Raw genomic sequence first — 72089 nt, 5'->3', positions numbered from 1 at the left:
GTTTGGCAGAGTGAAAATGTAGTGCACAGCACTAACACTCTAGGGAGAGTCTTTAGGTCAAGTGATTTGTACCTTCAAAATAGTTCTCCATAGCACTGTAAAGCCTCTCTGTTGGTAGCAGTGCGATGGGTTAGTGTTATTTAGGATGATAACCGTAGCAGGGAAAATACTGCAAAAGGAAAAAAAAAGGTCATCATCTGCAAAAAAAAAGTGCGTATTTTAATAGGTGAATCAGCCCTCTTTGCACTGTTATTTGCTTTCCATGAGCAGTGGGAAGTGAGTTTTCCTACCCCTCCTTTTCCATAAAAACAGGCTTCTGGAGTGCAGGCTGGAGCCGAGACACGCGCGTGTGAGAAGCTGTGTGGCCAAGTGCCCTCGGTACCCTGGGCACAGGCAGGGAAATGCTGCTTTGGGTAACACAGCATCCCGCCGAAGCCCACGCGGGATTGTGTCCTCTTCCACGGGTCACAGCGGGAATCCACAAAAGGGTTGAAAAATATAACAGTTCCTGGGTGTTGGAGATCCCGTGCATGACTTAGAAACGTCATTAGGGGAAATTACAAGAAAATACATTTCCCTACCTAAAAACAGCTTAGGCTTTCCATCAAATGGAAAGGAGAGGCTCTTGCCAGTGCTGCTGGGAGCTGGGTTACCTTGTATGCTTTTTTACTGAATTTGACAACATAGAGACGGTAGAAAGGAGAGGGATGAATGTAATTTCATTTTCATTTTTGCCTGTTTGCGTTGGATTTGCTGTATGTCAGTCCCGCGCTCGCCCCATGATTTCCAGCTCTAAAATTTCTATCGAACATATGTTGGGACTTAAGGGAAAAAAAACGCCACCCCACCCCCCCCAACTCTCCCCACCCCCAGTTCTCACCATTCGGTTGATCTCATCCCATCCCCTGCGTTGCCCTCTGTCCATCGCTGGGTGGGAGGAGCGAGGACTGGGGCCGGTGGGGAGAGCCCCGCCAATGCGAGCTCTTGCGCGAGGGGAGGGTCTCCCTCCCTCTCCCCTCTGCCACAGTCCCCTCTCCCCTGCTCCCACACCTCCCGCCGGCCAAATCCATTGCCTAGGCCAGCAGAAAGCTAAAAAAAACCTCCAAAGAAAAAAAATGAAAAAAACCCCAAAAAACGGGAATTGCTTTCAGCAGGCTTCACAAGCCAAACCGGCTCCCTGGGGGGCTGGTAAGTGCCCTGCCACAGAGGGAGCATGGGGAGGTGATGCCCCTCTTGGCATCGGTGGGGCTTAAGGTTGGCTCCAACGTTTTGCCTCGCTCCCCTCTGTAGCCTTATTTTTTCACAAACAGAAATACACCCTTGGCACGGGATGACTGAGCAAGGGACCATCCCAGGTCCCTCCCAGCCGGACCAGAGCAAAAAGCCAAGACAGCCAACACCACCAGCGTGAAGGAGGCGAGGGCAAGCCAGGGTGTAGGGGTGCTCGATCACCCTCTCTCCGCTGGCTGACACCACGGGTAAATCACCTGCAATGGCAAAATCCTCGTGAAAACCTTTTTTGGCTCGCGTGGCAGGAGACTTGATTATGGGATTGGCATCGCTGAAGGAATGGCGGGCCGGCGAGGCGGCGAGCCAGGAGCCTCGTCTGCATCACAGCGGATATGGCAGTTAAGCGTGAAGGTATCCACTTCTTTAAAAACAAAACTTAGGTTAGGATGAAAAAAAAAGACCCCCGGAGTGATTCCCAAGGTAAGCCTAAATATTTCCAGGTTTGCTCACCCCCGTGGGTTCGGTGCATGCTGTAGCTGCTCGACCCAGAGGGCCTTTCAAAGCGCTCCGCAAGCCTCCGTGCCAAAATAAATGTTACTTTACCATCAAGTAGGCAGAAGAATGAAAGCCGTAAGATGTGTGAGTGAGAAAAAAAGAGCCCAAACAGGAAAACCCCTTTCTTCTGATTTTAAAGTCCTGGATGATCAAGGCTGTTCTGCTCACTCTGATGTAATCAGTTTGCAGATACCCAAATACACGTCCAGCCATGGAAAGTGCTCTCCCTTTGATTCCAGCAAAATCCTTTCTAATTCTCTTCTAATGTTCCAGGGCTTTTTGAAATGATTGCTATCAATGCCAACCAAATGCTTTAGATCTTTTTTTTTTTTGCCTGTCTTTAAATACTTGCCTTATTTTTATGCAGCCCAGTTACCGCTGTACATGGAAAAAGTATCTAGAAAAGAGATCTGGTTTGCTTTAGCCTTTATACCATATAGAGTTAGACACTTTAACCTTCTTTGTATTTACTTAGTTGCTTTAATATGATTTCTGTAACCCCTATACTTTCTTTTTTTCCATATAACTTATTAAATATTTATAATACAGTAGCCCATAGACATCACATAGGTCAGACTTTTATTACATTAGGCTTGCCATAGCTATCCAGTAAATCATAAGTCACGTTCCCCCTAAAAGTTAAAAACCAGGATTGTTCAGGTGAGCTCAGACCGGGTTTGTGAGGGACCAGCTCAAAAAAACCTAAGCTGGTTAAAACAATAGATAGACTTGTTTAACCAGAAAATAGATCCCCTAAGGCAATAGATCTGCAGCGTTTACCACGGGTGGGAACACGGCTGGATGGTCTGTTACTCTCTCTGTGCTCTTCAGTTGCTCCGAGGTGGGTATGTGACCATCATTCAGAGCTTTTTTCCATTGCTGTGATGCCTCTTCCAGCCCAGCTTTAAACAGGCCACGAGGTGGAATCTTCAAGAATCACAAAGCCCTCTCCAACTCCATGTGATTGAAGGAGAGCAAGATTCAGGGCAGCTTTGGGGTATGTTATTCTTCTTTGTTTTTTCAATTTTTAGGATTTTTTTTTTTTTAACCAACAGCTTAGGGATTTTTTTACATTTTCCTGGAAACCGCTTTTCTCCTTTAATTACAAGATGCCAGGAGCAGAATCTAGAAGAAAAACACCAACAAACATGTGACTCATAAGAAAGCCCTGATGCCTGCCATATAGTTGGACATTTCACCTTGCAGCTAGCCATAAAATTTTACAGGTAAGTAAAACGCATTGAGCGACCAGATTTATTTTTTTCCCCTAGCCATTTTATTCAATGCCTTTTGGATCTTACCAGCTTTCTTTGCAAGCCAATGTTGCTTCTTCATGCTATACACTATGCAAACGAATGGTGTCCCAAACAGGACTTAGGGGATGAAGGCTCCTCTATACCATGCCCCACGACCACCCCTGTGTCTGATATAGGGACACAAACAATATGCCTGGGAGCCCAGTGCAGCAGCTGAAGTCTGTGGGTGCTGGTGAGCCTGCTCGTGCCAAGGCATGGCCACCAGCTCCTGCAGCCACGAGGATGGTGCCACTGCTTCTTCCATCACCGTTTCTCCATTCAGTCCACCCCCTCGCAGAGCCATGGCCATGCATGATTTCTCCCCAACATGAGCCCCCGTCCCTCACTGCTGCTCCGATGCCCCACGCACCCCATCCCAGCATGATGTGGGGTGCCCAGCTCTGAAAAAAAACCACCTCCCCAGCTAAGTCCACCCCACCTCGGTGGGGCTACCTCGAGCGAGGGCGAGATCTCTAGCGTCTGATCCCTTCTGTCCTCGGGCAGGTTTGTACAGATGTGCGCTGGGTTCCCAGCCCTGGTGTCAAGTTTAGAAAGAAAAACTTCTTCCAAGCTTCCTTCCCAACGGGATCATTTTTGTGGCTAATGTTCCTTCATGCACTATCTGTTATGCCGTTATTAAAGCACAGCTTGCCGACAACTGGGGAAGAAATACGCTCCCCACACTGCGACGCTTCCTCCGCCCGGCTCGGGAGCAGGAACCAGGCGGCTGGGGCTGAGGGTGGCTGCCTCTCGCCCGCCTTCCTCCAGATAAACTTTCCCTGTAGAATGAAAAATGGTCATTTGTGTTTCAGCAGACCATAAAAACCCTGTTTGAAAACTTTTCAAGCCTTTTCCAAGTTGGAACCGCCTTGAAAGACTTCAGACCACATTGCCATATGGGTCGGTGGCATATGGTTTAATGCACGCTATGCTGCTGTTCCCGTGCCGCTGCCGCCCTCCCCTTCCATGATGGGACCAGCAATGCTGCAAGGATGTATTCGCTCTAGGATGCTCCTTGCACTTTCTCCAGCTCAACGCTACAGCTTTCTCCAGTCATTCGCTGTGGTTAAGTTCTCAACAAGCTGGTGGACACTGCCTGCACCTCTGGGTACAGGCAGCTCAATACATACAGAAACAAGTGTCCTCTCCCCCACTCCAACACGCACACATCTTTTTTCCTCCTTGTCCGAAAACTTCCACAGGAAGTGTTTCGATGCAAACAAAATGCGCACTCTGTTTCAGCTGGGAAGTTTTGCTTCATTTCTTTGTTGGGAACCAAAACCTTTTGGATAGTTGATTTTTGTCTCCTCTTTCTTCTCGCTCTCAACACCGCTTGGAGTGCTAGAATGAGAGACATTCAAGTTTTCTGGGGGGTTTTTAACCTTCTTTTATCCTTTAAACTCCAGTTCCTCTCCTTCCCCACTCCCTTTCCTTTCTCTAGCTCCCTTAATTTTACCCTGCCTTTCCCACTCTGGAAAAACCATATATGAAACTATATGAAACTCTATAATTGCCTCTCTGGGTGGTTTCAAAAATAAAACGAAGACTAATTCAAAAAGACGATGAAACACTTTATTTGGGAGGGAGGCGGGAGGAATTCTTTTTCTCCTCTTGCAAATTCTCGCTTGGCTGTAGGGTTGGGTTTTTTTGCTTCCCCAGTTAATTTTCAGAGTTAACACTGGTATTTCAAGACACTGAGCTGTCTGGCCAAGGTGTGCCTGCTCTGGTTTCATGATTTAGGCTGCAAAGCATCAGGGCTCCATGGCACTGATGTCCTCCAGGACCACGGCTGGCACGAAAGCCCATGTCACGATGACACCTGTGTGGACCAGGCAAGACGAAAATGCCAGTATACATTCTACAGGGCAGGTATACATAGACATAGACAAACTGCATGTTAAATATCTCCATCTGTCCTCAGTTTTTGCATTTCATCTGCTACAGGTGTCAAAGCAGGGGTAAGTTTTGAAGGGGGGATTTAAAGAGGAGAAGAGCAATAGCTTCATAGATCCAGCCGGCTTTTTGCAAAGGGCAGCAGTGATGGCTTTTGCTCAGGGGCTGCAGAAGTACTTGAAGGAAAGACCATCCAGCTGTGGGGTCCAGCCCAAGCAGTGCCTTCCCTCTGCACCTCCTGCAGTGGAGATGTGGACAAGTGGGGTCACCTGGCCTGAAAAAGAGATGCTTTTTTGGGCTGTTCTAGGCTTTCCTTATCTTTTGAAAAGTTATTCTTTTCTGTGGCATGCTTTTAATGGAGATTTTTGTTTAACCAGAATCCCAAGTCTCTGCTGCAAGATGGTTCTGCTGGAAAATTTACAGCCTGCATCTGGCAGAAGAGGGTGTCACCAGGGGAGCACCTGGGCAATGCGTTCTAAGACTCCAGAAGCCAAGAAGATGCTGAGGTCGGGACACAGTGCTGCCAGGCTTTCATTGTGCCTTATTGCACACCTTTCCCCAAACCATGCCACAATGTCATGGGTGAAGCTACGCTAGCCTTGAAAAAAAGAGTATCCTTGTTTGTTTTTTTTTCCTTTTCATCAGCTAACATCTGTAACGTCATGCAGAAATTGCAGACCATGGTCCATCTCCCCACATTTTTGCTGTGAGCTGCCCAAACGCTGCATGCAACAGCTCGTCAGAGTACAAGACGTTTATACCCAAGGGATTGAACACACTATTGATCTGAAAGAACCTGTGCTTTGCAAGTACAATTGTTCAGGTAAGTAACGTATGCAGATGTAAAGAAGATGGGGCAGCCAGACTGTGAAAAAGAATAAAGATTATGAGCTTTAATAACAATAACAACAACAACAACACCAGGAATCCTCATCAACAGGACATCAAGGTGAAATGACGCTGGACAAGTCTAGTCTACAGGGAGATTGTCTTTCAGGCAAGATTTCTATTGAAGTTAAGGTTGAAAACTGCCTGCTCTGTCCAAGTCATATGACAGTTTTATTTAGGAAGATGCCTTTGACTGTGCCTAAGGTGGCCCTGAGCACTGTGGGTGTCAGTGAGATGTCAGCAATGTTCACGGGACAGGGCTCGAGGCTGGGATGTGCCATGGTGGAGGTGGGTGGGCAGCAGAGAGGATGGTCACGAAGCTCTTGGAGGAGCAAGACAGACCCTCAGCTGGCTTCAGCACGCTTGCTCCAGCCAAGTAGTGCAATGGCACTACTACAGGTAATCAGCAACGGGAAGAACCCAGAAACCAAACATTCATGTTGAAAGCCAAGCAGGACATCACAATTTCTCCCACCTTCCCCTTACTGGGCATGGAAAGCTGCTAACCAGGTGGCTATGTCCCAGAGCTCTCCTTCTCCACTCGTAATGAATACACTTTTTTTGCACTCATATAAAACCAGTACCTCAGCAGACAAATCACAAGCTGAAGATAAAACTAATAAGAAGACATTAAAAAAAAAAGTCCTTCCAAGGTTGTGTCTCACAGGTTAAGAAGGATTTGTTGATACACTCATGTCCCACACAAGAACCTTGTTGCTCATGTTTTGCACCGACATCCAGATGCTGTATGTGAAGCTCTCCTGCCTCTTTTCCTCCTCCCCTTCTCTCCCCCCCCGCCTTAAGAATTTTGTTTGGTTTGGGGAAGAGGGAAGACGGGCGATCTTCCACTGAAATCCCCATTGACCGTCACGACGTGTGGTCGTGACAGTAGAGTTCCCTGCCGCAGGCTCGTGGCCCCATCAGATGTCCTGGGATTGAGACCAACGGGAAATTCTGGACCATATTTGCCTCCAGCTTTTTGCTGCAACAGGTCATCAGCGTGTTACCCAGCTCACGGGTAATATATGGCACTGTGCTTGAACCTGACTGGAGCACAGATTTCCATGGCATAACACACAAAGAATAAACAGGCGCTCTCTGTTTTCAAAACCTTCAGAAAAGGCAGCTCTATGGGCTGAATGTCTCTTTATTTTCCACACACCAATCTCCCCTCGTTTTCACGCTGCCAATGTACTTTCTTCTTCTATCTTATGCACCCCCACTAAAAAAATGATAATGAGTGAGGGTCTATATGGGTAATGCATCACTCCTTTAAAATTTATCAGATCTGAGGTTAAAAAAAAGCGCCTTTTTTTCCCTACTAAAAGGGGATTTTTATATCCAAAGACACAAAGGTAATCTCACTGCATTGTAGCGTCAATCTTTTTTTTTTTTTACCCAACAATGGTGAAAAGATGTGATTTTTACAAGCGAATAGGAAGAAAAAGCCTGAACACACCCTGGGAACATGTTTAAGAAGTTGATTTATGTTTCATGCTGAGCCTTACACCTGCAGTTCAAGCAAAACTCAACTTTGCCGCCCCACAGAGTCTAGTTTATTAGGTATCAAGGAGTCACAAGAAGCCATGTAATTAAAACTGTAATTAACTGGAAAAGGAAAGTGCCACCTGAGTTTTGAGAGGCTGTCAATTTTATTTCCATTACAGCTCTCCTTCTGCTTCTTTTGTCTATAGGGTGTTTTCTTCCCCCCATCTTGATAAAGAAAAACAAAGCTGTTTTTTTTTTTTCTTTTTGTTAACTAAAGAAGCCACCGAATTCTCTTATGTCTTTACTCTTGGGAAAAAAATCAAGCCATTTAGTTTTGAGCTTGGACGCGGGTTTCTTGCAGTGGCATTTGCAGCTGTGTTTGCCAACAGGTGTCAAGTGTGGTCCAGGCAGAAAAGCGCCCTGAAATGTCCTACCGGCGAAGGGTCAGCCCAGTTCAAAGCCCATTTTAACAAAACATAATCGATGCCCTTTAAAAAGGGGATCGGCGGCGCCTTGTTAAAATGCATGACCTTGCTGCAGCGGGCAAGCCGAGCGCCGGGCGTCCCCGGATCCGGTACGTCCCTCCGAAGGCTGCCGGATCCTGCCGGAGGCAGGACAAGGCCACACGCAGCAAGACAAAAACATGTCTGGGAGAAATACGAGGCAACGTGATGAATCTTGTCAACCAGAGAAATTAAAAGCGAAAAGGGGCCTGATCCCCTGGCCAAAAAAATAAGTCTCCCGAAGATTTGGGTGGGACATGCTGCAAGCCCTGTCCTCCCTCCGCTTCATGCGTCCACCAGGAGCAAATTCCTGGGGGATCAGGAAGAGGTGCCAGAATAAAGAGACAATTATTTAGTAAGGTTTAAAGAAGCAAAGACTTAGGTAAACTTGACACAGGAAAGAAAGTCGTAGTAAAATACAGTTAAAGAGTAATTACCTAAAAGGGTAAAACGACGAGAACAAAGATAGGATCTATCTTAGAGGTTGTTACAAGGGAGATTTATGAATATATATAAATTTTTGTAGAGGAGATGTTTGTCTTAGACCGGTGTATGAAAGGGGGGATTGACATTCTTCCTTCTCCATTTAACAGGTGACAAAAGCCTGTCAAGTGAAGTACCAGCCTTGAGAATGGAAGTTATTATTGTAAAAAGCAATTTTCCTTTGGTGCCGTTCGAATAGGCTTGGAGGTTTTTTTTCCCCAGCCTTACTCATTTGTAGCCTCTCCCCTCCTGAAACAGCCCCCGCTTGCAAGGCAGAGGTCTCAGGACCCTCTGGGTTTGAAGGCAGATCTCGATCAGTGCTAATTTGGGGAAGTGAGCCGGAGGTACCCACAGCAGATGACACGCAGGGCTCAGCTTCTTATTCAGCTACAAGTCAGCAGGGGCACCCCCTGACCATCTGTGGTCTATAAATTACAGTAACACCGGCACACACTGCTTGTAAATCACCAATGAACAGGCTTTACCTTATGACACACTACATGAACCCTGTTGGATATTCCAATAAACTCCCATAAACCATCCGATATAAACTCTGGATTATGTTTCTTTGGGGGGCAGGAGAAAAACCTGGGCTTTTCTGCACTTGCACAACCTTCTTATGGGTGAAATGAAGATGTGGCCTGAGCTGTGTTGTGTGTTTATGTACCAGGGTTTCCTATGAAAGAGATTTCCTGCCCCCCCCCCCCACCCCCATCATTATGACTACATATTTCACTTTCCAAGAGTGCATCAGCCTTGAGGTAAACAGGGTTGTTGGTCTCCTGCAAAAAAAAAAGACACCACTCATTTGAAAAATGCAATTTAACGTGAGCCTGCATGACCTGTCCTCCATCCTTGCTGCACCAAGCACAGGCTGGTAACGGGAGAGGCTCACCCATGTCCTTTGCTTTTGGAGGAGCGAGAAGACCCAATCCATGACATCAAGCCAGCCATACCCTCTACAAAGTGAAAAATATGCCACTATTTCTCACCATCTCTGCATCCCAAGGGCTAGAGCTGAGGCTTGCTATCTCTAAGCAGACATCCGTAAGAGCTCCTCGCTTGCTTCTTTCTCCCTGTGAAGTGGCTCTTTTACCCCAGTCTGGTAACAGGGTGGAAGGCTCTGTGGTCTGATGCAACATCATCCCCCCCCAGGAGATGCACTGCTGCCACCCAACTTGGTTTGGATAGCTCTTACCTGCCGTGATGTTTCATGGGGGCCCGTGTCTGCAAGGATATACTATGAGCATAAGTCTCGGCATGTGGCTGTGTGCTCCTCAACACGTGGCTGGTTGGGGCCACAAACGCTGCTCTGCTGAGAAACCTGGCACTTGACTTCAAACTTTCTCCCGAGACCTGTCAAAGGACCGCTTTTGATAATTATATTAGTAAAGTCCTGCGTCTAGCCTGTCATCTGGGCAAAAAAACCCTTGTAAAATGAGATATTCAGATTGTGGGGGATATGCCAAGTAAACAATCTGATAAATGTTATTTGATCAGCTTTTTTGCTGACCATGAACAAATGTGGGCTGTCGCGTAGACAGCCAGCAATGGCTGCGTCACGACTCCTTGGCAAGTTCCTTAATCGAATCTGAAATCCCGACCCCTCTCAGGAGGCAGTGGGAGCCTTGCAGTCATCTTACTCACGCACAGCATAAGCTTCCTAAGGCAATATTATTTTTATCTGTGTTTCTTAAGGCTATAGGGGCTGGCTTCTCATCACGCTCTGCGTGGATGTACGGGTGTGTGGGCGCACACCTGCGTCAACACACGCTTTTAAACCCGTTGGGTGACTGCAGTCAAACTGGACAGATGTTCCCACCTCATGGAAACAGGGAACCAAGGCAACCATGGCTGCCTCCCACGATGACAATGGGATGAACTCAACCATCTGTAGACATCAGAGAATCCACATTTGCAAGAGCAATCCAGGGGAAAATACGCTCCCCTGCTCCCTCCAGTTAATTAATACTCAATAATACTGCTCTTTTTTTTATTACAGCACAGCTTCCAGGCTCCAGCCAAAATTGATGCTTCCTCGCCTAAGAGATACACACCAGAAAACACCTAGTCTAATCAGAAAAAACAGGTAAAAGCAGTGAGTATGTTCTCTGGAGATACCAGGACCACCAGCATTGCACGATCCCAGTGTTACCCAGCAAGACTGCACCTGACTGAAACACTTTGAACAGTCTCAGGAGCAATTTTTAACTCACCAGAAATGCACATTCGAAGCATTTACTGTATCTAGGTTGAGCCTGTCTAGTTAGTTTAGTTTCAGGAAAAAACAGTGAATAAAATAAAGTTGATTTTTTAATCTATTTTACTTAGAAACAAACCCCTATTTGAATGTTACTTTAAATTTTCCTGGAAAAATAAAAGGATAGTTTAAAATATAAACATAACTAATCCATGTCAGCTCAAATAAATAGCCTGTGATTTTTGGACAGGGAATTTTTGCTTCACAAACTTTTTACATTGGAGGTAACGTACAAGGAGCATCTTTGCAACGCTTTTCCATCCCGCAAGTGAACCAAACCCCCTGCTTTTCACAGCGAGCCAGTGGGAAGCCCCAGATCAGGCCTGGGCATCGTGGCACCAAGGCTCTTCTGAGCTCACCCATGAAGATCCCCCCACCTCCAGCCGTTCATCCTCCTCCTCTACCTTTCCACTGCCCTCTCCATCCGCCCCTTTCTGTGCACTCCGACAAGAAGTGATAGTGCTATTTCTGGTTTTTAACAAGATTTGGAAAGCGTTCAAGTGCCTGACTAAGTGGTTGGAAACAAGGAAGCAGAAGGATGTTTTGGCATCCTGCGATGTGTGCATGAAGAGCATAGACACAAACACATTTAATGCACATACTGTAAAACAAGATTACAAGGAGAGTACGAACTAATAAAAGCCTATTAAAACATCATGGATGCTATTGCTGCTCGCGTGCATGCCTACGTATTAAAATAACAAATATTTCACATGAACGTGCAGTTTGAACATGACTGATCGCAGATATAACTTTCAGCAACCTTTAAATACATAACGCCATCCTGTAATTAATGTAGCCTATCCTGAAATTTGAGGGATTTATTGATACTGGCAGAAACATTTGCAAATAACTTGGGAAGTTCATGACATACCTTCTATCTCAAGGGATTTCATTCATTTTTTGCCTTTTTTTTCCAGCTACCATCAATAAATTCATTCAGGGCCCTTACCATACAACAACAAATGCAGTTGGAAATCCTCAGTAGAAAGTCTGAAGAAAGTACCCATGTGGAGAAAGAGCCCCGTTGTGTTTTTATTTGTTTTGTTCTCTTTCACTTACAGTGAAATATATATATAACCACGTCCGAGGGGATTGCTTTTGAGGTCTGCAGTGAAAAAAGAGCAAAAGCAGGCCATAGGCAAAGCAAGCTGCAAAAGGATTTTACCCAAATTCTTCAGGAAAAACCATGGCCAACCCAAGCTCCTGCCCAAGCACGAGGTAGGCTACCAGCGCTGAAATGTTACGTATTGGTACAGACCAGGCACACACGTATGGAGACGTTACATCTTTTATAATGCCAACTGATATAGTTGGGGAAAAAAAATGTTTCAACGCAGCCCTTTCCTGGAGGAATGAAGGTGTCAACACCCTCAGCTTGGGAAAGGTGTTTGTTTGTTGGGTGGCCAAGGAAGAAGAGACAAATCCCAATGTTGTGGTGCACGGTGCTCACGTTCTACAATCACTACAATTATGAAACTTGGCCGTGACCCTATGGACACGTATTTAAAACTTATGCACTAACGAGCACAAGAAACGTCCCATCATTTTGCTAGGAGAGGGTTTCCATACCCAAGGTCTGCACGGTGCCAGCACATGGTCACAGCATCCGGAGCATCAGATGGCAGCTTATTTTGCTGTTACCAAGCTGCATCTAAGTAGGTTAGTGGAGCGGACTGGCACATGTTCCCCCTCGCTTGATCTTCACATTCCTGCACGTTTCCTCTAAGTATTGTAAAGCATTTCTTGTGTGGGACTACTTTATCATCAGGAGGTGGTTTTGCCTTTGAATGCACGTATTTGTACACGCTTACATACATGGGATTAAAGATGGTAAGACAAAAGAGTAACATTTATTTTAGAAAATTGTTCAATTTCTTTTTTTTTAATCTTTTTTTCTCTCTTTCTTTCTAGGGCCTAAATTTGAGGTACTGATCTCACATGACAAGCTATCAGCCATTTGTACGAAAAAAGGCCAACAATACCTGAAAAATACCCAAAATGTGCTTGTGAGCTACTTATTTCATTGACTTGGATGTGTTGGCTATGTTTCAAACAGCAAGCAGAGCCAGGCCGGGGTATGAATGGCTGCACATAAAATACTGGGGGTGCCTCAGCCCTCCCCATGGCTTCTCCATCCCTCCCACCCGCTTCCCACCATACTGCACTGAGCACCTCAATGTTTCCTCACGCTTTAGTCTCCTACTTGATCAAACATTTCCAATAAAGCAATTGTCTCCAACTCAACGTTCAGAAGCCCCCGCTCCAGTAAACTCGGGCTTTATTTTGGGGGGAAAAAGAGCCATTTTAGGTTCTACCATGCTGTGATTCCTACTACCTGTAGGGAGAGAGAAGGTAGGTGCCAGCTAAATGAAAAAGGGCACTTTTCCCCTCCGAGAAAGGAGGAAGAAACTGTGCATCAGGAACGTAAGTGCTCCTCTCTGACTCCTGTCTGGCTGTGGTGGGGATGGGGTGACTGACCGAAATGGGCATCCCTCTTACTGCGAGTGGCAGGAGGGTTCCTGGCTGCCCCGGGGGGAATGGGAGAGCTGTGCTGACGCGGAGAGGTTGGAGAGGGTTTATCCCACCAGCGAGGAGTTCCCCCCAAAAATGGGCATGGGAAGCTGCTAGAGGAAGCTCAACCCCCCCTTCATCACGGGTTGAGATTTTCCACCTCTCAAGGGAAAATCAGCTGAAACAGAATTAAAAAGGGGGTTTAGCTTCTCGCCTTCTCCCACTGTGTTTATCTGTTTTCATATATTTCAGTGCATTCACAGATAATGGTGAAAAAATAATTATGGTGTAATAATCCACCTCTCGAGCTTGTTTAGGTGCCCAACTTCAGGATGCTGCCTTCAGGGTGAAGAAGGGTGCCAGGGGTGTGAACTGATGCTGCCATCTGAGATACCTGCAGAGGACCAACAGCAAGTGGGATCCATCAAATTAGTGCCTTCCCTTCCTACTGCTTTTACATGGAAAATGTTTTTTTCTGGGAGGGGCATGGATAAAACTGATGCTGCTGCAGGGAAGAGAAAAAAACCCAGCCGAACAAAACGGGCAATGGGCATTTCTGTTGCAGGGAAGGCCAACTTCTTGCCCATTGGGACCGGAGGTCCCTCCTCCAGCCCAGCTTCCTTCCAGCCTCAGTCCCCGCAGTGCCCAGGAGAGCCACGCTGAGGCCCCGAAACCGCTCAGGAGCAGCGTGAGGAGCCTGTCGTACCGCTGCCAAAGGACCGAAGTTGTCAGCTGTGAGGATGAAGAATCTGAGGTTGGCCGTCAGAGCACTCCGAGCTCAGGAGGGGTTTGGAGGAATGCGAGCTGGGGTTACATAAAACACTGACTCATGCTGAGAAATCACGAGTTTTGAAAGATTCAGCTGAGGAACAAGCAAAACCGCAAGCTGCACGTTGCTTACAAGTCATCAGGAACCAGGTGATGCTGGGGACCTCTGAAAAGCAGGCCTTGGCACAGGGTTTTTTTGAAGTCCTGCCACCACTCCCAGGAGAAACCGAGAGCCATGTACGTCCGTCAGGGTGGAAAATCTGACCCTTCGCTATTTCAAGGAAAGTCAGTGTGGGCATTTCAGCTTTACCCATTGGAAAGAACTGCCTAAGATGGAGTAAACAGAAGTTAAATTTTTTCTCTCTTTTTTTCGTGCTACTGGGTATGACGTTGAAAAATACGTCATGTAGAATATTTACTTTTTGTTGGGATATCTGAGCGTGCAAATGTTTGTAGTTTCATTTACTGGGCAAAACCGGTTGTGGATTCTGGCAGTCTGAGCTGGTCTATGGTTTCTGTGAACGCCTGGATGCGATTCTTCCCCGGGGCTTTATGGGTTACTCAAATCACGTCCCATTATACAGGTAATCTGTGTGCCATGAAGATGGTGCGTGCGAGGTGTATGTATGCAGAAGGAGTACAAGACCCAGGACTTCGCACCATGCGTTAGAAACACTGACCAAAACCATTCGCACTTTGATATTTAAATCAGACGTCTAAAATCCATGCTCGGAGACATATGCAAGTAGTTGATTTTTGGATCCCTTACAATTTTTTCTCTCTCGCTCCTCTTATTTACCGTAGGTACTCAACATCTCACACACACACACTCACAAATCAGTTAAATTATTCAAGAGCTTAAATAAAGATATGGTTGCCTGCCTGTGTTTGTCCAAATTTGAAAAAATGTTGCCTGCTTTTAAGTTTTATTTCTCTTTTCCCTCAATGACAGTCTCTCTCTCTCTCCCCCAAACACACTGATGGAAAAATGGAGATCTACAGATGGGCTGTTCGTTTTCAGTCAGGTTGCTGTGTAAATATGGTATCAGGAAAAGAAGAGTGTTAGAAACACAGATGTACGCAAGGCATCCCAACCATCACGTTTGGGCTGCGTCTGCATCACTCAAGTATGCATCATCCAGCCCAAGCAGAGCCGTATGAGGCCAGAGGGAAATGTAGCTAACGGAGAACAAACTATTGGTAAATTGCATGCCTTTCAACCTTGCACAACGGGATAAAATAAATACGGATTAGTGCTGGGGTCGAAGTTTTTATTATGTGAAGTACTAGATGTGCAAGTGCCTGAGTTTCTGATGTTAAAAAAAAAAGTACTAACTGTGTAAATACACACATACAGACACATATATATGTATATACATACAAAATATTTTTTTTTATATATATATATATATATTTATTTGGGGTTGTTTTGCAAAGCTCCCTTCAACAGGGTCCCAGCTAATTTCTCAGCCTCTGCATTGCAATTGCTAACAATTTAATCACCTTATAAACTTCTGCAGTGACTAATGCCGCATCTATGCTTTTGGCACACCACGGTCAGAAGTTGTTTTAGCAACAGCGGTATGTAAAGCAGACGCACTATTTGTGAGGCTCAGAGCCCTTAAAAATCATTCCTTTCTCTCTGGGCTATCGACATTCCTGAGCGCTCACGATGCAGCTGCCGAGCCGCTGGACAGCCCACATATGGCCGTGCGCTGAACAATAGCAACTCGCTGTTGTTCTTGTTATATGCATCACCATATGTGTTTATTAGAAACAGCAATAAAACGATGACGGGCTTCTTCAGCTATCCCTGCTCCTTGGGGAAAAAAAAGTGAGGGAGTAAGCAGGATAAAATTAGAGGGTTCTCCCCAGCTTTGGGGGAGCTGGACGGTGGGGCGGTGCAGTCCTGCTCTTTAGGGGAGTGTGGTTGTTTATTTATTGGTAATATTGCCAAATTAATACTGCTTCTATAAATGGACACTGAGTCTAGGTCCCCTCTCATTCCCTTTTATTAGAGAATTGCTGGAAATCTGGAAAAACTGAATGCTGAAAGTGTTGGCATCCAAAGTCCTGTTCCACCAGGGCTCACCTGTGTACAACCTGCCCTCAGTCACGTGGGAGAAACCTCTCAGGATTTCCAGGAGCTTTGGATCAAGACCACACTTGGCATGTACTTCCATCACAAGCACGACCAGCTAGTGCACGATCGCCTTCAGTGTTGGGCTGCCTTGAAACAACTTCCAGAATTGAAACAAATTACAGAAATTTGGGCTGGAGACTCAGCGTTTTTCAGATGGAGGGGCTGAGGTGGGCATCAGGAGCCCAAAAGAAACACAGAAATGGTTTAAGGCTGTTTTGCCATCTGTGTAAAGACAAGGGAGAAACGAGTCCCAGGGAAGGGGTGTTCGAAGTTGAAAGAGGAGATGAACTAAGACAGTCGAATTGAACATCTGAAACCTCATGTGCTCCAAATTCCGTATCATTTCCCTCCGCTTCCAGTATTTGCTATATTTTGAAGGAAAAAGAGAGGAAAAAGAAACTTTGGGAGCAAAACCAGCAGAGTTAGTAATACGATGTATCTAAATATGTAACATAATGTAATTTTGATATTCTTGATTGTTATAAGCTGTCTTCAGACACATGGAAATCAATGGGATTGAGTACTTATACCCAAAGGCACGCGCAAGCCTCTGGGTACATGATCCATATTTTTTCATGTTCAAATCTTGATTTTCCTTGATAATGAATAGAGTTTCCATCTTGCTGTCTTTTTGTGACCAAAATAACAAACCGTAGCCACTGTAAAAAAAACCTACAACCAAAATCAGTTTTAAAAATGAGTTTGCAATGCTGAGTTGTATTGGTTTTACTGCGACCTTCCAACTGTGGTAAGAATGCCATTTCGACTCTTACTTCACTTCTTTTTTACTTCCTACCCATAAAAATAAACAATTTAAGACAATGTTTTACATCCTTGAAAAGTTCCCAAAACAGGATTTTCCACTGAGGCTGCAACTCCCTTGGCTTGCATTTTCTTTTCTTTTCCTTTTTTTTCTTTTTTTTTTTTTTTTTAGTACAAATCAATTTTGCAACTATACTGAAACTGCAATGCTAAATTCTGTTATCTTTAATTATATTGCTAACAGAACAAATTGTGTAGTTACATAAACCTCAGCAAAGTCCCTGCCTTATTCTTCCATCTGCATGTAAGCTACTTTTTACAGGCTATTGTTTTCTCCCCACAAAAATCCAAACTTCTTTTTTTTTTTGAATGAACCCATCCACTACTTCTGCACTTATCAGCTTGGAAATGTTGCTGTATTGGTTTCACACAGTGTGATAACTTTGTCTTGACTGGATCTTTGTCTTGGCTTATTTTGTCAGAAGAAGTTGTTTTTCAACAAGCACCTTTAATTCTGTTTCCTTTCAGTTATTGTCTCCTGAAATATCAACACATGGGTTAAAAATAATGTTTACACCTTTTGAAGGGCAACAGTGGATCAGACAACTTATTGTACTTCGTATTTATTATCAGTAATCCCCATCCTGCACCCACAAAAGACAATCAGGGCTTTGCCATTGAGTGAAATAAAAGCAGGATGAGACCATATGGTTCTTGTTAAACGAGCCTCATCTTCCTATTGTTAATGCTTATCTCCAAAATAAAGTATTTCTGCAGAAAGCATATTCCCATAGCATGTTCGCTTTCCAATGACCAGCTGGTTGCCAGTTTGTTATTTGCACTGCAGTAGACCACTTTCATCTATTTCTATTCCAGTCCAAGAACACCATTTGTACATTGTCCAACTTGGAAATGTTAATCTGACACCATTGGTCACGGGCCTTTTAACTTCAAGTGGCAAAATTCCAGCTAGCTGCCAGTTGAGTATTTACACTGGAATCTTTCTTAGCCCAGAAATAAACTATTTGTTCACCATAAACATCAGCAACACGCCAATATTCCGCAACATATATGTACGAAGGTACAGCCCACCGCACTTTGCTGTTGGCTTCTCAATAACCTCCTAAGTAGCTCCTCGGGGAGATGCTGCTTGTCTTGAGCCAAGATAAATGCATCTATTTCCCTCTCCATGCATGTACATAACTTTTATTTACATTCATGGGAGTTACACATGCATACTGAAAGGCAAGAAGAAGGACCAAAATCAGGATGGTTGGGCAGGAGTCTGACAGCTTCTCCCGAGACCTAGGACTGCCCGTAAAGGCCAAAACACCAGGAAAAGCCTAAAGCAAAAATATTCACTTGCTTTGGCATCGTCTGCAGCTCCACATGCACAGCCAGGAGCGCAGCGCTCGGACGCCTGCCGGGAAAGAGGCAACACTGGATGTACTTGAATGCAGCTTTTCAGAAAGCAGAGTGGCGCGAGTCCTACGGGATTTCGCTTAGGAGATCGCTATTACTTCCAGCAATACAATTTATGCTTCCTGAAAGAATATTATACTTTGGGCTCCTTTCAATGAAATAAAAGACCGAGAGGGGAAAAAAAAAGGTTATGCTGGGTTCTGCGATTTAACTTAAGGAATGTTATGCAGTGGCAAGGGTGTGTTTCATGTACTTTGTTTGACTCTGTTAAAATAAAACATTTCCTTTTTACATATTCCTGCAGTGACCTGCAGATGGGAGAGGCCAAAGAAAGACTTTAGTGATTTCAAAATGTAAACTTCAGGAATGGAACCCCCCTCTTTTAAAGAAAAAAGAATAACAATGATGCCCCATTCTCCCCTTTGCTTTTCCTATTCAGTCAGATAATGTACCGGTCACCTTTTGTGTTACCTTGGTTGCTCCAAGTAAAAAAATATCAGGTTAGAGGAGAACTGACCCTACAGAAGTACTTCAGCAAAAACCTGGAGGACCATTTGGGAAGTACAGCTGATCTTATTATTTATGGACTCCTTAGCACCTACCTGTGCATTTAGTTTGGCATCCCCATCCACTTGCACCTCACAACCATCTGGAAAATGTACTGGCCAAAATGCAAATAGCAGCCAGCATGAAAAGCAGGATCCTGCAAATGCACATTATATGAGCTAAGAGGAGGTGTGCATCCCACGTCGGGCTGGACACCAGGACTTGATGAATGCCCCAACCAAACCAGGATGCTGTCCAGGCATAAAAACTGTGGGGAATGGCAGCTCGTAGCCCCCTGCTCCCCTATGGACAGCAATTCTTGAACAATGCCCAGCAACTTAATTTGCAGGTTTAAACCCTCTGTCCTGGCTTTGCACTGGAAGAAAGCAGTTTTTGCATCACCACTGAGCAACCACCTGAGTTTTGGTGGCCCTCACTGACCTGTCTAGGCAATGAAGTGCCCAAACAGCAGCTGCACACGCTCCCTCCAAGCCTTCCAGACTCTCCTCCAGAATCCAACTCGTAACAGGGAATATTTTCAGTGTTGGGGACACGACTTACAATGTGATTTGGGATCTTAAAGGCTCAGATGCTCAAAAAAATTCCCCTTTGCTTGTAGAAGTCATGTTAAAAAAAGTGCATTTCCTAGCCACCTACAGTGACTGACAGAAGGATGGTAAGAGACACTCACTGCTAGATACTCCAGTACCTCGGGAAAAAAGCAGCTGTAGTGTGAAACCAAGGACTTCTCTTGCCAGTGCTGCAGCTCACTTGCTCCTGCAGTCAATGGGATTTCTATATAAGACGTATCAATTTTAATTCTGACCTTTGCTAACTTCCCACTGCTTGATTTTTTGCACCCTCAGCATTCCTTCAATTTGGGAGTATGAAATATATATACAAACATGTAACCATCTACCGCGCACCAAAATTTTGATAAACATACATTTTTCTTACCTCACCTAAGGCTCCTCTTGCAATCGAATGAAGGCGAACAAAATATTTTGACGTCTTGAAATACATTCTCTTTTCCAGGAGGGCAAATAAACAGACCTGACATAAAATAATGTCATAACAATCAGCAACTACAACTCGATTCTCGCTGCTGTAACTTGAAACTCGTAAGAGAAGGTTAAAGTAACCCAAGTCTGAATTCCTGGCCACTAAAAAAGCATCCACTCCTTTTGTGTTGGTTTTTCTGTGTGGCTAATCCTATTTGGGGCAACCTCTGAGCTAGGTAAACTAGCAAAGTATTTCCCCAAAATGCTTAAGGAAATTTGACAATTGGAAATTGCCTCGTTGACTACAGCCAAGCAATAAGAAACTGGAGCAGGCAGAACTGCAGACTGAGGAAGGGTGCTTGGACTCCAAGGGAAGAAGAAAATCAAGCCCCTTTCAGAAGAAATCTGGTTACCAGGGGAAAACTAGGAGTCTGCAAAAGGATAACGGGCCCAAGAAGAGCAATGAGGAGACTGGGGAAGAACCCCAGGCTGCCAGAGAAAAAAGTTGAGTGGTTGAAGAACAACTCGGAGAACTTAAAAAGAGAGGCCTGGGGCTAATCTTTCTGCTGGTTTATTTTTTCCCCATTTGTTTATTTGCTACAAGTCAGATTTTTGAGCAATTAGTAAAATATCATGCAAATATTCCCTGTGTGACTGCACATGAATAACTTCAATTTCGCTAAACATTTGTCTCATCGTTCCCAAATACATCTGCTGTTTGCATTAAGATAATCTGCTAAAATATTGGGAAGTAAATTACAGGTTTTATAAGATATTTATGAAACAACTTCTTATTTGTATATTAAATATCTCTGACTATCACGGCCTGGTTTTTGGCTGACATCTGCCTTCCCTGGGAGCATCCGTGCCCTGTTTCAATTACAGACTGGGCTGAGTACCATCTTGTGGAAAAGCTCCAACTGGCTGGGAATGGCTCAGCGTACATTCATAACAGGCTGAGGGAATAGTACCAGATCTGCCAGCAGCCTATGACAAAAAAAAAAAACCAACAACCCAACCCCAAAACAAAATACAAGGTTGCACACGTGCATAAATCGCATGGTATTTGCAGAAGTTCTGGCGTGACACCGCAGAAGCGCATGTCGCTCCGCTCGGACAGGGTGCTGCAATAAATGCCCTTATGAAGAGGCAATGATAAGGCTTGGTGGCTGCTCCCAGTCCCTGCTTGGTGACCACACACACCATACCGGGAAGTAAATTAAAAGCATTTTTGACTGTTTCGTCCTCTCAGGGTTGTCTAATTCTCTCTGCATGCAGAGAAACCATAAGGGATTGGGGAGAGATGCATTGGTTAGTATTGCTGCAGCCCAGATGAGCTCGTGTGTAGCCCTGTTTCCAATTTTTCAAAGGAGATGTGGAAGTCATCTTCCAGCGCTGACGTTTGGGGCAGGACCGGTAACGATAACGCTAAGGGCTGTACTCCACGGGAGGGAGACAGGGTGGTTCAGGAAGGTGGAGGATGGAAAGCAAACAGATCTATGTGCTGGAGGAGCTAGAGGATGTTGCTCCTGTACCGTCGGGGACATATCTGCACTAGCATCAAGCATGGGTAGATAGAGCTATGGGAGCTCAGGGTGGGCAATGAAACCCTCTTGAGATGCAGGTAAATCCTAGATCACTGCCATAGCTTACTCTAGACAGGATCTCCATTGCTGGCAGCACCCAAACCACTTCAATTGAAGTTAGCTCACGTGTAGCTGCATGAGCTCTAGCCACATGAGCATGGACACATCTGTAATATTAAAGGTTATGCTTATGTCTCTCTTAAAACCCAGCCTAGAGTGCTCAGGAGTTGCCACGGCCCCACAGACAATGTGAAGCTGGGCTACGCGGGGCCTATGAAGCCACTGAGGAGTTTATTGACCCTCCAACCTTCTTTGACTATCATCTGGGACCCTGTGTCCTTCCATGGATAGGTACTGGCTGCAGGTTTCTTGTCCGGACATACAGTGTATCTGGCTTCGAGGGTTTTGAGGGTTCAGTTCAGAGATGCCGGCAGTGGAGTTTGGGTGTGCAAATCACAGAGCAGGTACTTCTGAGCTACCTCGCTTGGAGTGCCACCTTCATGATTAGTACTATCTCATTTTACATTCCCTGCAAAGCTGCTCCATCCCTAGTCCACAGGTTAAAATTGAATGCCCATAAGTGAATGGGGTGAAATGAGAAGAAGAGGGAAGAAGAGGAAGCCCAAGGCACTGGGGTTTGCATTTAGATGATCTAAATTCTGGATGAAGAAGTCTGGGAAAGAGATGAGGAGATTGAAACACTTTAACACCACTTACCATCTTAACCCACAAATCCCTGTCTGCTTTGGTATTAACATTACCTACACGGAGTCCAGCTTAAAAAATAATAAAAGGGTGATATAAGCCAGCTCGCCCTCCTCTTGCTTGTGCCCCATGCAGCACCCATACTGCTGCTTGTATGGCCACATGCCACATTGGCCCAGGGAGCCCAAATCGATGCAACAGGGTGGGGAAGCAAGTAGGGGAGGGTGTATTTCGGCACGGATCAGTCCCCCGATGCTCACAGCAAAATAATAACAGCCTGGGGCTGCACGGCCGGGTTCAGGCTGCCTCGCTGAGGTGTAGCGGTACCCACGTGCCATGCCCAGCCTTGCCCACTGTCCCAGCTTCACAGAGCCAAGGGCTCTGGCAGGGACCACACCGGTAATTGTGCAACCCCGCTCAGCCGCAGATTTCCTCTGGCACCGGCAGCACAATAGCGGGCCTGTTGGCAAACAGGAATTGTTTCCCCACCACAATAGGGCTCGGGATGAAATCATTCCCCGATACCAGGCAGCCTCAACGTGCCTCCTCCGCTCCCCACCCCAGTTTAGATGGTAGCGCCTTCCTGCTCCCCGTGGGCCTTGAGTCCCTCATAAAATGACAACACAATAAAACAAAATAATAATGGAATCCATATAAGGCTTGATGTCTTCATTGCTCCTTAGAAAAAGTGCCAAGGGAGCTTCGTCTGAATACAGGCAGCAGGTTCCCAGCATCAGCAAGGATTTTTTAAGAGGAGGAAAGGACATTTTTCAGTCTCCGGATGCCAGTATCCATCTCACCCATCCTCAGCTGTACACCTCCAGTGGAAAGAAACAGGTAGTTATGGCAGATGAATCCCCCAGTCTGGCAGATATACATGGAGTTAAGCTCACCTTAACATCTAGGGGCTGCGTGGGAAAGGAGATGACTTCTGACAGCCCCACCAGGGAGGCTTCGGCCGGGGCTGGCCCGCTCCCAGCATCCCCCTTCCCAGTGGCATCAGGGACCATCGGGCTCTCACAGAACATTTTGCGGTCGGGGTAATTGCATTGTGTTGCCTTAAAACTGCCGAGGCGCGGCCCTAAATAAAACCAGACCCCCGGCCTCACTCCAAGCACAGCAGCCCCCAGCGTGCGTGGTCTGATGCACGGCCCCGTCCAGCCTCCCTGCCCTGCTTTCATTTCAGTCGCACGGTTATTAATGAATTTATAATTGCATAGGGGGAAAAAAGATAAACATACCATTCAGGACAAATATATACGTCATGGATATACACACACACTCTCTCTCTCCTATCTATCTATATTTTTTGGTCAATGGTGTCCTAGAATCCAAATGCACCATTTAATTATTTGTGCTTGGAGTGCCAAAGGAACCTACCATTTATTTATACAGTTAAATCAGCTGCAGATGTGTGTGTGCTTTTTCCTTCATTCTTTCTTTCCTTCAGTGTTGGCATTTCTGACATCTCCAGTTTTTTTTTTTCCTCTCTCATTCAATGAGGGCATCTGAAAAGCGTTGGGAAACGGCCTGCTGCTCCCTCCGTGGTCCTGTCTGGAGGGGCAGGCATCCCAGATTGCTCTCACAGGACTGTGCTTTCCTCCTGCCCCAAAGCAACGGCTTGACAAATTAAGACCTCAAACACCAGGAATTGAGGGGAAAAGGAAAGTTTCCTGCATCGCATGGGCCCAGGAGAGCTCCTCTGATGAAGGAAGCATTGCAGCTGAGACCCCACAGCTCACTGCACCCATGGGCACGCGCCGGAGGAGCCGAGTACCACAGGGAAGGAGCATCACGCTATTTCCTGAGAAGCCCAGCATAATTTCGTCCCTAATAACAAGCTTCCCCTCTCCATTTTTTTGAGCCTGTAAGACATTATAAGTGATCTCTGCTTTTCATTTTTCGGGGCAGGGAGAGTATGGAGCATCTGCCTGAGCTAGGCTTCGGCAAAACCTGCGGCCCTGGGGGGCTCTGCCGGGGGTTGTCGCTGCAACTTGCTTCCATCAGCCTTGTTTGGTGGTTTGGGTTTATCCCCATGAAAACCAGGCTCAGCGTTAGCTTTCAGCATTAGGCAGGTGACACCGCCGAAGTCAGAGCTGCCCGCTTGATTTTCAAAAGCACTATCAATTTTCTTATGATTTTTCCCCCCATTATCGCGTTTCTTTTCTTGAGTGAAATTCAGAGGAGCGGGACATCAGCCACTCCAAGCAGCATGCCAATGATTGCCAGCAGAAATCAGGACAAATATTGCTCTACTCCTTTTGGCAGAAGGAGGGAATCTCTTTCTGCCTTACCTGCAAGACAGTCATCAAGGCTCAGTAGCCCCAGGAAGCAACTTAACGCTGCAGCCAGAAAATGCACTTCAGATTCTTTTGGCAGGAGACTGATGTTTCCTACTATCACTCTGGATGCTTAAATGATGTGATAATAAGCGTATTAGAAGCATTTAGGAGATAGGACTATTAGCAAATGATGATTCATTTTTAAACTTTCAAACGCACCTAAAGCTGATGTTCACATGTTGAAACCCTGCTCGCTGTCAGAGAGCTGGAGGGTGAGCGATGCCGTGGGTGTCAGGTGCTGGCTGCACCCCCGGGGCTGCTCCCAACGGCCCCTTCCACCCCACTGAGGCAGCCTGGCCACTTGTTAAAGCCAAAGACCATCACTCCAAGGACATTTCCAAGCACCACTCGCAGAGATCCTCCTGGGGAAGCCAGTCACGCTGCCACTGAGGCAGTCTCTTTAAATTCACCCATATATGAGGAGGATAACTTGGTTGCTCTGATTTGCTTTGTTGCAATTATCCACTATGAACATTATATAATCTGGCTCACCCTATATTATCTGAAAAGGTACGATACCTATAAAACTGTTTCATATATACTTTTCTATATATGCAAAACCTCAAGAGGTTCTTGTATATTTATTATATTTTGTTATGTATCTACATTATATAGATTTTTCTCTTTTTTACATTTTATCTCATAAAAACGTATAGAAGCCTAAGCATATATGCATATGTATCTATGCATATATAGGTATAGCACGTATATTCAATAATATGCAGTGTGTCTATAAATATATATGTACACATATATGCATATATGTATACAGATTTATACACATACACATATAATATATACATATGTATGTGTATCTATCTACCTATCTATATGTATGGGCGCATGCTGGGTGTATAAAGACGACTGACTACCAGAACACTGTTCCAAGGCACGCCGAGTCCCACGATACAGACTACGAGGCTTCACAACAGCTCCCAGGCTAGCCATGTAAGCAAGTCCACTTAGGCATAACAGCATACTCCCTCTTACACATTATGAGCCGCTTTCATTAAAATTCAACGCTTATTTAAGAGGCTTTTCTTGCAGCCACTACTCACAAGCCCGGTTTCTCTCCTGCTCGCAGTAAAGCGATCCTCCTCTCTGCCTGGCTGCCAACTCCTCCTGGGGCAAGGGCAGAGTAACCAAACCAGATTCGGTTAGTTGGTATAAAGCACTGATTGCTGACTTTATTGAGCTGGCATACCCACAAGACCTGAAATATCTTAAAATTATCTCTAAAATGACTTTTTAGGTCTTATTCTCTAGCAGGCACATTGCACACCGCACACAGGTTCCCCAGCAGTTCACCGAGCCAACTAAACTATGTATTTTTTGTGAGTTTTGAATGTATAAAACAGCTTGTCTCATAACTGATGATGGCCTTGCTCTGCAGCGCTTTGGCACCTCCCCGGCGCGGCCGTGCTCGCCGAAGGGCTGCGCTCCGGCTGTGCGCCTTGCTGCTGGGAAAAGGGGCCCGGATCGCAGCGCTGCAAGGCGCCGCAGTGCCATTTTGAATTAAAATATTTATTCCTGACATTTTGCGAGAGGGGAAGGAAAAAAGAAAAAAGCAAAAGCTGGCCATAATTCAAAGTCTCTGCAAAGTCACTGGGAATCTTCCAAAAGGCTTCAGCGAGAGCAGGATTAGCTTCCCTCATATATACATAAAATTTGTTGTCTTTTGCATATCAAAGTGGTGAAGCCTCTGTTCTCTTCAGCTATTGCTTTTAAGTGTGCTATAAACACAGCCTTATCTGTCCAGAAAAAAAAGGCTTTGACAAGGAAGACTAGCTCAGATGCCGAGACAAACTTGGCCCCGTTCCTGCAGTGAGAGCGATGCCAATAAAGATGTGGGCTGGTCTCTAGATGCCGTCGATAATGTGATTTGGATGGTTGTTTGAAAACTCTCGCTACATCCCTGTTGTTGTTTACACTAATAAACCCTTCATCCTCCCCTCCTCTCCGCCCTCGCCCTCCCTCCCACGCGTGCAAAGACGCCATATCGCAGCCAGGGTGTGACGGGCTGAGATGGCTCTGTATTTCTCCCAGCCACAGTAGCAGACACTAAAGAATCTACAAAAGCAAGAAAAATTAAGTTGGTGAAAGGAAAACTTCCCAAGCCGTGGTGCTTGTTGAACTGAGCGGCTTCACTCAGCTCCACTTCTTCAAATTCCACCTTCATCTCCCTTCTATTCTCCTTAACCTCAGACAAGTCTCTGTAGACCAGATATGACTTCACCTACTACGTAATTTCTGTGGATTTTTCTGCAGCCCTCCTCTTTTCTGGGGTGTTGCTCACTGATGCCTGTGTATCCCATTAATACATCAAATCTGCTGGAAATTTGGTCAATAATTAGGCTGATGAGATAACCTATTAAAAGGACCTGAGTGCAGCCAGGCCACCCACTGCACCATGAGCTTCCCATGACCAGTCGGAGCAGAAGTGATAAGTGATCTCTTCTCAGCAATTTGAGCATATGTTGCTCCAAATACCTGCAAGGAACCTGTACGCTCTGTCAGAAAAAGGCACATTTATGAAGTGGGGGTTTAGGACAGGATTGAACCAAAGAGTCAATGCCGGAGGGGAGTGAGGCGGCAGAGGTCTCGCTGGTCTGGCCACATCCAGGCTGCATGGTGAATATCAACAGAGTGGTGAAATCAGAGCAGAAGATGCTTCCCAAAAAAATGGCACTCATATGTTCATATATACATGAACACACACGCACATATAAAACCCCACTGTGAATCTACGAAAACCCTAAGGATGTGCATGGGCTGGTCTTCATTAGCATTTGGACAGAAAAAAAACGCTTCCTCGTCTTGTTTCTGGACACTGAAAAACATCAGCATTTTTTTGCAACTTCTTGAAATATTTTCAGCATATGCTGGCCCAGCTTTCCTATGTGCCCAGGGAATTATGGAAATACCGAAGACTGATGGAGCTGCCGGGGAGAGCGGTGGCATGGTTATGCCCAGGCCAGCAAACAGAAGAGCGTTTCCAGCATACGCTGAAAATTCAGATTCTGTCCAAGTCTTTGGAGAGCAGATGTCAATTATGAATCACATGATTACTCTGCCATATTTTTCCTGGTTATGCTCATTGACTTAGATAAGGTATCATTTTTCACCTACAAAATATGTTGCATATACAATAAATAATATGCACAGTACCATAATAAATATTCAGTATATATGGTGTGTGCATTATAGTGGTCCTGGTAGAGTTATAGCAGAGCAGTCAAGGCTGAATTGGCATTTTCATTATAAAGGCTGATAATTCAAGATCACTAGCAAAAGACAATGAAATACCATCTGCTCACATGCAAACAGCTTTTACAGAGGGGGTTTAAGGTCTTGATGCGAGCAGTTCTGCATAGAGGGCAAAAACGAGAGAGCTCTTGAGGCACTGTCTCTCACTGTCAAAACTCTTCACCTGATTTTGTTCCTACTTAGATGGCAGTTGATGCTTTTCCTAAATCTGCGGCTTCTGGAACCAGAAGATATTGTGAGCATCAGGGTTCTCATAGGAGATATAAAGGAGTATTTTCTAGACTTTCTGCCACAATGGAAAAGCTTGCAAATGCAAACTCTGCAACTCAACAACCAAAATACAGATGGGGTTAAATAGTCTTCTCTGCCACACTTGGACTTCTTGACACTGAGGAGGAGCAACACAGGCTCAGCACTTGCTGAAGGTCAGGATGGTTTGGGTTGGGGCTGGTGCCGACCTCTCCCAGTGGTACCAAGTTCAGTAATTGGCATCAGGTCTGCATCTGCTCCCTCACAGTGGCCCCCGGGGCTAGTTCAGGTGTGGCATGTTACATACTTCCAAAGATCTGGCCTCTTTGTACTGAAAATTATTGTCTCTCTAACCACTGCAGGCTCTTCTACCTTCAATGTAATTTCTGCCGTAGCTTGTATGTGACGGCTTGACCAGAACTCAACGAAATACTCCTGACCCAACCATATGACTGGCTTATACAAAGTCTTTACAGCATATTTGGTAGCCTCAGGCCAACCTTTATATCTCCACTCAGCTTCCTTCCAATGGCTGCAGCCCATCAGGCGGAGGTTTGCACAGGAATGGCCTCATCTCAGCAGGAGGTTTTTGGAGCACGGTCTGGAGGTGCTTGAAATGGGGCTGGCTGGACCCAGGCGAGCGGCTTTGCTGGTGGCTAGGAGGAGGCGGTATTTTCCAGCAGAGGGTGTTAAAGAACAAGTGGGAGGTCTGGTGGTAGGTGGCAACCTCTTCTTTCAGCACAGCTGCTTGCAGAGGGCATGTCTGTTTACACCTTGAACTAATCACAGTGACAACCAGCAGTGAAAACCTAGATGCGGGGAAATCCATGGGAATTTTGCCCAGACTTTTCCCTTGAGCTGTTACACTCGTGGTTCAAACGTATTTCTTCCAGTACGTGGTACCTTTCCCTCCAACAACGAAGTTCATGCAGATTTTTTAGCTCATACCCAGCAGGCACCTAAGCATCTTCCCGGTCCTAGTGCAATAAAAGGACAGCCATGCTGCAGGGTGTAAATACAGGTAGGGAAGGACTCACCTCTGACCACTAACATCTCGCTTCCCATCCTGACATGTCTAACAGGTGAGTCCACCCCAGTTTTGTAATTCCCCCCTTTGCTGGCTGGCTCTGTATTGATGATAAGTATTATTTGCACATCATCGCAGCCTCAGTTCGGCAGCTCTTCGAGCCTGTTTCCAAAAGAAGCTGTCACAGACAATAAACACCAAAGTAACCCCACTTCCAATTTAATTGTTTTCTCAAAATATCACTAGCAATTAGACTATATTAGCAACAGATTGTTCGCAGTAGCTCATTCTCTGGGTCAAAACTGGTTTCTTTCTCTTTTACAATCAAACAAAACATCTGAAACTAGAAAGTACCTAGGGTTTTTTTTTCAGTCAGAATCAAGTAAACAACCAACATTACTTCTACAAAAGCCAAAGTGTCTGGAAAATGCAGGAGAAAAATATGGGATGGATGGAATTTTTTTTAATGTTTACAAATTTATTGCAAAAGTTTTAAGAAAATACAGTGACAGCATTGCCTGCAGTACAGTAGGGAATGACAGTCAATAAATAAAACTAAAGGACTGTGCAATAAATAAATACAAGACTAATATAATATGTTTGTAGTGGGCTGATAAGTTTTAAATCCTCTGCCTAAGGCTGAATTTTACAATAAACAAACCACACCTGTATGCTTTTCTCTATCGGTGCTGGGTGAGCCCATGTATTTATGGTCGGGCTCACCTTCTTCCCCACACATGCACTTCTTCCCCGTCTCAGTTTTCTCCCCTTTTTAAAAAAAAAAAATCAAAACCCAAGCAGAGTATAACACTGCCCAGAGGTAAGGTACACCTACTCTCTTACTGATGTGGCATCCAGGCTTTACCAAGACATGCTGGGTCGGTAGAACCGTAACATATGTACACCCGCACTGACGGCAGCCAGCCCCTTCGTTCTTTCATATACATGCCCTTCGCCGAAGCAAGCTGCACTGCACGTGTCAGAATGTGTCCCGCAGTGTCCCCAGGGATTTTCTTCCGAGGCTGGCTTAGCCAAGTGACCGCATATCTTTTTATTACCTTTGGTGGAAAACATTAGCCCTTTCTTTTAAGCGGCGCTGCATGGTCGGAGGGCTCCAGACAAGCGTCTGCAAAACCATCTCTGGCTCAGTGGCTGTGATCACGGGCTAGGTAATTTGTTTGATTAGAGCATCCGTCTAAGACAAAGAAAGTGTAGTGGAGTGAGTCGGGCTCTGGTCTCATTTACAGGTCTGGAGATGCATGGAGAAGCTATTACAAGTGACCTGTGACCTGGCCCACCCTCAGGTGAAACAGCTTTGCCCAGTCACCTCCTGTTAGCCTCAGCCAAATGATAGGCTGCGGGGAGCCCAGGACGCAGCGATGGTTCATCAGACAGACAATATCAGACGCGCGGGCCCAGCCCCAAGCTATGCAGATGCAAAAGCAGATGAATTTAAAAAAAAAATAATGGGTTTTCAAACTTATTATGGTGATAGTGTTACTTACAACAAATCTGTCTGCAGTTTTGGGGCTGCAGAGATAAAAGCCCTCAGGAAAAATGTCAGTGGCTTGAGTTTATTTATATGTAAGGTAACCATGAAAAATGTTGGCGTACCACTAATTGTAGGGCATATTTATTCTGCACAAGTTGTTTTCCACATTAGCACAGTTGTTAAAATGCAGTTTTGCCTCAGGAATATTATAACTTTATCTTCTGTAATTATAAATGTGGATGTTGCTGGGGTACTATATACATTGAAGAAGAAACGTAAGAAATGGGCACTGCAAGGAGGAAAACAAACATAATTAAAAATGTAATGTAGTAATTATATGAAACATACTCAGGAAGTGGAGACCCACGGATAAGCTAGCAAAGCAGCTACGGTGCGTTAGATCCTGGTTTTAGATTTGTATGCCGTCTTACTTCAAATTTCTCCCATGGTTTTTCACTCAAACCAACTAACAAGGATCAGTTGGCAAGGCAAGCATTTATGTGCAGCAGCACATTACTCTGCGCTGCGCAGTCATTATAGTATAAGAGCAATTTTACTACGAGAAACTAAAACCAGAAACCGGGAATGCAACGCCACTTTGTAGTTATCATACAGCAAATGTTTCATGAACGACAGTATAAGAGCATCTTCTGATAGGGTAGGGAATATTTTAATTAAATATCCAGTATTATGCAAAATACCTAATTTCATTGATAAAATCATAACTCTGTATGCATGAAGCAGAGGACAGTAAGGGTCGCTGACCTGCTGTGCGTTACAGGTAACACACAAGGTGCACAGACACTTATTTCCTTGAGAAACACCTGGCAGATAAAATGTGAAGTTTTCCTCATGGTGCTATAAGGCAAAATTCAGACATTATTTGCTCGTCTGGAGTAAATGCCCGCCTTGCCCAGAGTCAAAGTTTTCTGACGAAGGTTATCACTGAGAGTGGGACTGCGGTGGTGCCTGCAGCCGCAAGAGCAGCGGGCAAGCGTGCACATCGCATCGCTTCCACTTTTCCCTTCAGGTTAGGTGCACCCCAGGCACCGTGCTTGCACAACACACAAACAATGGATGCACACATACACATACTTATATGTCGGGACCAAGAACCTGTTTCTTTCCCAGGGGAGGGGCCATTTAATGGTGCAGGAAAGCACATGGTAGCATTTCAAGGTTTTCAGATTTTATTTGTTCTACTGATTCCTTACTTTTATACCAAATCGTGGACCACACCATCCTGAGTTTAAAAGACAAATAACACCAAATTTCCACTAGCATCTGGGCAGTGGCCAAGCAGAAGCATATTTATTATACCCCTACTATTCACCTATGCTTATTAGCAAAAGCTCCGTAATAAGAAACCAGTCAGGTATAAACAAGCCTGAGAAGTTTGGTACGGTCTGGAGGTTTGTCAACCAAAATCCTGGAGCATTTCCTTCCGGCTCCCCCTTGAACACCCTGTCCCATCTCTCATCTACCACAGCCTCCTTTTTTTCTCTTTTTTTCCCCCTCCGAGGATACTTACTGCCCTCTAAAGGCTCCTCATACTTCAGTGTCCTTTCTCCCTCTGCTGCATTTCCCCCCATGCCCATCCCTTTTTACCTCTCCTCTAGGTTTTGCCAATCTCCTGTTCTGCTGAACGGTGCAAATGAAACACTCCAACCTCTCCCACTTTTTCGCTCAGGGATATCTGTGGCCAACCAGAAAGCTGGGCAGTGACATACCCTGAGAGTTCATCAGAAAAACAAGGAGAGGGTCCACTGAAAGACTTGGACTTCATTCTGCCCAATCTGCCTAAATTATTTTTTTCTGAAACGAGGGATGCTAGTTCTTATTTGTGCTCCTTCTCATTTCCTCCAAACTTATTTATCAGTCTTCAGAGCTCCAGTCCTGCTGTTGCTGCTCCGCAGACCTAACGATGTGGAGCCCCTATCACGGATGACAACCAGCAACAGGCACAACTCTCCAGTTGCTTCACATCGCAGACCTCCCCAAAGCACATCCCCCACTGAGTCATCGCCTCAAAGGGCTGGAGGGGATTTCCAGAGGTCACCAGTCCCTTCCCTGGCCCATGGCACCTGTGTCATTCCTGACAGATGCTTATCTTTTGGGTTTTAAGGCCGTCAGTGCTGGAGACGCTGCCACCTCCCCAGGCAGGGTCTTGCAGTGCATCGCTCTCCTTATCACAAGATTTTAACCTGAATCTTTCTTACTGCAATTTAAGCCCATTACTTCTTGTCCTATCTGCAAGAGGCGTGGAGAACTGATTATTCCTTTCCTCTTTGCAGCAGTCCTTCACATTTTTGAGGATTGTTTTGTTGACACAGACACTTCTCTGCACCAAAAGCACAGTCTGAGGAGAGGTTTATCTCCCCATCGCTGAAACCAGCATACTTTTGGCTATAATGTCCACTGGTGGCATTTCTGTTGTAAACTCACTTTACAAAATGAACTGAAAACTGAAATGAAACCTCATTGAAAAGCTCACATTACAGGAATTTATATTCCCTTTTTACTGTCCCTTAAAATACAAACAAGACTATTTTTGACTTATGTGTAATTGAAATAAAAAGAAGCAGACGCAGCTTTGCCAAGTGCCAGTGCTGAATACTCATCATTTAGGACCCCAGAAATTACCATCTGGGCTTAAAAATAATAAAATTTCAGCGATGCATATGAAGCTCTTCATAATTGCCATTTGGGCTAGGTTCTCTGAAAGCTTGAGATGGGCTTCTACTCACCTCAGTCAACTATTCATGCACCAGAAAATTAGATGTCTTGTCCATCTGCTGTGGGCTAACGGTATGGAAAAGCCAACACATCTATTTAAGGTGGCATAAATGACTCCCTGGAAACGTCTTTCTTTCTCCTAAGAGGGTGCCTAGGCATTAAAGGCTTTCGGAACAATAAATCATAATGGAGCAGGTTATATATTCATAGGCTTTCTCCCCAGTGAAGCAGCATCCTCTCTGTTGGTACACTTGCTTGATTCAGATCAAGCAAAAAAGCTGAGATCCTCACATCATCTCACATCTCCAAGGCCTTTAATAAAGATGACAAACATCAAAATACCCATGACAAATTCACTGGCAGGTTAACAACTTCTATGGGAAGCTGTGTTTCTGATTGCTTTGGAGTAATGCAGACTAAAAAAAGCCATGTCCACTTCAATGGTGCTGTAACCGCTTCGCAGATGTCATTGACTCAAGGCTATGTTCCTGTTGAGGAGCAGCCTGACGGGTATTTTTCTTCTTCTTACTGTGGTTTTAGGAGCTACAACTTTTCTAACCTGAAGCTGCCTACACTTCAGAAGAGAACAGGTTGTACATCTGCTTGATTGATGCCCAACCTTTTGGTTGACTTCTGGGAGCGAGCCTTTCTTCATGAAGTACTGAGTTAGCATATGCTGCCTGCTCCCAAGTGTGGTGGGCAAGCTCAGCATACATTTAAAGGTGTCTCTTTCAGAGGGCTTCTGAGGACAGGTAATTTTGAGGCCACAGGTTCAACCCAAGGTCCTTGCCTTGGGACAAAGGTAAAAAGCTGCATGGAGAAAAAGGAGATATGATTCCCACCTAACTCCACTGGTGGGAGCCGAGGAAATAATGAACTAAGCTCAATAATTAGGACTCTGACAACGGTTGAGTACAGGAAACAGGGCACATCATACAGAAAAATCTTTCCTCTGGTATTCTGTTTGGGAAAGCAGCAACCTACTGCTTCTGAGGTTACATCAGGTGGCCGTATTTACTAATCACCAATGAACATATCTGCATGAACTTGTCTGCTTCCTTTTTGAGCCAATTTATATCGTATTTTCCGATGTGTACAATGTTGCTGGCCCCTTATGGAGCGCCATAAGTCCCATTCTAGGTGCCAAAGTGTCCAATTTTGACCAAAACGGCACTCAATGACCTTTAAATCTCTCCTTGTTTTCATCGGCTCAAGTAGCAGGGTGCACTTGTCCTCTTAATGAAGTTAAAATGACAACAAGAGACTCTTACAGCAAAGTGACAGAGCTCTGGCAGTTGCTGTTAGTGAAAGGCTCTTAAAATATGTCCAGTTGTTCCAAACTAAAACCACGTTTGAGCTTAGCAATCTGCTTTAGGGCTTTCCACAATGGTAAAATTAGTCAGATCAATTCTATTTTTCTTCTCAACAGATTTCCTTGCTCAAAAAACAAGCTGGAAAGTCTTTTTGTGCCATATATATGTATTTTCATGTTAAAATATATTTCTTTTGGGTCATATTTCTTTATTGTGCTATCAGGATGCAGGATGAAAAAGTGAACATGAAATGGTTCAAAAGGTACTGCTCGGATTCAAGATTTCCCTGTTTTATCAGGAAAAATCCACTGGGGGAGCTGCTAGAGCAAGAGGATAAGGGAGGAACAACAGTTGTGCTAAGCTGTGCATGTACGAGCCAGGCCAAAATAGCTCCTCGGCTATGGGGTTATTGAGGCAGGGCTGATAGTTTCCTACATCAAGTAGGAACAAAATAACCAGCTTTGATTTTCTTGCCCGATGCCTGCACCGCACCCTTTGAAACCCAACCCAAACAAATGAAAAGCTTTGGATATACTGCCATTTAATAATTGCCTCCTGCTCAGTGAGGAGCGAAGCTTTTTCTTCCCTTTCTTCCCTCTCCTCCACAACAAATTCTCACTAGGATTTTTTTCCCACTACAGACAGCAAACATAATTACACAACAGATCAGAACAGCTTACATAATGCCCTTTATAGAAACCTGCCTTACCTCAGAGGCATATTAGCATTTCTTATGGGTTTAAGGGGTGAGGGATTAATTACAGATTTTCAAAATATGCCTAATTACATATTTACTGCGGAATAAATAATTCACGTTTCATAACTCGCCATGAAATGACTACTTTCTTTTGAAGATTAAAAATTCAAGGCTTGAGGAATGTTAAAGTTCAAACTCTGAAAAAAGGCTCCTAATCCTTTATATGTCGGCATTTTACTCACATGAAAAATACAGCAGAAAGTCGCTCTTTCACCTGAGTGACTTGTAGATCCCTTGAAATTTCTCACTTGGCAATCTATCAAACGAAACGAGCAAAACATTAAAAATGTGATTTGTTCATTTACTTTGGCACTTCGGTAGATCATGTAGGATTTCGGGAAGCACCTAAATGACTTGAGAGCACGAGTTTCCCTGATTCTTGGCTTTTGCATTGGGCAGAGGTGGGACCAGCAGCATCTCTCTGTACAGCCCGGTGCGGGCAGCGGCTGGTACCCTCCTCCCGGGACCGGCGCGGGGGCTGCTGCTCTGCCGTGCGTGGCGGTGGCAACCGGGGACTCCTCACATGCTTCTTGCAAGCGAGCGTGCCTTTAAACGCTTCATGGCATTGGGTCATTTGGAAGCATAAATCAACTTGCCCCTTTCCTGACCTGCCCTAACATACAGCCAGTGGTTTCCTCCGTTATATTTTATTTTAGCCAGAGCTAGCAAGAAGAATATCCCTTTGGCATTTAGGGAATATACAAATTATTACAGAAGAGCAAATAACTGCCTCCAGAAAGGAAATAACTGCTTCTGAGCGTTTTACAAAAAAAAAAAAAGCTGCCTTCAACAACAGTAAGTGCCACGTTCAGTAACTACAGATACCACAGGAAAGAAAGAAGGAAAGGCAGACCCCATGTGCCAGTACAACCGGTCTTGGTTTGGGTTTTGGTAGACCTACAACGGAGGAGTAGGTTGCAGAATCCAGCCCAGTATTGCTTCTGTGCACATACACGACAGTCCAATTCTATCCACACCAGTCCCCGTACATTATGGAAAGTGGAAAGGGCAGAAGAATCACTTAGATGAAAAAAGCAGTAGGACATGGAGAGCAAGTGGCCTGGCTAAGTCATCCTCTGGTCACCCCTCCGCAGGGCAGCTACCTAAGGGACACACAGAAAAGACTTCTCCTGCCCAGCTCGTGCTTTCCCCCGCTTAGTTCTCCAGCTTTGTGAAGACCCTTAAAATAAAGCCAATATAGCCTTTAAAAATAAAGATATACAGGGAACATTCATAGCATATAGCAATGGAGTCTACCTATACAACTATCAAGATTCCCAGAAAGCAAGGAAACTTATAACACTTACTAACAGCATAGCCACACCTGTGATTAACTTGTAGACACAAGTCCATGTGTTTTGGACAGGTATACGAAAATAGCAACCTGATATTCAGCATTTTAGTTCTTCAAAAGAAGAGCTAGGTATGTAGAGGAATATAAGCCAAAACAACGCGATGCTTGGTGAGACTCCGGTCCCAGTTCAGCCTTTTCCTTTTGTGCCACCTCGTGTAAGCGGCTTAACCTTTCTATGCCACACTTCCCTTAAAATGCTTTCCACCTTATAAGCTAAAATAATTGTGTACAGACTAGTTATTGATTTAATTGAAGTAGGTGGAAAAGTGGAAACCCACTCTTGAAATCAGTTTGGGAATAGAAATGTTATTTTCATTTTGGAGCAAAGGGTCTACTTTTTCATATACTTTACACATTTTTCAGTAGTTTAAAATCTAAAGGTCTATGGAAAAAAAAAGATCTTTTTTTTCTTAGAATAATGCCTTACTTTCAGTCCTACTTTCAATAGTAATTTCCATAACAGTGTATACTTCAAAACAGGAGAAAATATTCTGGGGAAAGCACTGATAAGATTGGTTCAGCCTACAGAGATGACTCCCCTGTAAAATTTTGTCTATCAAAATGCTCATCTTTCCCAGACAAAAACTCACACATTTGATCAACACGCAGCTGTTTATTAATAATTGATATCAGCAATATTTAAGTGTAAATACATAATTTAAGCTCTAAAATTATTTAAAGCAGGTAAAATACTCTACAGTGATGGCATCATCACATGGGAGAATGCAGTCAGTGCTATGAGGTGGTAGATGAGGGGCAGGTGAACATCCTTAGCCATAACTACAAGCAGTGAACGCTGTAGGACAGATTTATAAATGTACTGCAAGCCATTTAAAAAGTCTTCTCCCTCTCTCGCCCACACAATATTAATTACCTGCACTGGCTTGTGCTAATTCATTTTCCTTACACCTCAGTAAAGGAAGACGGTGTTCGAAATAAGTAGTGTCAAGATACACTGTGAAGAAGCTGTGGATACTCCGAAATTGCATTTTTGGGGCAGGGGGGCAGAGGGGGGAGAGAAAGAGTAACACCTATAAGTTATGCTTCCAACTCAATTTCAGTTACTGAGTCATGTAAATAAATATTCAGCCAGTTTGGTCCCCATCCCACAGCCTCGGCACAGCAACTCTAATTACTCATCTATAAACAATGCAGACAAGCCATCGCTCAACACCGCGCTACGCCTCATGGCCACACGCTTTGCATCCTACCTGGGTAAATACTAAAATGAATATAATCTACTATATTTTAAGGGTAAAGTTATCTGCAAAGCCCAGTGATTCATGAGCTCTCCGAATGTACATAAAGTGCTTTAGTGAAAGCATTTCCTAAGGGCCTGATCCAGTCATGCTTCTCAAACCCTCCGCAGCTGTCTAGACTGGAACAGAAAGGTCATTCAGCCACTGAAGGCCAATCCATCACTCCCATTAAAAAAGAAAATACCTAAACTGCTCCAAAGGTTCAATTTGTGCATCTGATAGGGAGATACTGAAAGAACAGCCAAGGTCCCCTTCCCCAGGGGGATGAGGGCCAATACAAAGCCCGCACCCTTCCCGGGGCTTGTTTTGAGGATCTGAGCAGGAAGTCACAGGATCTCAGGAAAATTCCTGCCTCGAAGCACATCTCTTGTCATCCTCTTCTTTTTAACATGCCAGTGCTGCAATGCAAGGAGCCGTTGTGTTCTTCCACACCAGGACTTTTCTCTCTGCTTGCCTCCCCTCAGCACCGGGGGGGCTCGTGTATGCAAAATCCAGAGTTTATGTACATCCCATGATAGGAAAAGTCAATGCTCACGCCAAAAGACTCTCCCTCAACCTGTAACTTAAGGATGGAGGATCCCCCTTTCTCCAGGCTACGTGTGGCCCCTTCACTGCTCTAACCCTGCTGACACGTCTGCCACAGGAGAGCCCCATGGTGGTACTGGAGACGGGTGCTGCTGTCTCCTGCATCAGTAGATGGAGATATCCAGGTCACCATTGGGCTGCAGGGAGATGCTCACCAGCAGGGGAAGCGTACATCCCCTCTATCACCCCTTTAGCAACGGTACACCGAGCTGTAAAATCTCCCTACACCTAAGGGATTCCCTGCGTGCTGCAGACTCGGTGGGTGACTTCAGCCTCATTAAGCTTGGGCAACCTCCGAAGGGGCCAGCTGGGAAAGCCCAATAGGACATTGCACAGCTGATGAGAATGGGGCATTTTTCCACGTCGAGCGCCGGCAGCTTGCTGAACTGCTATGGGTCAGCAGCGAAAGGGGCTGGATATCATCGCCCCAGCGAGCTCCTTCCCTCCTCAAAGTAGAAGAGAGCACAAAGAAGCCAGCGTCGGGACTGACAGTGCTGCTTGAAAAATGTATTCCAGCTGCTCTCCTTAAACTGCAAGCTACGGCCCAGTTGTTTGCGATCACAAACATTTTTAAAGAGGCATTTCTGGGGTCCGATAGGACCTGCCTCCTCCAGACGCAGACGTTTCGGAAAAAAAAGGGAGAGAAGGAGAAAAGAAAAGGCGACCTCCTCCTGGATCTCATCTTTTCCATTCGGATTTCAACCACCAGAACTATTACCAAATAAAATGTCAACTTTTTTCCCTTGTTCATTAACCTTTGATGCTTATTGTACAGCCAGTTTCAGTGCTCACGGGGGACTCGGGAGGCTCAAATCACAGCATTCATTTTACTCAGGGCTTAGGCACAACTTGAACCGCAGTCCAGAAAGGAGGGAGGGAAAGGGAGGGAAAAGGCTATTAGCCCAATCCTGCCTCTTCAGCGGTTTACATGTTTAATAAAGATTGAATTTAGAGAGAGGGGGAACCCCCAACTTAGTAATAATTCCCTTCACAAGTTCTACTATAATTAAAAAATAGAGGCAAGGTCATGATGAGTGTTATTGAAAATAACAGACAGACCTGTAATTATAGCAGGGCCAGCTAAACCAAGGGTTAAAGGTCTCTTAATACTCTGTCAGCATTTCCACTATAACCCCTCAGTTTCAGGGGTTTACAGCTCGCACATAAATATTTGCTGCAGGCCAAAAATGGCCCTTCGAGGGGTCAGCAAAAGGAGGTAAATTTTATTTACATATTTATAAAAAATGGCCTGGCTCCGCAGAAGCGGCACGTCCCTCACCAGCACCACGAGTGCAATTCATGAGGAGGAGAAGGGAGAGCCAACAGTCCTGGCCGTGAGAGCATATGGGGTGGGGGGAGGAGCTGGAAATACATTTTACCCAGAGCAAGTGGCTCCAAATCCACAGAAACCCTGTACAGAGGCAACGATCTGCAAATACAGTATATATTATAAAGCTGAATCCTTAAATAATAAGGCCGTATTCCTACCATGAATTATACAGATAATCACTCCCACTGTTCAGTCAAGCATGCACATAAGTCTTTGGAAGATGAAAACCTAAGGCCTTGCTAGCATATTGGTTTAACTTAAATCAGTACTTTAATTGATTTATTTAAGCTGGTGCCAAACCCGGTGTGACTCCCTGATTTCTGCTGAAGAGTAGCTTATTTCAGTTTAGTTTAAAAAAGCATATCTTGATTTTTTTTTTCCAAAGCATTCCTTCCTCCCCTTTTCCTATCTCAGTATTTATGTGACCCTGAGTTAACATTAGTTCAGTGCTTAAGGACTAGAAGAGGTAAACCGGCTGTGACCTTTTCCAGGGCTCCTTTCTTTGAGGGACTGAGCCGCTGCCAGTGGTCCATGGCTGGAGCAACCACTTGCACCCCCTAAATACAGCTGCTTACTGTAGGGTTGGGGAACCTAAGCTGCTGTTGCCATCCCTGCAAATCCTTTTTTTTTTCCTTTAAAAGTCTTCTGGTCCTCAGGAAAAAAAAAAGAGCCTCACAAACCCAAACTAACATCATCCACAAATCTCAGAAAACCACACCGGCAAACAAAGAGCGTCCTGAATTATGGAAAAAAACACAACACAAACCCTTCTCTCATACTGGCATGACATGTAAGCCAGCCTCCTGACTTTTGGGAGGTTATCTCACCAATTTCCAATGCCTGCCATTAGCAATCAAAATAAAGCCAGTCTGATTTGCAGCGAGAGTTTCTCCATTACCAGCTGGTTCAACCGGACTGCCCTTCTCACGCGGCCGCGTATCACTCCGGCTCTTTAGTTGTGGCTTCAGGCTCAGTTAAAGGGAATGGTGGCAGAAAAGCAAGAGCACTAAATGATCTTGGATCTAGTGACATTCATTTACTAGAGCTTTTTGATGGTCCAGAAGTGAAGTTTTTCTGGAAGGAAAAACTCAGCTAAAAGGATTAACCAGGCAAACCCTTCCAGAAACTATTATTTTCATCTGTACCTAAAAATGTCACAAAATAATACATTTCTTTTCCTCACCAACTTCTGCGTATTTTTCAGCATGATCCTAGAGGGGCTTGGGGTTTTTTAAAGTGAAATTATACTGGGGATATATAACTTTTTTTTTTTTTAAGTTTCTAACAAAATATTTATTGTGCAAGACCCAGAAGATAAAAAAGATGCAACTGTTTTTCTTGGTTTGTTTTGAGGTTATTTACTTAGGACTAAGCACCTCATTTTTCTTGTGTACAAAAAGTAATTATGCAGTCAAAAGAATTATGGCCCACATACTTCAAAACATATGAAAAATGTAAAACTTTATTACATACATTAATTTCTAACAAAGGACGTCTCCAGCATCAGTGTAACTGGTATAAGGCAGATAACTGATGTATGGTATATTCGTTGATGTTCCTCCCAAATGGGTTTTATAAAGGCAAACAAACAAATAAACAATTTCTTTCGTTATGTCTCTCTCTCGTATAAATTTCATCAGCCTCATACAGGGGACTGTAGGCTTAGGGGAGGGGGTTGTCCGTGGATTTATTATTTGTTTTTTATTAAGCTAAAACATTCTGCTCAAGCAATCTGTTCACCATGCTTTCCTTTTATTATCTTTCCATCTCCTGCATTTCTCAAACTAGGCAACCCCAGCTCCTGCCCGTTACCACTGCCCGCGCTGAACCCAGCTTCCCTGCCGTGGGCAGCTCCCCCGGCCCTCCGCTTCAGGGTAGGCTGCAGAGCCAGGATTGCTCCCGACATCCCGGTCAAGCCGCTTTCTATGTGCATTTGGAGCAGAGGTCTGTGGAGTACTGTTATTTTTCTCACCCCTTTCCCCCCCCCCCGCCCTGGTTGAATTTCTGTGAGCGGGGCAAGCTCATTCCTACTAAATCAGCTGGGCTGGGAGGCCAAGGCAGGAGTTGTAAAACTGAAGTTCACAGCATCCTTATCTTTAGCTGAGCCACTTTAACTTTCTAACTATACATCTGGGTACCATATCCAAGAGGAAAAGGATGGCCATTTAAAATGTCAAGAATAACTGCAATCAGTTCTCCTCAGCGCCTCTCTTGAAGAAACAAAACAAAATTGAAGTGTGAAAGACAGATTCAAGGTAGTCTTATCGTTTTAAGTGAATGAAAAAAGTGAAACCTGACTTTTTTTATATTAAGACAACGACCTAATCAAACAGAGACCTAATCTCCTTCCAATACATGTGTGTGTTTGTTCCTGACGTTTTCAAGGCAATATTTAGATAGAAATATGTAACTTTATCATGGTTAGGCAAACCTTCTGCTCCATTGATAGTTGTGACATATACTAGAAGTCTAGAGGAAAAAGGGTTCACGGCATCCAACAAATAATAAACACAAGTAAATACTGGAAGTTTCTCTTTCAGTCATATAGTTACCGCACTGATTCAGCCAAACACAAACTCCTGCATCCTGATTTGAGCACAGTTCTCCTTCAGCACAGATGATTTCAGTATTTCACAGTGCCTTGTCAGGGTTTAAGGACTTTAAGGAGAAGCTTGGCAGCTTCTCTTGGAGAAGAGGGCTCTGCTCATATCACACTTCTGGTCTGCTCTTGACATGTCTGGGCACCAAATGGGAAAGCTGCCGGGATGGCATTACTAAGGCTTAAGATCTAACATTAATAATGATGATGCAGTTCATTTGTGTCTCGGTCCTCATTTATAGAGCCTGGGTTCAGCCAGGTGTATGGAAGTCGTCAAAAAGCATCGAAATCCCCAAATAAAGTTCTGGGTTTGACCTCTCTAAATTTGGCGGAAGTTTGAACTTGGTGTAACCTTGAGGCCCATCTTTAATTGAAGTGTAGTATTTTGGGAACTCGGGACAAAGGGGAGGGAAAGACCTATTTCAAGTTATACCTAACCCATGAGAATCAAAGCAACCCTGACGGCTGACAGCTTTAGAGCCAGCGAGCCTCCCCCAGCCCCTGAGCTTTCCTAGGCTACTCGCTACCTTTAAAATCTGAAGCCGCGAGTCTCTCTATTCTTTTGCACCTTCTTTAGTCCTCTCTCCCTCCTCCCGCTGCCCATGAAAAAAGCTTTCAGTGTTTCAAACGTACTCATCACAGGTATCACGAGAAAAGCGGACCAGTGCCAGCTCTCAATGGCTTGTTTGTTTTGGGGCTGAAATCTATCCACTTCCATTTCAGGCGTCCATCGGCTGAGCCACCATTAGACATGCCTGGCCCCAACAATCACAGGGGCTTGGCGGGTTAAAAATGCTAGGATTTCGTTTTATTGCAGGGATATTATTCATTCTTGGGAAGGTTCAAAAGTACATGCGTCAACTTATGTCATCAGGGTCAAACAAAGTGGCATGCAGAATCATAGCCAGATTGCATCGGTGGAGGGGTCTGGAGGCAGAGCCGAAGAGTAAGGAGAAAGAAAAATGTTTTTTAGGATGTACTCTGGATCACTTCATCCTTCGGCAAGGGGAGAAGGGCAGGAGGTAAAGGATCCCCTCCGAGCACGTTGCCCTGAACAGCGTGAACTGAAATCCAGTCGTGCCGATTTCACTAAGATTTCCACTGCTTCTTGCCCAGCGACATGCCTATGGGTCAGACCATCAAACAACAATGCCTCCTCAATTGCCAAAACGCGCCTCCAACTTACACCAGCAAGCCCACAAGTACCCACAAGACTCACACAATAATAGCATTAGATGCCATTAACAGGCTTTAGCCTTGTTTCTTTTCAGTGGAAAAACTATTTGACATCCCTCAAGCCCAGGCTCAGCACCGCTTGACCCTTTCCCTTCCCTGCCTACATTAAAAGAACAACTAAATAGCTGCACACAGAGCGAGCCAGCCCCTCCTCGCTCCAGGTGTCTGTATTTTACTTAGGGCCCCAAGCTTGAGTCAGCTCATACAGTTTCTGACAAGCTTCAGCTGGCCCTCGTCACCAGACAGGCAGATCAATTAACAGAGGGATTTTTCTTCCCTAGCTCTCTTCCTGGACCTTTAACCCCTTGTGTGTCCTAATGCTCTATGAAAGAAGGGCAGAAAGCAAGCGCTTGAAAGAAAAAAAAAAAAAAAGAATTGCCATTTAAAGCTTTTCTTTTTCCTCCAAACAGCTCCGTGCATTCGCTTTTTTCGACCCATCTCAGAACCCCACCTTTCTGTAAAGATGCTTCTGGTTGTTCAAAACTTCTCGATTTTTTTCCATCAGAACTGAAAATTTTAAAATTCCCTTTCCCTCTTTCTCTTCTTTTTTAAAAAATCTCTTTATATTTTGCTACCGAAAGGGATGAATTTTAATGTTGTCTTTGGGGCGGAGAATTCTTTTCCACTTGTTCATTTCTCTTTTTCCACTCACCAATTTTTCCAAATTGCCACATGGAAAGGAGAAATTCTGGCTAAAGAGGCTAAGACCAAGTCTGTAGCTGATGCTCTGCAAGCTTTCTTGAAAAGTTATCGGAATACAAACGACATTGCGTGGATGAGAAGGAATGAAAAAAAAAGGGGTAGAAGAGACCAAGGCAAAGAAGTGTGTGTTCAAAAACTACAAAATAGAAAACAAACGAAATAATTTCAAACTGAAAAAAGCATAGTTAGTTACAAATTGCCCTACGAAAGAGAAACAATGTCAACATTGACAATTTTATTTTGCAATTTAATTATACCTCCATTTGTCTTCGGTGAGAGTGTACAAGAGAGCATGTCAATGGCATGAGAAACTCCTTCAGCAACAGCAAAACATAATAAATAAATTTAATTGCTAGTGATAATAATTAGACATTTCTGTGAAAAACAGTTCCCAGAACTACTGAAAACTATTGAGAAAAATAAATGTTATGGCTACTACAGGGAAATCCTTTTAAATGCATTCATAGCGATAAATAATTTAAAGCTGGTGAGGGTTTTTTATCATTTTTACTTTTTGACCCCCCCGCCCCAACTCCTTAGGACAAGCCTATACCGTTACTCGTACAAATGGGTTCTGCCCATCACTTTAGTACCAAAGCAGTACCACAGCAATAACCACAATAATAATTAACGATAAATAATAAACACCACGCAACCTGTCGATCTCAGAATGCTGCAGCAAGCTATACAAAACAACAAATCTAAATGTGAAGAAACAAAGGTTGCTCTTCCTATAAATAGCCTTCACCTGGTGAAAGACATCTCAGCAGTAGCACACATCATTTTATCAGGCAGACAAGAGTTTTAACTCTTCCTTGGTAGAGGTGATAGTTTCCCAGTATCTCTTCTCTGAACCCAGGTATACGTACTTTCTCAGGACAGTGTAGAAAAAAAAAAACGAGGATGAAAAATCCCCCACTGAAGTGGGCATGACAGATGTGAAGTGCCGGGCAGAGTTAAGGGTATCGCCTCTTCTCGGTGGTTTATAGTGCACGATTTCCTTAGCAAGGAAGGAGGGGGCGGGCAGCTGGTAATCTTTCACTCTATATGGGGAATCCTTATCGAGGATTTGGGAACGGAGCATTATTTCTTGGATGGATAGGTGCCATTTAATGTTTTCAATGCTTGTTCGAAAACACGAAGTCGCTGCTGACACGGACTGGGAAAGCGGTAAACAGCGACAGCAGGTCACTGATGCACAAAGGAAACAATAAGCCAGGGGAAGTGTAAAATGATAACTTTGGGTAAACAGATTGTAGGGAATAGTTACAGAAGGGGAGGACTCTCCCCTGGAAAGAAATGGCTCCAGAAAGAACGTGGCAGGGTGGCGGATGCTCAGCTACACATTAGCTCTGTAGCTGGAAGGGTAACTTCAGTCCTTAGGATATGTAAACAGGGAGATACAGCCTAGAAGCCTGAGGTAATATTATCTTTGTCTGTGGCACTGGTGTGACCACTAATGGAATAGTGAATCCGGTTCTGGTGCCTATGTTTCAAGAGGTTGTTGATAAATTAGAGAGAAGAGCCAAGAGAATGGCTAAAGGACTAGAAAACACTGGGAGGATTAGAAAACAATTGTGAGAGGCTCAAGAAGCTCAGACTGTTTAGCTTAATAGAGAAAAGGTTAAGGAGTGACTTACCCATAGTATACAAGAACCTTCACAGGAAACAGAAATTTGATGGAGAGCTCTTCAGTTTAACAAAGACATACGTAAAACAAGATCTAACGTCTGGAGGTCGAAGCTAGATGAATTCACGCCAGAAATTAAGGGGAATTTTTTAACCACGAGAGCGCTTAGCAATGGGAGCAGTTTACTGAATATTGGGGTGGCTTCTCCATCATGATATTTTAACGTCAGCTTTGGAAGGCCTGCTGAAAGATATATCATCATATAAAGGAAAACCTTCAAGGAGTCCTGTGGCCTTTACTAGGCAGAAAGGCAAACTAGATAATGGCATTGCTTCTTTTTGTCTTTAGCATCCAACAATTCATGCTTTATGTCTAAACATTCATAGCTATCTTCATGATGTGTAACACTGTGCCTGTTATTAAAAAAAACCACTTTTGGTCTGTTCATACTCTTAAACTGTTACCAGGGAATACAGAACATGACTCACACGATACACATGATGCTGAAAACTTTCTAATATACTTGTTGCTTCCTTTCAGATGAAGCCTGGTTTCATGATGTTAAAAAGAATGATCTTAATTTTTTAGTACTTTACAGTGTAAGGACGGAAGGCCAGTGACTCGTTCCACTTCTCCCTTTTAGTCAGATGATGCCCAAGTTTCACTTTTAGTTTGAGCATAGAGCTTGTCAGCAATTAATATTGTTGTCCTCAAATGGTCCTGGGGGGAAGCTCAGCAGGTATAAAATAACAGGGTGTTTTTGAAAGGAGTTTGTAAATGTGCCACCGCAAACTTAAAAAGTGAACTCTCCATAATGCAAAACTGCATTATCAGTGCTGATCTACTCTCAATCCTGCTCATCATATAATTCATTAAAGTACAAGTCTAATGAGCAAAATGAATGCATTCTTCTACCAAGGTTTCAATAACATTCCTGACAGTACACTTCTCATTTTTACCTCTTCATTCATCCCTGCAACACTTTGCATGCACAGTTAATTACTGTGGATTGGTTTCTTGTTGAATCAACATGGTTTGAAGATAGTGCCCCTTTGAAAGTTAAAGTTAGGATGAGCAGTGCAATGGGCTGATCAATCCTATGGTCCCAAACATTTGTCAAATCAGATTTAATGAAAGAGGAGTGTCCTTGCTAACATGCTAAATCCAGCCTGTAATCCCCAGTATAACAAGAAAACAAAGACGTTTCCATCCCCTCTTATATCAGGAATAGAGATAGGATGATGGAATGATGTGAACATAAAATAATTGTACACACAGAAGCTTATGCAAAAAGGCTTTGTTTGGAAGTGCTGGAAAGCCACTCACCCCGAAACAATGGGGCAAATTAGCATGCATCCAGCCCAAGGGTGCAAGCAGCACACACACGCACTCCCGGTGACGGATGCTTAGCTCTTGCTGGGAGGTCACCACTACGAATCTTTCTTGAGAAGGCAGCATGTCAGATTTCAGACACTTTCCCTACAAATGGGCTTTTGCAGCTCAAAGGAGGAGGGGGGGGAGCTTTTCGATCCAGATAATAAAGTCCATTTACATGAAAAGATGCCGCTTTCAATGACATGATTAATTTCGGAAATACCTGGCATCTGAATGAAGCAAAGACTTCAAGAGATGACTGATGATGAGAAAAGATAATTAGGCAAATGTCAAGAGTCAGTGTTTTGATTGGTGACTGAGAGGCTGGTCTGACTAGGTTATCGTATACTCATTCCAGATGGAAATGAAAGGTCTTTGTAGGGAGAGCAGGGCAATCCCTTCATGGTTAAACATAAACTCTGTTTAAGCCTAGATTTCTCCTGGGTTTTCCTCTTGGGAAGCCCTCCTACCCCAGCAAGTGCTCTACCTGCATGGTACTGGACCATGCTTGCCCCGTTTGAATCTTAAGATGTTTTAAACATGAACAATTTATCTTACATTTTATTACTGCAAGGCTAGAGTGGTCTTAGCCTTTCCAAAACATCCCGGGCTGCCTTCTCCTCAGCTCTCCAAAGCTGGAAGATAATACAGCCATTTTGCAGAGAGGGCGAAAGACAGTCCCTTTCCCAAACGTGCCCAAATATCTCTCCTCAGCTTCTCATCAAATGCTGGGGGTAGCGACTGCCATTGAATGCTGGTGCCCTCCACAGGACAGATAAAAAACCGAAGAGGATGCCAGGGACCCCGGCGTGGTGTACTCTGACAGGATTGCCCTGTTGAGATTGACAGATTATCTCCCCTTCAGAAAGGGGAGCATTCACAAGGCCCTCTCCCTAATCCATCACGGCGCTCCAGACCGCGCTTCCCATCGCTTGCCTCTTCTCCACGCACGCTGCTTTTGATTTGTGGGATATGCTGGCTTTGTGCAGGCGCATTTAATCCTCAGCAGGAAAACTGCCGACGCTCAGAGACCTCACTGGCTTTCCAAATCAGTTTTCAGAGGAGCTCAAAGCACCGCTTGTTTCATCTCTCTATTGTCGTGGTGCAGACCAAATATCAGGCCTGGTTCATCATCTATTGAACCAGCTGCCGGCAAAGACCTCCTCTGCGAAGGCAGGCTCGAAAGAGCAGCCGACGAAGCACCGGTCTGATAAGTCATACCTAATTTGGCCAGCCATCCAACGCTGAGGCTGCTATTAGTTAATCTTCATATAATTTGTTAAAGTAGGCTTTATGAAGTACTGGAAATAATTGTCTCCCTCCCCCCTTCTGAATCCTGCGGCCGTGCACGGTTCGGGGTTTAATAACAGACTGTATCACGCAGTCAGAAACGGTGAAGGTTTTATAGCAGTGCATTAGCCAGAGGTGGATAACCTATCTCTAGAGGCTTGATTGACTGGAAACATATTCTTAGCCTGCTTAAAACTGCTTAGAGTGTGTCACGGAGGTCCCCCAAAATAAAACGTTCAGTGTATTTAGTGAAACCCTACACCCTAAGTACATGTAAGGGCACTGTAAGATACTAATTAGGTTGTAACATAAAACACTGTAAAAAGCAAAGCATGACATACAAAAAAAAAAAAGTTTAAGCTCTGGCCAGCTCTTTCATGTTAGAGAAATACATTAAAAATATATTCACAGCAAATATACTGGGGCTTTGAATAAATCTGTTTCTCATAGTAGCCCGTAGCTAGAAAGGATAGATATTGCTCATTATGGAAAAAAATTTCTACTTAAAATTGTCCTCAAACATTAGAAACTATCCTTATTTACTTTTGCTTTAAAAAAAAAAAAAAATCCGTTAGCACTAAGACCAGCAAATGATCATTACAATGACACTGGCTAAAATATGCATGCCCAGCTTTTTTTTCCCCAGTCTTTTTCCCAGGAAAGGTGAGGAGAAGGATGATACCAGATGAAAATAATGATCCTGCATGATGGCATATAAAACTTACATAATAATAATAATTTCAGAAGGGTAACACACCTCAGAATTTTTCCCCTGAAACTTAACATTAAAAGTACTGCTCAAATACCTTTCACTGAAACACTAGCAGAAAGTTAGGTTTTTAAGTGAAAGTCTTCAGTTCTACCTCATGAAATCACTCACAAACTATAAAAGCAATGTCTTATGTCTTTTTGTAGCATCTGTAAATTCTGAGATTCTTAGTATTTTATTTTTTAAGCATTAGTTGTCAGCCAAAAGATTTTCTCCATACTTATGCATGTTTCTTCTGTTACCTAGTTCCACTCAGCTATACCACATTGTATAAATTACAAACACTACCTCCTTAATAATGTTGGAATTAGTGTAATTTTTAAATGTTTAAGAATATAATTATTTACCTGCATCATAAATATTAACTATTAACATAAAACATGTGTGACGTACTGAAAGGAGTAGAACTTAGCACTGTCAAGCATAAATTTAAATTTATCAAACAAAATTAAGTGTACATATATAGTTTTCTAGAAAGAAAATCTAGGTGAGATCGATCCTGATGCCTTTATAAACATCTCTAATGGTACATATATATATACGTATATAATTTGCATTGTACAAAAATAACTGTTTAGATTTAAATATTATCATACCACTACCAAAAGCTACCTTTTGAAAAAGCCTTGCCATTGTTGCACATTATTGAAAGGAATGAAGTGCTAATTTAATAAATGTGTCGCTAGCTGTGTTCAAACTAAACACCATTAATGTATGTTTGTTGTTGTATGTGCATAAGGTTACAGACTGCAAAAACTCTTACTAGGAAACAAGCTGCATTTTATCAATGAATATATTCTTCTTGGGATTTTATGGCTTTGCTTTAATGTGGACGGTCACTTTTCCTCCTTTGTTTGGAAAGGTACAGTTTATATTTCTTCCCAGATTTAGCATTTCCCTTGAAGGTTTTTGTGATTAACAATATAATATTTTTATTGAGTTATTTCACACACAAATGACTGGGCCCGAAGGGTATTCTAGGTTTACAAGATTTTACTAATAACTATGCTCCCTTTTGTATTAAAGCTGCTAATTAGTGCTTTTAAACAGCTCAACATTTAATTCTTTGAAGGCACCATATCAAGGGCTGATATAAAACTGTTTATGTAGAAGGATATATAAAATAAGAAGGTGTTAAACCCAACACAAATTGAGTGGCAGGGGGTTTCCTAAAGTGCTAATTTTATGTTTGTTTTCGTCTCATTTAAAGTTAAGATGTCTGCATTATAACAGTGATGTGTAACATGCTTTACATACAGATTAAGCAAAATGTGTCAATTTATGAGCCTTATTTGCCTGGAGAGGTAGCCACCAGTAGTTTCATCAGTGATTTTATGCATGTGTATATATATATACGTGCGTGTGTGTTTTCGCATGTACAGACACAAAAGTGTGTGTTGTGTATACATAGACGTGTGAGTGGCCACACACACACGATCACATTTTTACGTCCATATTAGCTAGCCTCTGTATGTCCCTGTATTTCAGCGATTATGGAAAACTTAAAACTAATTAATTATGTAAGATAGCTCATTTAAAAAATTTAAATATTTCATTTCATTTAAATATACTGTGAGATTTTAAAGCCACATTTTGTTTAATTGGTATTGCTAAACTGAACTGATTTATACACACTGAGGATATTAGATGGCTGTAATCGAGAAATAAATGACTTGTGAGCTACATTTTATCCTTCTTTTCACCAAGTTAATCTTCAAACTGTCCCAGAAATTCATTTAAAACATGGGAATTTTCACTCAAAAGTGCTGAATGAAAATTGGAAAACTGCTTCTTAGGAAACTAAACATGAAAATTTCCATTTTTCACCAAAGCCATTGTTTGTACAAATAAAATTTTGAACACTGCGTTCAACAAGGTTTTAAAAATAATCTTGTGAAGTGAATTTCCAAGTCTCATAAGGAACTGTGAATTGAGTGAAAGTCTCAACTGTCCATCTTCAGCTGACCCCACTTTGCTTCCTGAGAGCACCACCGCTGCACTCCACTCTCTACGACCACGTTTGGAGGGGTGGTAATTGTTTTCTGATATATCCCCATATACATCTAGAAGATGACACAGTATCATGCAGACATGAGAGACCAGATCCTGGAAGCTGAAGAGCTCAGTGCAGAATCCCACCCAAGCTAAGTGGTCCTGGTGCAATTAATCAGTTTACAGGTCTTGAGCTAGTACAGGTGTACTCATTTCAGGGTTCACATGCAAAACTGATGAGAATTTATTTATGCAACCTAGCGGCTGTGCATAATTGTGTACTAAATGTAATTTACATAGTACCAAAAGTGTCTGATGCAAACATTAAGATGGAGAATGTCACTAAGGTAAAGCTGCAAGAGGGGGTGAAAAAAATGGAAAACTATCTATCAGGTAGGATAACAAATACATCAATGTCATCTCTTTAATGCTATATCTTATTGCAAAGAAATGGAGGTTAAGAACTAAATATCCACCCTCTGTATAGTAAACTTTTTTGAGAGTTTCCTTCTTAAACTACATTCAGTTCTGTCTTTTCACTTTCGATAGGCAAGTATTAGACATCAGCATCCGGCTATACTGGCACAAGCTGGTGCAAACACATGCTAAAAACAGACTTTCCCCATAGATATCAGTCTAAGTAAACTGCCTGTTCATGGAAAGATGATAATGTAAGAAGAGTATAAGCAATAGCATCTTTGTGGGGTTGTTACTTCAAGAACAGTGCTTCACCACTATGTTATGTTTATTTGGGCAAGCGTTTTTCTCTTTTGTAGGATGAATCGCTTATTTTGCAACCAATACTACAAATGTTTCGGTCTGTTTATTTTATATGTATGTACAAAGGCAGTGGCTGGAAATGAACTGGCTAAACTCAAGATTTTCTTAGCATGATCTTGAGTAAAATCCAGTGTAGCTTTTAAAAACTCTATTTCAAAAGGCCCGTTAAAGCTTTACCTCATTCCCAAAGTATATGATCAGCTGGCATTGTCAAAGCAGAAGTAGTACTGCTGTCCCCACAGCCTCAGGAGCAAGCACTAGCATTTGCATCTGATTTATGCACCCCGCCACATGCTGAAGTATCTAGAAAGCATATATATTGTTTTGTGTTCAAAATTTAAGGTGAAATTACATATATGATGCTTTATAGTTGCCTCAGCATTAGAACCTAAAATACACCAATCTCCCATTTTCATGGTCTTTGTTTCTCTAATCCTAAACTCAGCTTCCCCTGAAAGCCTCTGGGAGCAAGAAAAATTGGAAAGTTGCCCTGACTCTCATTCTGCCCTGACACATGTGTTGTTATGCTTCAGAGCAGCCTAGAGGCAGCTTCGACAAATAACATCTGGCAGTTTGCCTCCAAGACTTGCATTTATCCTACTGAACTTCAGGCACACACACTGAGGCATCTTTGGTGGGAGCCCATCACTTTGTTTCCTCTCTAGGTAAGAAAGGAAGGCAGCCACATCCAAAATGGGCATCCCTGAGGCACATGGGATTTTGTTTTCTTTATAAATTAATCTCATAAAAGAAAAAAGAAACACAGTTATGATGTGAACTCTGGATCAAGTAGAAATGGGAGAGCAGCTCTGCCATTTCTCCTTTTTGTAACTTAGGAAGCCTAGCTATTAACCCACTGGCATCGGCATTTTTACAATAGATTGACGGGTGCCACTGGCTTTTACTGTACACTGTGAAAGAGTTGTCCATAGCTGAATGTTTAGAAAAGTCAGAAACAGTCTGTCTCTGGATGGTCTAAGTCATTTATATTACCATGAGACGCACCAGCTTTCTCCTTTGCTTCTGTGTGAACTTACTGTACTGAAGAGTTGCCTCATACTACTGCATGACAGTCCAATTCCTAATAAATCCCACCTGACTGAAATGAATTAGGTCTGGGAATATGTGTTCCAGATTATTAACCAGCACCTTTGCAAGTAACTTACCATCCACATTTATTAAAGATATTGGGTGATAATTTGTGCAGTGTTCTGGATCTCTCTCTGGTCTAAGAATTATGGTAATTAGTGCTCAGAGAGAGGATGTCACTCGTATGTTTCTCAGGGTGCAGAGACTAGCATATCATTACACTCCTTTTAGATTTGAGATGGATAACTCTAAGGCTATTCCTATTTTTTAACCTTGGCCAGCTGCGTATGGATGGAGGCTCTGAGCAGGTCAGGAGACCTGTGCTCCATCTCCAGCTTTGCCAGCATGGGACAGTGCGCTGCTCGCTTTGACCTGGCCCCTCACTTCCAGTTGCAAATGAGAATAAAGATCTGTTACGCTGGGTTTCAATTTCAGCAGGCACTTGCCCAAGAGGAAACACTACGTTTGATGAACTGTATGGAATAAAAGGTACCTGCATCTTCCGTGCACGGTGCCAGGTGAGGATCTGATGATAGTTCAGAGGGCTGTAAAGTGAGAGGCCACTCCAGGAGGAAGGATCAGTGAGGAGCTCTGCCTGAGGCTGATATGAGTAACGGTGCTGGCGCTGTAGAGTGACCACTCTAAAAAGCCTTTTAAGACCTTCTTAAAAGATGCAGAAAAGGGCAGAAGATAATAAACCACCATATGCATTTGGAAACATCAGAAAGCAAATCTTCAAATTCTAGGAGATAATTTAAGAAAGAAGAAAATTATAAACTCCCCCAGGAACTTAAATATTAAATTCAATTCTGTAAATGGACTTTCACTTCCCAAAGTCCTCAGAAGTGTGCCTGCAGTGGTCCCAAGTAATCAGTCTGCCAGAATTACCCAAACTGAAGGGCCTACTAATAACACTCACATCTCAAAGTTTCAAGAGACTTTAGCCATGTCCTTCACCTGAGTTACACCGATCCTGCAATGTTATCTGAAAATCTCTGGCTGTTAGATTCTTCTGCTGGAACATGATGTCTTCATACCACTTTCCTGGAAGAGAATCTGCGTTGCCACATCTTTATTTCTATGTGCACTCATGCAGACACACAAAGGACTGTGATAACACTACCGTCAACTCGCTTTTCTTCACCCCTCTGTGAAACTTCTCCTTGGCTTATTTCACAGCTAGTCATTAAACAGTGCAATAATTTCCATAGTGCTATTTTGCAGGATGAAAAAAAAATCAACTTTTCCCTTCAACAACATATTCCTGCTTGACTTTCATCAAAGAGTTAAACAGCCAAGGGCTTTTAGCATCTCATTTCACTTACACACACAGGCCATTATAACCTGCATAAACAAGGATGACAAGTTGAGATTAATGAAGGTCCCAAAGTGACAGAACAATTTAATTGTCAGAAATCATAGGAGGTGAACTTTGCCAGTGTATTTATATAAGACTGCCATAGTCTAAAAACTTCCCTAATTGATTATGACCAATAAGTAATAACACTGGAAGCAGTCTTCTGGTATACAAATAAGAAATGACCCAAAACAGTTAATAGTGGTATTAAGATGCATAATATAAGAATATTAGATTGATAAAATAAATGACCAATAACACTCTGCAAATAATTGTAGTGTTTACACTTAAAAGTAGAGCAGAGAAAACTGCAGCTCTGAGAAAGTCAAATGAAATGGTCTGGCTTTAGAAAAACAATTTGCAACAATCAGGCAGGGAGCCTTACAGTGATACGACTACAGCAGAGGCCAGCAGGATCCACGTGGATCTGAAGTGCAATGGTGTTTGTTCGTTTCTCTCCTGCATTACTTTAAGAAACTTTAAAACTTATTTTTTGAAAGAATCTTTAAGTTATTGTGCCTTTTTGTTCAAGAGGAATAAAACCAGTGCTGTGTAAGCAAACACACATACACACACAAATCTCTGATACTAATGAAGGGGGGCAAGCCATGCAAAATCTTACTTCTAACCTTTAAAAGAGTCACCAGGCAATTCAAAGCTCAAAAATACAACCCCCAGCTCTTTGTATTTTTTAATTCCACATGCTCATTCAGTTGTTGCCTAAATATACTGCCTCTGGAGTTCACCACCTCAACTGGAAGCCTGTTCAACCTGTTCCCTTGCCTTTCTATGATCACGTCTCCTTATTTTTCACTTCCACATATCCTGTCTTACATTCCACTTATATCTTCCAGTCAGGCTTCTCCAATGATCCCAAGCAAATCATCAAACTAATTTGAATGATAACTCTTAGAGAGCTGGAATAACCTCTATGGTTTTTTCCCCCCCCTCCCCTTCTTTTTTTCCAGAAGGTAAGTAACTAACTGTGCTGGCAGTATTCCCCCTTCTAAATATAAAGAATATCTCTTCATTCCAGTAATATTTTACTTAAATGGCTGCCAGGGATGGCTGTATAATTGATCCTGCCTTCGAGCATGAGAACAGAATATATGGCCTATGGAGTTTCCTACCAGTCTTACATTTCAATGATTCTCTAATGATAAAGGAAAAAGGCAGCACTTAATGCATTTCACTCATATCACCTCGTAACTGTCCCTCCACATGACTAAACCAGGCTCATTGCACCATCTTGCCCTCTTAGTTACAACAGCACGTGTCAACTTAGCTATTTCAAACTTCTTCCAATATGCAAACCAAACAGGATACTGTAGACCAAGCTCTGCCTCAATATACACGAGCTGTTCCCATTAGATCAAAGGGAAAGGTAAATATAGCTGAGGCAGAAATTGTCTCCATATGTCATATGCAGCCTAACTGGTGTTTTATAAAATGATACTTACTGTCACCAGCAATCTGTGAAAACACTCGTAATTTCCACGGGATCTTCCTCTTGCCATTCTCTTCGAATGCTTAGAAAAAGGTTACATTTTTTCACAGGAATTTTTGCAAGCAGAAAGTCTACACTTACTTTTCAACAAAAGCTTGAAAACCTCAGTCCCAAATGCATTACATGCTTTTGGAGCTCAGAAAGGAAGTGCCCACATTTCCATTTAGATTAGTTAGACACATCTTGATAAAAGCGGAGGTCTGACTAACCTTCCTTAGCGATGCTTTGAGCAGGGCATACACAGCATTAAGGGCAAACTCTTTCCTCTCAAGTTCAGCTTCTCCTTGATGAATACATTATCTGCAGGATTTTTAGGAGAGATTTTTTTGTTTTTGAAAATGGTCAGACAAATACTTTGTTTAAACCTCTTTCAGACAGTAGATAACTTCTAGCTGCTGCTTGGCTGATGGATTTTGAGAAATGAATATTCAAAATTCATGATGTCTTGGCCGGTCCCTGATGTATTTTAATTCTTTGATCAGATAAATGTAATTGCTTCAAAAAAAAAGTATGTGTCTTGAAGGACTGGGAAAATGAATTCAAAATGTGCTTTCACAACCAGTTAAGGTTATTTACAGAGAGGCTGGGCTTCTACAACCTTTTTCCCCCTAAAATTTGTTGTGTGTTTATTTACAGAATGGGAAGGAAAAGGAGCACAAATCTAACACCAAAAGGTTAACAAAACGTAGTTTTGGGGGGAAGGCTCAGGTCACACTCCTTGAGCCAACGGATGCTTTCAAGACTTTTATCATCGTTAAAATCCTCACCAATAACAAAACCTTCTTACGTCACCTCCCATTGGAAGACTGGGAGCCCAGCTCCTAACGGGGTTGGGAAGGACAAGCTACAAACATCATGGTTTGGCTCCGGCACTTTTACTTGAGAAGTCCAAAACAGTCCACTTTGACAGGCCCTTTATATGCAAGCTTGAAAAATAACCTATTTAGCATTCCCCAGCCCCAGCACATGATTTCACTGGGAAACTATGCAAAAGATACTTTGGAAATAAATATGCACAAGAAATTACAACTCTGTCTGAATGACCCCCTACCTTGGAATGTCTAGAACTGTGAGAATTATAAGGTCAGGAAATATGTACAGGCCTAGTGCCTCGAAAAGTTACTATTCCTTATTAGGAATCTGCACAGACATGGAAGCAGGAGTTGTATAAACTAAAAGGAAGATTTTTTCCTGTCGCTTACATGCCTAGTCCTTGACCTATCCCATTTATAGTTTCCTTTAAGACACTATGCATTGCAAGTTCATTTGTTTCCTAGTAGTCCTCCAGCAGTGATCTTCAGATCCAGCCAATGCTGCAGACAGAGCGGGGCTATGTAAGCAGAAGCTTGAGATTTATATGCCTGTAAAATCACAGGTATTCATTTATATCACTGCTAACAATTTTGAGCTCTGACTCTACAATTTCCAGGTAAAAGGTATCCTTACTCTCTGTCTGAAAATCTTAAATGCAGACATATAGGACTGTTTAGTCTGCTTTACTATAAATAGGAGGTAATATGTTATTTCAAACAAAAAGCATACCATAAACTACACACTTAATTTTGACAGATTGTGCTTTCCTATATATGGTGCGGTCCTGCTGTGCTTTCATGGATCAAACTCCCATTGACTTCAGCTGTGTCTCCTAACAGTGCAATTCCAAATATTGCCTTTTGTTATATTTCACACCTTTGGGGTTTTTTCCTAATCCTTTTCTCTGCATAAAAGTACTGTATTCTGCAATATCCAATTGTAGGCTTGCACAGGCAACACAAAAGCCTCTTAAGAGCTGAAAAGTGCTTGCAAGAAGAAATTCTCTCCATTTCCTTTCCTCTCCCCCCACCATTCAAATGACACAATTAGACAATCAATTCTCAAAATTAAGGAGAATACCACTGCTGCAGATCAGCCCCAAAATCTGCAAGAGGAAAATAACTGCTTTTACATTGTAGATAACCTTTCAGCGAACATTCTCCTCTGTATCCCCCCAGTTTGCAGTTAAATTGCATGGTGTGTTTATTCTTCTGGTGAACAGGCCCATTATATGACTTAAAAGTGTTAGTGTACACAGCACTGACATGTCCATTACATCCATACACACTGATATGTAGATTACAGAGAAGTTCAGGTTACCCAATTAAGAATTTGAGCTGCATTTTGGAAACCGAGAAGCAGGAGGGAGCTCTGGTCGGAGTATTTCAGTTTACACGCTGATAAAGACACCGTCTGTTTGCAGAATATTGGTCCACTGGGTCCAAACAGCGGCAATCAGAAGGAGAGTGGGACTGAAGAGAAAGACCCAAGCCCAAATATAAATTCAAAATGCTGGCTCCTAGTTTAGCCTCTGAGAACTGAAAAAATAAGACTGAAAAGTGGAGCCGTGCCTTGTCCTCCTGCCAGTGTGGAAGTGCGGTCTGGCGGATGGGTGCGGGTAAAACCCACCGCACGGGTCCTGGTCATGCCCAGGGCAGCCTGCCTTGTCCCTGCATCCCACGGCCACTTTACATCCTGCCTCCTCGCTTGCACCGGGACTCAACGCTTTAGGCCAAACAGCCCACATAGCCATCGACACAAATATAAAGTTAAAATAAAAAAAAACAAACCAAAACAAACCCTGCTGTACCAGGAATATGGCCCAGCCAGCACTTACTTTCTCAGTGCTTCACAGCTGTGGGGTTAGGGCAGATTTTGCCACATGAGCCTTCCTGATTTGAGCCTACCATTAGATATCAGAGATAGTCAGCTTTAATTAAAATAAACTAAAGATAGTGTAAGAGGTTTTCTGAGCCTTTAGTTAAGGTGAAAACCTAGGTATTATAACTGCCAAAGATGTCCAGTGACTTAGAACTGGAAGACTGAAAAGAAATCTCCTGGGGGAGCAGAAAGGCTTTTGTCTTCGACGTGGCTCTTGCAAGGGGCTCGAGCCACAATTATGAATGCTGTGGGTTGGCAATATCGCTCTGCATGGGTATAAATAACTCAGGTGCTGTGGGACAGCAGCACACCTTTCTCGGTGCTTTGAGACTTCTCCTTTTTTCCCCGGTAAGGTCCGTGCCATGAATCATTTCAGGTTACCAGGAGATTCTCCACTGACTTCAATGGGAACAAAATTGAACCTTAAACAGTTGTCAGAGGAGGACACTGATAAAGGCAGCTCTAGCCACTTCCATTTTATTTAAAGATGTTGTTACGTGCTTTGACAGTTCAGCCCTGCACATTTAAACATTCGGTTACTGTAGCTTTAGTGAAAGTGATTCTCTCTAGCAATACAAATCTCTGGTTACCAAACATTTACTTTATGCTCTCAAAAAGATAATCTAACAACATTCAGAGTTTTCTGTTTCCAAATAAAATGAATTCACATATCCCCTCATGTTATTGTTACAGACTGTACAGCTAAATTTAACTCCTTTATCTCATGCTGATCTTTCAAATAAAGTTCATTATTATATCAGGTATGTTCATGGTTAGCAATGATTGTTTAATATTAAACACCCTTTGCCAATAAAGCTCCATATATAATTGACTGTTACAATCTTGGTTACAGCTGTTCCAATAATAAAAGCTGTAATTAAAATCACATTCAGATTTCCGAGATAACCACTTTGGCCTCACTCGCGCAGAAAGTAGCACCTAAAGACCAGAGCGAGACCATTTCTCCAAGAAAGCCTCTGATCAGTGGAAGACTGCAGAAGCTGTTTCTCTGTTTCAATTGCTGTCTCCTTTGGGAAGAAGGGGGCTGAAATTTCAGTGCTTTCAGGCATATTTCTAGCTGGTCAAATTCTTTAAAAGTCCAGATGAACTTTTGAACAGTGAGACTTAGCTGAAAAACCTATACCAGTTTAACTTTCTACAATGTTTTTATAGCAATAGTTTTCCTAATATTTTTCCTAATACCAATATAGTTAAGCTTCATATATTTGAATTGTGAAACTTGCCCTATTCCCGCTGATATTGTCTCCTCTACTTCTTTCCCATCTAGCCCCAACTTGAAAAAACTTCAGGGAAAATCTTTTCATACGTATTTGAATTTGGAGTAGATGACGGTATTCTTTTCCTGAGATAAAAGTAGTAGAGTCTTCCTTGCTTGTGACTCTTATCAAAATGCCTACCAAAGAGATCACTTTGCTTTGACGTTATGTGCCACAGTGAAGACTTAATATGCCATTACTAAGAACGTTGAGATTAGATGCTAAAAATTGCAGTGGTTTAAAAAAGCAAATCAGTGAATTTAGAAGTTAACTTTGTGGCATGCATTTTTTTGCACCACATAAGAAGCAAATGATAGCCTAAACTGTAGATTAGATAAAGGATACCATAGGATAAAGCAGAAAGACATGCCTCCTTACCCATCAAAGCATAGATAACTCCTAAGTAGCTGCTGCCCACAGGCAGGAAAGCACGGCTGATACTTCAGCAGAAATCTGGACCTGTTGTCCACAAAACCTGTAACCATATAATCCTGCATGCCAAGGGACACACTCCCTCCCTGGAATGGAAAAAAGTTTATTCTTTTCTGAAATATGATCATTCTCACAGTTGATATAGGTGCAACTCTGTATGTTACTCTTTTATATGAAGTAGGTCATAATATCTCTGTTTACTCTTAAGGAACTGTATAAGTATATATTAATAATAGCTAAAACTACTACCACGTGGAAGAGACTAACAATCCCACCCTGAGCAGCCCGCCTGCCTTGTGGCAGATTAGGTGGAGATCTGTAAGTAGTGATATAGATAGAGTTGACCTTGCTCTGGATCTATCACCATCTCCTCAAAACATTCTCAGGTATACACTCCACAAAACCAAATTCAACTTAACCATAAACAGCATAAAGAAATCACACATACCATTCTGCTCCACTCCTCCATTTATCTTCCCCCTCCAAATATTCAGCTTAAAGAACTGAGATTCTGATACCAGCAGGGACAGGGAACTATCACAGCACAAACTAAGGGGTTCTTCCCTGGTAATCTAACCGTACAATAAACCATTCCAACCAAACTTTGGCAGAACCAGATGTGTCGAGTAGGCTCTTGTCTTGACCCAGTCGTCTTACTGGAGCATCGTCCAATTTTCTTAACATTACAAAGGACTAGCAGTTCAACTCTTCTTTCTTTAAATAAAGCAAGCACACAGGGAAACTAATCACACTACATGTTTAAAGGGATAGAAATAAACATAATTAAGTGAGAAAAGGAAACAAATAAAGTTCCTACCAGAAGACTAGCTCACTGTCACCAGGACTTCAGCTACAGGCCAAAATTTCAGCCAGTGCCCACCAGCGTTATTCCAGGCACTTCAACCACACTACTCTAGTTCACACCCTCCAAAGAACTCAACCCTTGCACATGAGCATGCAATTATGGCTAGGCAGTCTTGACCACTGGAGGGTTTCTTCATTGCTGGGTCATCCTGAAATATTCCAGGAAAAGATCTGTGGCATCTGAAATGTCCTCTTTTCTCCTCTTTATCCAGTATCAGTCCCACTGCGGCTGGCTGAAGCTTTCTTCTTCGCTCTTCATTCACCTATTTAGGCCCTGCCTTGCGGGATGGATTGGGGAGGCTGTGTCAGTGGTACTCAGCAGAAATGAGATGTTGCCAGTTTTTGAGCAGACTCCTAACTCATCTGAATTGCTCCACACTGGGTGCAGTGATTTAGGAAAGCCCTGCTAATGTGCAGAGCTATTTTGCAATCGTGCCCTTATGTTCATCTGTTCCATTCCAGTGAGTGAACACGGCCGTGAAAAACTTTGCTTCCGAGCTTCCTTGCATTCTAAATTTATACCCAAAATCTGCATTGAGAAAGTGGTTTGGTGTTTCCATACAGAAATAAAACCAATTTGTTTTTATGAGGGTAATGTACCAGGCTAAATAAAAATAATCTTACCTGGCACTTCAGAGTGAAAATGAATTTTGGGTAATTCAGAATAGTAACCTACAGGGTACTGACCTACAGAGGACCAGTAAACCTGCCCCTCCCCTGCCCCTTGGTACACTAATTACATAGGACAGTATTGGGTTTGGTAGCACCATTCTCACTGCACCATTACAAAGTGCTTCACAAAGCAGCTCTGCCATCATGTTGGGTTCAGTGTTTCTGTTGTCATACATTGTTTTATGAATATGCACAAGGAAAGGTATCTCTTGGACCCGAGACATCAAAAGGGAAACAAGTTTCACACCTGGTCACTCAGGTTTCTTGCACATGTCTGCGGTGAGACTTTTAACTTCATCTGGTCAGCTCTCAGAGCCTGACAAAGCATCTTTATTCAGCGGCAGGTCTGAGTCTCACTTACCATAATAACTGACCCACTTCTCCCCCCCCATCTAAGAAGTGAACACACGTGATGTATGTTTTAATGTAATACAGGGCTCCCCTCGTTGTGTCTCGTTCATTCGACAGCTTCTCCTATCTGGCACCAAAGCCTGATTAAATATTAACATGGGGTGGGTCCTATTATTTCCTGACTTCCAAGAATCCATTGGTAAATTGAGATCTAGCTGCTAAAAATTTCTGACACAACATAATTTGTATTGAACCCCCTTTCCATGCCAGAGTGCCAGTGTTAATAAATCAGGCTGTTCACATTGAATAAATCTATTTAAATACTTATAAAATATTAAAGATGCATTTGGGAAAAGCCTCTAAGGTGATTGTTGCACCCATGCACCTCACAGTAACTAATTTATTAAAGAGTTTGCAAACCTGGGAAGGAAGGGAAAAGAAAAATGGTTTCATAAACCAAGAGCAGAAGCCAATTTTTCAGCTCAGATGATGAAAGGAAGCATGCATTTCTAATCAAAAAGACAGATACGCCTTTTCTCTCCCACCATTCCCTCAACAGCAAAGTGCCTTTTCATCATCAACAACACTCCATTCCTAATGTCTGCTGAGGCCTTTCTGCACCTTCTCCATACACTAGTAATGTACACACAGCATCTCTTTGAAACAAGAGCCCATTAGCCGTGGCAGACTACCTTTTCACATGAAGTCCTTCCGTTGGTAGTCATCAGCAGTGTGCTAAATCATCCCAACTGGGCATGCTCACATCATGGCAGTGGGATAAACAGATATTTAGAGCTGCGGAATGAAAATTGCTTTTCTACCTTTCTTGAAGTTTTTTTTGTTTGGGTTTTTTTTTTTAGGAAAGGTCATAAACTACACAGGGAACATCCAGCTCTCCTCTCTCACCCCCTTCCCTCCTCCCTTAAATACAGATTTTTTAACAAATCCACTTTTGCTTACACCCAGGTCATCTGTAATTTTAGACCTTCAACCATCAGCCAGTCCCCTTTAAAGATTACACAGTAAATGCGACCATAAATTTGCCCCACAATACGAAACGAGTTTGAGCATGCCCTGCAAGAGGGATTTATGTGATTGTTTTCCTTCCAGTGGGCGTGGTGAAGGGATATAGAAACTGTCAGCGAGAGCAGCAAGCGGGGTGATACTTCACAATAGCTACCTGAGTAATGCAAGAGAGATTAAGCCTAAATTGAGGACTGCCATTTCAGAGGACAATTAATTTTGAGGCTGTCGTAAAAGCTCTGTTGACATTTCTCAGCCGAGATTTTGCTCCTCGGTAAGGGTTTAAAGAGCTTTTGTTCAATACAGGCAGTGGTGCTGCTGCCATTCTTTGGGCTAAGTCTAGGGGGGGGTTCTTCCTAGAAAAGGTTATTTCTCTGACATGCAAGAAAGCTTCTGTGTATTTTGTTAATGCTGACTTCTAGATCTTCACCTGAGAGCCCATCTCAGACTCAGACTCTCGACAGCTGTTTTTGCGTAAGCGCCTGCTTCGGTATCCTAATGCGGTTGGGCAGACCAAAAATGAAGCAACTGAACTATAAGCAGCTGCCTCTGACCACGTTTGGGCAGCGATCTGCTTGCAAGACCCCTTTGCTAGTCCCTTTCTTTTTAATCCCAGCAAGCACCTAGGAGCACAATGGACTATACCTAGGAGTGGGAAATCTATTGATCTCTGACTATGCCGTATGTAGGTAAAATGCTTTTCTGCATGCTCAAGTCATCCTCCAAGTCAGTAACTAATTTTACCACAAGAGATGACAGATGATGGTTCCAGGTCCACAAAGAGAAATCCTGGCCCCTGCCTGACAATAATGCCAGAATTGCCTTTTGCTTTAGTGACAAGAATCATAGAATCATAGAACAGTTTAGGTTGGAAAAGACCTTTAAGATCATCAAGTCCAACTGTTAACCTAACACTGCCAAGTCCACCACTAAACCATGTCCCTAAGCACCACATCTACACATCTTTTAAATACCTCCAGGGATGGTGACTCAACCCACTTCCCTGGGCAGCCTGTTCCAGTGCTTGACAACCCTTTCGGTGAAGAAATTTTTCCTAATATCCAATCTAAACCCCATTGAAGCTCACTGCAACAACAGACTGGCATCCCCTAAAACTATTTGGCCAGTGTGGCCTGGGGCATGTTCTTCCAGGAGGGTGCCTAAAAGGAGGTGCCTAAGTGAGCTACTGGGCAGCTTAGAGAGCCCAGGGACAAGAAATGAGTGAGCTAAACTTTGGAAAAGGTCTTCTGCTACAGCGAGGCCACTACGAAACTCCAGATCACGGTACCTGGCTGTAAGCATCCCCAATGGAAGTGGTTGGCCTTGCCACTAGGTCCAATTTATTACCAGTGACAAATTGCCTGTCAAGAGGCAGCTGCTTTGTACGAATATACAAATGTTTGTGTACAGAGACCGAAGGACGAAAGGGTTAATTATCCAACAAACTCAGGCAGAAGGAGAAAAAAAGTTTCAAGCTCAGGGAGGTTATCATTGCCTTTTGCACAGGCTGGTTTTAATCACTTTCTTGTACCTCTCCCTGACTTCATTTATCAAGCCTTCACATAAAAGTTGCAAAGTGAGGTTATTCAGCGGATACCTTCATTCATCTCGGATGATTGACCAGGGTGGTTTGCAGTACAAGCCAACCTGGGTGATGGCATTCCTCTTGTTTTCATTGCACAGCCTGCTTTCATTTTATGCCGTAATTGTGTTTTCACAAAACCATAACCAAGCAGGCTGCAGATCCCAGGTTCCAGATTTATTTACAAACACCCCTGACCAGTCCCCTCTGCCTTCTCCTGTTATCTGCTTTATGCTGCTTTGGATCTTACCGCCAGGAGTCTGGGGTGGATTAGCACAAGATAGGAACTAGATCCAATCTAACCAAGGGGACCTAATCAACCCATGCTTCCACCCCCGCTCCTCATCCTTAGCATAAATCCAAGTCCTGCTTCCACACAAACATTTCATGGGAACTGGTATCTGATATTAAATACTTATTTGTGACTTTGCAGGAGTGGTGTCGACCTCAGGCAGGTAACAGAAGTGCTGGTCTTATTTGACAGAGACGTAAGCTGCTCCACCAGGCAATTCAGGAGATGTAAGTGAAGAGGCCACATCTCTCGAGAGGCTGTTCAGGGACCTCAGGATCATCATCTCTGCACCTCCACCAGATGCGCCATTAAGGTGAACGAGGCAAGTTATACTCTTACTACTCAAGGTGAGTATGTATGGGTGAAGAGCAAGAAGAGAGCAAATAGAGAACCATCTTTGTATTAATGCAAATAAGACCGAGTTGAAATTTCATCTGCCAGTAAGGCTTCAGAGCTGATCACAAGGCAAAATGTGATAAAAACCTTCTTCCTGCCTTCCGTGGAAGTAAACCCACCAGAATCTGGATCCCGCTGATTACTAAACAGCTGATTCACATATAATGTAAGGGGGATGTTGTGCAGCTCAGGAACTTCAGCTGGGGTAAATCAGCATATTGATGGCTCTGAGTGAGTTCACACCACTCCATTTCAAAACCTGATACAAATTTTTCAGTGTACTTCCTTCAGGAAATGTACATCGAGTGAGAAAAGCCCAGCCAGTGAATATGAAGAGTGTCTGTCGGCACTGTTCATCTGCAGTCACTTTCTAGGCAAAAAGCCTTTTAGATAAAAGTAGCATTTCCATCCAAATAACCTGGACCAGTTTGGGTGGGGAAGAGGAAGGGCGATGGGGCAGAATAGCCGACCAAGTCTTTGTTCTATTTAAAGCATTCCAATAAGATTTCAACCACAGAATACGGCAACAGAACTGATCACAGGGGAAAATGCAATTAAAATACCTTCCTGCATTTTGCAGCCACAAAATCGTTGGCAAATCACTGTAATGATTGCTGAAGTGGAGGGCATGAGTCAATGCACCAGGAAAGAGTTTCAGCTAAGTACTTTTCAAGTTAATAACCTTGCTCAGGGACAGTTCAGAGCCTTTTATACCTTCTTTCATAGAAACTGGGATCCACAAGTGACTTTTCTTACTGTCCTTTGCTTCCACAGCAGTGCTGAAACCTTGAAGAGACTCGGTTCAGTGACTGTGTATGCCAGTTCAGGTGCAGCAGACAGAAAAATTGAAGCTTCAGGTTGATAGAGATTCTGTCGCCGTTTTTTTATCTTTAGGTTTTGTTTCTGTCTCTTAATAGGAGACTGGTTTTGTAGATTACAAATTAACTTTGAGCAAGAACAGCAAGCAAATCCATCCGGCCTGAAGCAAGAAGAGCCTTCAGGCGGGTGTTGGTAGGCTTTCTTTAGAAGGGCTCCCTGGACACATAAAGGGAGTTCATTAGTGGTGGTTTGTATATCACTGCTGCTATCTTGTTGATAGCATGCTTGTCTCCAATCTTCTTTGTCTGAGTCCAATTCGAACTGGAATTCAGACAGAAGTAATAACCAGAGAGGGATTCTCATTCATTTTTTCATCCCCTTCCAAATTCCTTGCTTGCAAAGGTAGTTCTTAAATTGCACCTTTGACAAAAAAGTCTTCCACTATTGCTTGTGCCTGGACTGAGATCAGTCTTCCTGAGATTATTTATTCTTTTGTGTGTGTGTGTGTGTGTGTGTACTGAAGTTGAATATTGAGATTAAAAGGAGCTCTTGGTTCTTTCTCATCAAAGAGCTGAACACTCCCTGACCCCTCAGTGACCTTTTAGGTGATGCTTTGGGGAGTCTAAAATCTTTGAAAAAGCAAAGGCTCAAGATCATGAATGTTATTAGCATTAGATGCTGAGAAAACCTTTGATCAGGTGGAGTGGAATTATTTGATAATAGTCTTAAACAATGCTGAACTGGAATCACTTTTGGAGGTAGATTTCTTTCTCTATGTGACCTATAGCAGATTTCAGGATTAATGTAGACAAGCGAAAAGTTTTGTTCTTTTCTGGAAATATTTATAACACAGGCATATTTTATCAGAAAGCTAATGAACAGGTTTTTAGCAGGAAGATTACTAAGGTTACCATCCTGCCAAGATGATCATACCTTGCTATTACAAATGTAAATTGAAATGTTACCTTCCTGAAGAGATGAGAAAAAGATTTTGCTGCATAGCGTTTGAGACAATAAACTTTGGGACAGAACGGTAATGGAGAAATGAATGCATCAAATTAAAACTTGGCAAGAGAGAAAAAAAAACCAACTTGGTGTTTTTTTCCCCTAAATTTTTAAAAGACACATTCTCCAGATGTAAGGAAATGAATCATTAGAGAGTAAACCTGGCATTATCCCTGTATTGAATCTGAGGAATGAAGCAGGATTCATTCAGGGCTGCTTTTTCTTTGAGGATGGCAAAGATTAGCTGATTTATGTGAGAAATTTTAAGATAATTTTTTCCCGTAAGATTTCACAGATTCCCTTGTTTCAGGATAAAAATCAAGTTTTGTGGGCTTTTTGTTCGGTTTTCTTTTTTCCAGTAAGTGTCATTGTATATCAAAACTTCCAGAAGATTTTTCAAAAATTCATAAGTCTTACTGTCAGTTCATCATTAGAACCAGTGCAACTTTTTTGTTGTTCGTTTCAGTGTGCTAGCCTATTTTATATCTTCTGAAACCAAGGGGGAAAAAAAAGCCCTATTTGAACTTTACCCTGTGATGTAATATCTCTTTGTTTGTACTCCAAAATTTTATAGGCCTCCTTTGCTATTGTGCCTTATTGAAAACTCATGCTTTATTTGCTGTTCATTATTATCTTTTCAATATTTCTGCTTCTTAAGATTCCTCATCCTCTTCAACATTTGTTTCAAATGATTTTTTTTCTGCAAAGGTATGCACTTGCATTTTTGGAGGGAACTGGCATAGTGCTATTATCTTTTCATTTTTCTAATTCTCTTGGTCTCTGTCATGAGCTGTGTGTTGTCCAAGAGAGATGTTTGCAAAGTATATTAGTTAAGAGTCTGCAGATCTCAAATGTCTGGCATGCATGGATGATGCAAACAGGTTTAAAGACAGGAGAAGGTAGGCTTGAACTTTCGTTTACTTGTGAAACAGTAAAAATTAATAAATAGATGAGGAAGACAGTCCATTCTGAACACATATGATACTCTGCTAAAGTCAATCCTAAACCACAGTGCTGCTGTATTTTTAATGCACTTGCAAAGTTTCATCTGCAAATTTCATTAATATACTCCTGTAGATCCAGGATGGCTTCTCCTCAGGAGTCTCTACTTTCTGGATCATAAAGTTGTCTTCACTATAATTTAGGAACCTCTGCGATGATGCATGTTCAGCTGTATTTGTTACTCAACAGATGTCTGGGTAGTTAAATTCCTCCATGAGCCTTTATCAGTACTTCTATTCTGGGATTCCCAACTGGTTCAAGATGTACCTCTCCTAGTCGGCAGCAGTACCACTGCTCAGAGATCAATATGCACAGCTTGGGTCAGGCTTGTTCAGCACGAATCTAGAGTGGCTGGTTGCCCTGACCGCCACCAGTCTCACTGCTCAAGTTGACCGCGTAGGCCTGCAGTCAACGTCTTGTTGGTTCCTGCTCAGAAGGACTGGGTTACAGGGGCAGCTGGGGATAGGTCCCATGTTCATAATTCTCAAGACCATCTGCTGCGGTAACTGTCGCTGCTCTTCCTGTGGGGCTGCCGCCTGGGCTTGCTGCTCCTCCATAAATTTCGACAACACCTGCTGCTCTCGCTATTCCTTCATATATTACATCTACAACAGAAGCTCGAAAACATGCGCTGCTCACACTTCATTTAAATAGCTACCTTCCCGACATAACGCGCCGATTCCAAAGCCGCCCCTTTGAGCGGTTTGGTTTCAATAAAACAGGCGTGATAACGAGTTAACAATGCTGAGGGTAAACATCTCTTCAGACCTACCCCGGGTTCTTCAGCCGTCCCAGCTGCTCTTCCTGCTCCCTGGGTCATCTCTTGTCTTGGAGAACCACTTGTGCCTGCCTTGGCCACCAGTTTCAAGGACTCAGCAGGATGCATTTAACCTTCTGCCAGAAGAATCAACACCCGATAGCTGTGTGGGAAAGTTTTAGGCAAATTATGCCACCCTGCTCTAGTCCCTTAGGCTACTTCTTTGCATTACATACTAAGGAGCTTTTCCTAGAGCTGGTCAAAGAGTAAAATAATAATCTGATTTGCAACTAGAAGTGCTGAGTCTGGATCACTATGATTCACAGAGTCATAATATTAGTTATTAATGAGTATTCAGCCTACTGCTGGGTATCCATGAAAATGCTTCCAAACCCTCAGAGTTTAAGGAATTTTAGCCTGAATGATAATTCACCTAGGAATTCACATGTTGTCATTCTTCCACCTAGAAGTATTTGCCATCCAGAGACCAGAAAAAATCCCAGCTGCTTTTTGGTTTTCTGAGCAATCAGAAATGAATAAACACAGTCAAAATAAATGGTTTATTTTGAGTAAGCTGAAAAGCAATTGTTCTCCTTCTGCACTGGCTGTGCACCCGTAAGTATTAAATTTACAGGTGTCGGAATTGGTTTGCAAAACATTTCTTATTAAAAAGAGGATCATATTTCCACCTCCCAGCAAAGGCATAGCTAAACTCTGCTGTAATTTCAACTAGTCCTGTTCTGCACTGCAGCCACTGCACCATGCCTCCTCTGGCATGGGAAGTTTTGACTCCATTATAGGCACCCTTCACTTTGTCTGAAGCCAAAGTGCTTCCTTCTCCTGAAAATGGGCAAGAAAGGAAGGAGGTAAGACAGTATTGTGTGAATATCCCCATCAGTTTTGGGATTTTTGCCCCTCTACTAATTTTTCTTCCCAGTCACTTAGACTATGCTGGTAAAAGGCAGAATGTGTTTCAGGACACTACTCACCATTTAAAAAGAAGATAAAGTGCAACCAAAAAGAATTGTTTCTTCCTTTTCAACAACTAAATTGATCTCCTTTGCCTACACCCCTCACCAAGAATCTGACTTCTGGCTAGCTACCAAATATAAAGTCAAACACCTGTTTACCAGACACAGAGCTATGTGTCTGCCGTTGCCGATCCATCTGTGGAACATAAACATAACTTTCACCAGCTGCTTCTTTTAGCATGGCCTAGTAATGGAAGCCATTATAGAGCATATCAACAACATACTTTCCTAATAATCATGGGCTAGAGCATCACGGTGTAATCTGGCAGAGCCTCATGGAAGGTGATACTGATTTACACCATCAGAAGACCTCACCCTGCTGTGTTTGTTTTCTTCACACTCTTCTCCTTTTAGCACCCTTATTTTCCTAGTTTCTAGTTTGTTTCTGTTTTTTTCCATTATATTATACTAATGAGGCAACATCTTGTGGAATAATTCCTGGGCCAGGCTCAAACAGTAATGGATAATTACCTTGGGTACCATACAGCCTCAATATTAATGACTCTAAGAAAACCTCTGAAGATTCAGAGGTGTGATACTGCAAAGACTCCAACTGGATTTGGGCCAAATGCCCCATTCATATAAACACGCTCAACTCTATAGACTTCAGGAGAATTATGCCTGCTTTTGTTTGTTGCAAATGTGCTGAATGGGCATAATTCACAAAATCATGCCCAACCACGTCCACTCTTTAGATGTAAGTCGAGCTTGAAATCTCACAGTGCAAACAGCAGATTCCTTTTTGTCTTGCATGAAGGCTAGTGTGTTACGACTATAATTAAATGGCTGATAGATCCCCTTATCTCTCAGGCTGCTCCAGGATGCAGTAATGAGGCTCTGCTCTTGACGAGCATCAACATACCTCTTTCCCTGTATCACATCGGTTAGGCAGGTCAGGATCTTGATGGTGACCCAAGACAACATTCATCCTATGACCAGGCAGGTCATTTTCCTTTCAGTGTAAAGGGCAGAAAGGCTGCGGGACTTTTTGACTCTTCATTTTCCAGTCAGGAGACAACCTGGAACTCAGAAAAGAAATTCCATTAGTACCTGAGGCTCTCAAATGGGAAAAACTTGTACAGCTTTAGAGACGTCAAATTTGGGGAAGCCCATTCTGTTGAGTTCAGCCCAGAAATGGCAGCAGTCCCTGAGACTTACCCATTAGAATTTGCTTTCCTCTTAGTAATTTTGTAACATACGCTGAACACTGAACGGTGCTTTCCAGGACTTCTGCAATTGCAAAAATCAACGCTCACCTCTAATATATTCCGACTTAAAGTGTGCAACCTTGTTTAAAATGCACTGCTAAAGCATATATTTTCATGTATCGTTATGTCTAAATGCATGATAACCAGGTTGAAAATCAAATTATCTGTGTTAAGGTGAATATTACAATGTGACTACTGCCTGCTGTGCCGCGAATGAATCTTGTAAACACAATCAAATCTCTCTCTCCCTCTCACACACAGAGAGAGACACATGCACGCCCTTGCACAAGAAAAGAGATTCTTCACCTTCTGCCATCGTATTGTCACAGCAGCTCATGTTTATTGTGAATGACATCTTCAGCTACAACTCAGCATGAGCTCCGGTATGCTGGAGCTGAACATCCTACCAGGAAAATCAGCAGTGACATTAAAGTTGTTTCATGAATAATGAAAAAATAAATATCACATTTACTGTAGGTACACAAAATGCTTTGTTTAACTAAAAGCGTTTGCAGAGAAATTCCAGGTCTCTGAGAGTAGATACTATTTTATTAACTGTGGATAGAGAACTTATTTAGATGGAGCTGTTTTCATTATAGTGGTAAT

Source organism: Gymnogyps californianus, chromosome 3 (genome assembly GCF_018139145.2).
Source record: "Gymnogyps californianus isolate 813 chromosome 3, ASM1813914v2, whole genome shotgun sequence".
In the NCBI taxonomy this organism is placed as follows: domain Eukaryota; kingdom Metazoa; phylum Chordata; class Aves; order Accipitriformes; family Cathartidae; genus Gymnogyps; species Gymnogyps californianus.
The sequence above is the reverse complement of the archived record's forward strand: the minus strand, read 5'-3'. Positions refer to the sequence as shown.